The sequence below is a fragment of the Nuphar pumila genome, chromosome 1, assembly GCF_984573655.1.
Source record: "Nuphar pumila chromosome 1, dmNupPumi1.hap1.1, whole genome shotgun sequence".
NCBI lineage: Eukaryota > Viridiplantae > Streptophyta > Magnoliopsida > Nymphaeales > Nymphaeaceae > Nuphar > Nuphar pumila.
In genome coordinates, this window is record NC_143249.1 from 168,202,287 (window position 1) to 168,274,375 (window position 72,089).

Consider the following 72,089-nt stretch of genomic DNA (forward strand, 5'->3'; position numbering starts at 1 on the left):
CTTAGGAAAATCTAAGAAAATACTGAAAAACAATAGGTTCTAAAAATCATCCACTGTATTTTTTAGAGGAGGATTCAGATCATCCATCTGGGAGATCTCAAACCGACAAGTCTGCTAAAAGAAAGTCTAGAATTTCCAGAGGGTTCAAAACCCGGTTTGGAATCCAATTTATTTAATGGGCTTTCAAAATCCAAATTGATCCAGTTTTTTGATATGAGATCATGGACAAATAGACCTAACTACCATGATTTTTTTGGGGGTTTATTGAAACGAAAATCTATATAAAATAATGGTTGTAACTTATGCTAAAATTAACACCTACAAGCCTTAATACGAATCTTAATGACATTAAATAAACTACTAATAAAACAATAAAACTAAACTAATGAGATGCCTAAAATGCATATCTAACATGAATATAATGTTTAAAACAAAGAAAAATAGGGATACACGAAGTTGACTTGATATTGGCTATTGGTGAGAGATCTGGTCCATTGAAGGGATGGATCTTCTCACCCATATAGTCTTATTAGAGAAAATAGGAATCTTCAACCATTAAACCCAGTCCTAAACTCTTTTTTTTATATAGATATATTGGGTTCAAAACGAGCATCACCATGGCTTGATTGACATTAAACTATGGTCATCTCTTTCATAAAAAAAAAAAAAGAATGACTTTTATATCAAGTTTGCAACAAAAGATAAAACAGAAAATAAACTTTTGATGAGATCAAATAAAATAGTCAAAGAGGTCCTACCTTGGATCGGTTGATATGGAATGCTTGCTGATGGGCTGCAATGATTGGTTGCCTTGGAGGAGAAGGAGCTGCAGTTGGGGCTTTTGTTGAACTGACTGGAGCAGGTGGTAGCGGTGGAGGAAGTGGTTGTAGCTGTGTGGTGGTACTACTCCAAGTTTGGATCCCTCTCTTCCTTCTTCTTTCCTTTTCTTTCTTTCTTCTTTCTTTCCTTCTTCTTTTCCCTCCTTTCTTTCTTTCCCCTTTCCTTGGTCCAGCCTCCTTATTACTCCAGCTCCTTTCTAAATCTCTCAAGCATCACACGCCCAACCTCCCTTAGCCTTCTTTTCCCTCTCTCTCTCTTTCTCTCTCTCTCTCTCTCTCTCTCTCTCTCTCTATATATATATATATATATATATATATATATATATATATCCTGGTCACGATTCCAGCCACCGCCACCTTCAAGCACAAGACTCTAGCCATCCTTAGAAGAAAGAAAGAAGAAGAAAAAGGAAACGGAAGAAAGAAAGAAAAGAAGAAAGAAGAAGAAGAAGAAGAAAGGAAAGAAGAGAAAGAAGGAGAAGGAAAGAAAAGGAAGAAAGAAAAGGAAATAAGGAGAAAGGGGCTGGTTGACCACCTTGATGGGTCCCACCTCCTCTCACAATATATATATATATATATATATAAGAAAAAAAATAAAGAAAAGAAAAAGATATATATATTTTTTTTCTTTTAAAATGAAAATGTAGATGTAAATGAAGGAGTCATCTCAGAGTGAGCTCACTTTCCAAATTTGCAATTCATTTTGAAGATCATAGGGGTTGAATAGTCTTTTTAGAAAGTTTCTGAACAAAATGAGATATTTTTGGCAGTTTCTGAAACGAGCTTCGAATTTGAAATTTCATACCCCATTGTGAAGCAAATCCAATTTAGAATTCGAAATTTTTGAGTTTGAAAGGAATCCAGATTGTTTTTCTCTAGAAAATATTTCCAAATTTAGAATCCTGGGGGTAAAAATATCAAGTTTGGAAACCCAGGGTTTGAAATTGATTTTTGAAAACTTTTAAAACTCAATCTGGATTAGAATTTATAAAACAAGAGTTTTGGATCTTGAAAATGAAATGAAATGTTATAAATGATGGAAAATGACGAGAAATGATATAAAATGCTATGCGAAATGCTAACCTTGAATAAAGAAATTTGGATATTAAACCCTGATTGATACTTGTACCAGTTCAAAAAGTGATAATTTTGACAGAAATGGGCAAAATGGTTCAAAAAATGATTTTTGTCTCTGTCGGGCCAGAGTGACACTGAAAATTAAGGTTTGAGCTGGTTTGAACTAAAATGAACTAGATTGAGTTGGGTTTTAGAGTTTCAAAACTCAAAGGGACTGCCAAGACACTAACTCAACTTAACCCCTCGACCGAATTATCAAGAAAAGCTGTCATTTTTAGAAAAATGGTGCGAAATGGTCACTGGAGTGAAGTGAATTACAAACCAGAGTTGGGTTTGAGCTGAAACAAAGATCAGTAATACTGAGATGAACTAAAATTGAAGCTCGAACACTAGCTCAATTGATTAGACTCAGCTCAATTTCAGCTAAAAGAGCTGAAATGGGCTAAAATGAGCTCTTAGACACTTGAAAGTGATTTTGAACTGAAATTAGAGCACTTGAACTCCTGGTGAGCTCAAGCTAGACTCAGGGGAATAGGATTGACTAGAAATGACTAAATCGGAGACAATTGGCTTGGATTTGAGTGAGAAATGAGCTCATTTCTGAAGAAATGATCCCATTTTGGCAGGAATTGTCAAAAATGAAAAGTGGCTTGTTCACTGTGACCTCAGGTGAGCTTGAAATGACTGATATTCTAACTATTTTGAGCTTATAGATGAGCTTTATTTACTCTGACTGACCAGGGGTCTGGGATGACCTAGGGGTAAAATAGTAATTTTTCTAATGAAAATAGGTAAAATGGTAGTTTTCTAAGACAAACACGGGGTTGAACTCCTATACTGACCTACCAGGGTTGGCACCTACACGAGGGGGTGTATTTGAGAATGGATGAGGAAAATTTGGGGTTTTTACAACCTCCTAAATGATTATGTTTACATATCAAAGTATGTGAACATCAGGACATTGGTGCAGTAACTTAACCTCTCAAATGATGATGTTTTCATATCAAAGTGTGTAAATTTTAGGGCATTTATAAAGTAACTTAACCTCTCAATTGATAATATTCACATATCAGTGCGTGTGAACATCAGACCATTACTATAGCAACTTAACCTCCAAAATGACAATGTTCACAAATCAGATTGTGCAGATATCAAGACATTCACGTAGTTACTTAATCTCTCAAATAATAATGTTCACATATTAAAGTGTGTAAACATCAAAACATTCACAGAGTTAACATCTCAATTCAATGATGTTTATATATCAGTGTGTGCGAACATCTGGGCATTCACGCAGTAACTTGACCTCTCAAATAATGATGTTCATATATGAGAGTGTGCGAACATTAGGATATTCATGCATTTTTAAAATTTTTAAATGATGATGTTTATATATTAGAGTATGCAAACATTAGAATATTTACATAGTTACTTAACCTTCCAAATAATAATATTCACATATCATAGTGTGCAAACATTAAGACATTCAAGTAGTAATTTAACCTCCTTATTCAATGATATTTACATATTAGAGTTTGTGGACACTAAGACATTTACGTAGTAACTTAACCTCCCAACTGATGATGCTCACACATGACTTGACATTTACATACTATAATGTGCAAACATCATCATTTGGTGGTTAAGTGATTACACAAATGTTCTAATATTCACACACTTTAATATGTAAAAAATATCATTTGGGATGTTGAATGTATTGATGTTTGCACATTAGTATGTAAACATCATTTGGGATGTTAAGTTATTGCGTGAATATCCTGATGCTCACATACTCTAATATGTGAACATCATCAAATTGGGAGGTTAAGAAACTGCACGAATGTCTTAATGTTCACACATACTCTAATATGTGAATATCATCATTTGTAAGGTTAAGTAACTATGTGAATGTCCAGATGTTTGCACACTCTGATATGCAAACATCATCAACATGCACCCACTCCTCCATCAATTGATCATCCCCCTCCCCTTTCTCCACCCTCTTATCACTATTATCCTTCACCTCAATTAGGTTATCCTTCCTCTCCACCCTCTCCACTACAAACTCCTCCAATTGAAGAGGATCTTCCTTTACCCTCTCACCACCCACACTCTATTTCTCTACCTCAGCATTGACCTCATTTCTTTGTTGAGGTTTCTCCTCTACCCTTTTACCACACTCACACTCGAACTCTTCACATTAGCATTAACCTCTTTATTTGCATGAGGCAAATCTTCTCCCTTCTCTACTCTCTCTTCCACCTCAGCTTAGCCTCTTCCCTTTATTGATGTTCCTCCTTCGCCCTCACGGTGTCCACCTCCCCCCTCTTCATCTCATAATTGCCACTGCAAGTGGCTATGTATCTTACTTCCTCTAGTCAGGTTTGTAGGATAGCAATGATTAGAGAATTAAAAGTCATGGGTGCCTTACACTTCTTATCCATTGACTGCTCACTAATATTTTTCTTTTTATATGCTTCTTGTATGGGAGACATAATACTATACATAAACTCAACAAACTTATTTTGTAATATTTTTCCTTACATAAGCATTAAGTTTCAATGCTTTTCGAGACTTCTTATTTGATCACAGCAATCTCGACCTCATCTTACTAATGTTAATTTTTTTTATAAATTACATAAAAAAATCCATGTTCCTGGCCATGAAGCATGTTTTCTGTCTATCCACATATCAATCTTCATATATATAACAATATATAGATCATCAACCAGTGAATAATTTTTTTGAAAAAAAATCCATATTTAAGAGAACAACATCAGTATATTACATAAGGTTTATGGTAGAGAGCAAATTCAATAAGCCTATTTGTAGCATATGCATATTCTACCTGTTTCTCTGATCAACCAGTAGGTGTTGGTGCCTTCATTATAATTTTGTATACAACCAAATTCAAAGATAGAAGTAAACACACAGACAAAGGAGACTCACATAAAATTGAATTACAATAAAAAATAGAATAGGTTATTGAAAATACAAAAATAACTTGAGAATCATGTCATTGTTTCGTTATCATGTTTATAATACAAGATAAAAGAAAGATACACAACAAATTTGAGGATAAAGGCCTATCAAATTAAGCAAAAAAAAAAGGCAAATGAGTTGCACATGAAATTGAGTTTAATAAAAAAGTATAATAGACTATAGAATATGCAAAATTAACTTGATAATGAAGTCATTGTTTCACAAAATATCTGATTCAACTGTTATAAAAAGAAAACCTTGTGCTTACCAAAAAAACTCATTATTAATAATGTGCCAGATGTTAAAAAAGACATTGATGATATGCCATTATGCGACAGTAATCAAACAAGAATAATGACACCTCACCCAAAAAAAACTTATAAAAAAGCTTGCCAAGGGAAACAAGTTGAGGGCCACACATGTTGGAAATAATACAACCCTTGCAAAGAAACCTTGATGTTATAAAAAAGGGTCCTCAAATATGGAACAAAGCTTTTATACATATGGAAAGTCACATTTAGTGTGCGTACGGAGGTTCATAAATGTTATGTTTGAGGGTAAGGAGACTTATAGAAAGGTCATAAGAATATTTGCAAACCTCAATTCACATGTTGAATATGTGAATGTTCAGTAGGTCTGCAACTCAGGTCAGAAGTTTCACATATGCGAAAGGGGGTTCACAAGTCATCTGCGTAAACACTAGGAGGACGATCACAAATGTATGGTGCAAACATGCCAAACTATAACTAGAAAATATGCAAAGGTAAAGACATTCACAAAATAACTTTAAGACATTTGCATGTTAAATAATTTCTCTTTACATTAACATGAGTTTTGTATATAATGCTTGCGAATGCGAGACTTTTGAGAATGTCAAACTTTTGCATATAATATTAACAATAGGTTCACTTCATACATTTGCGGATGTACATTCAAAGTTTATGTGAGTTTTTAGTTAAAGAGGTTTGCATGGTATATGCACGAAGGTTGTGACATCCATAAATGTGTGACACGAACATGTCGAGCACGAATTAGAAAACATGTGAAGGTAAGTATATTTAAAACATATATTTGTGAATGTCAAACATATATTTGCAAACCTACGTCTAGACTTTAAGTTTTTAGTTAAAGGAGGTTCACATGGTATCTAAATGAAGGTTGCGACGTCTGTGAATTTGCGACATGAACCTGCTATGCTCGAATAAGAAATAAGGACGTTCACAATAGGCATTTATAAAAGTTGGAATCATATGATGTCCGCTCGAATGTCAGGACTATTGCAAATGTATGAAACAAACTTGTTGTTCTTGAATAAGAAAACATGCGAGATATACATCCTGACTTTAAGTGAGTTTTTAATTAAAGGAGGCTCAAATGATGTCAACGATAATGTCAGGATTGCTGCAAATGTATGGAGAGAACTTGTCGTGCTCGAATAAAAAAACATGCATAGGTAAAGATGTTCACAACAAAATTTGCGGAGGTCAGACATATATTTGCAAATGTACGCCATGACTTTAAGTGATTTTTTAGTTAAAAAAGGTTCACATGACGTCTACACTGATGTATGAACAACTGCAAATGTACGAAGCAAACCTTTCGAGCTTAAACTTTTAAATTCAAGAAGGTTAACATTGAGCTTGCGAATATCAAAAGATCTACACATTTCAAATGTGAATCTCTTGTGTTGAGATTCAAGTTAGCCATGCTTGCAAATACTTTATGCAAATTTTATAAGGTTCGCAAAATGTTTATGCAAATCACTTTTTATTAAGATGTTGTGACCTTCAGACTATGTACTTATCTATTGCGCAGAAATTAGCAGATTTGCTTGTGTGAAAAAAATGTCTTCAAAAAGTCAGGAATTGAAAATTTTGAACATGGCATTTCTTTTTTATATATCTAATGTTTTCCTGTATTTTTATACATGATCTTATATATTTTAAAAATTTAAGTATAATGATATTTTCCAAGATTTTTTTCTGAGATTTTTTTTTCTTAATTTATCTCGACATTTTCCTTTTGCTCCCGATAACGAGATATGTGACAATTGATTTTTTGTTTATCCATCACGGGGCCACATGACCAACTGGAGGAGGAAGAGTGGAGAGCTGTCGTCAAAGCGACAACCCGGTGGATTCGGCTTCACGCCGAAGGTAAAATTTTAATCGAACCATTTCCTCGCTGCTCGCTGACCCATTCCGCGGCCTCCCCTCTTTTCCTTTGACTTCTTCGTGGTCGGAATGATGTAAAAAAAAAAAAAAACGTTAAGGCCGGTATAGAGAAGAGAGGGTGGGAGGAGGAGGAGGAGGGATTCGATTTCGAAGGAATCGTTCTCCTCCGTTTTTGTTTTCCTAAGAATCTGACGGAACAAGGGAAAAATGGCTCGCACTAGATCGTCGTCGTCTTCATCGAGTCGGTGGCGGTATTTGCTGCCATCGTACTACCTCAAGAGGCCGAAGCGACTGGCCGCCCTGTTCATCGGCTTCGTCTGCTTGACGTTCCTCTTTTGGGATCGCCAGACGCTGGTCCGAGAGCACGAGGTTCTCTCTCTCTCTCACATGTCTACAATTTCAGCTTTCCTTTTGATCTTGGAACGGTATTTGGTTAGTATGTATAGGTTCAGATTTTGTGTTTTTTCCTCCCAAATGATAGTGAATGTACAGTTTTTTTGTATTTTTTTCTTATTTTTTGGGTTTTTATGGTTGCATAGCACGTGATTAACAAGTTTTATGTGTTATGCGGTGTGTTATACGGGTAGGTTAATTAGGTTTTGATGATTTTGATCTATAGAATACGGGGTTTGTTCAAGCGGAATGACGACGGAAGTGATTTTTTTTTAGTTTAGAGTTTTGGTGATTGTTACAGTGATCGAGTGAATTGAACTGGTTTGATTCGAATGTTTTCGATAGTTTACTGATCTTTTAGGTGATTTGGTGAGCTTGATAATCAAGCTAAAACCAGCCTTCTGAACGCCGGATCTAGCGCGATAGGCTAGAACTTTCGCTTCGTAGAAGCTTACATATGGTGTTGGACTTATTGGATTGGCGCTTGTAAGAAATGGAGTTTCTCTTGCTAGGAGAACGTGCTGCAGTTATTAGAATTGGCAGATAGCGAGCTGGCCGTCTGCATCTCCTGCGGAATTTGCAGCTCCAGAAGCCTTGGTTTCCAGTGACATGATTTTTTTTTCGTTTCTATGTTGAGTGATGATAGTGTTTTTTAGTTAGCAGGAATCGTGTTTGTCAATTTTTTATTAAATGACTCCATCTTTTCTTAATTGCCATAGTTCCGACCTAACATAGGGTTGCCACTTATGGACCTCGTCGGGCGACCTTTCAACTTTCATTTAGTTGGAAAGCAATGGCTTGATCAAGTAATTTTGTTTTGCGATCCATTGATTTAGTATCAATTTCATATAGCAACAGTAAAGGTGCTGGCAAGTCATGACTGAGCTCGGTGGTCTGCATATTTTTTCTTGTTCATCATAGGTGAGCATTTTGCTGTATCAGATATGCATGTCTTAATTCTCCGTTAATTGGTCATCTGGATGGCTTTAACTACTGAAAAAGTGGAATCACTGCCTTTGAACTTATTATTAAGGGACGTGGTCATCTAGCTGGAGAAAACACACATGCCGTTGGTAGCCTCATAAGAAACATATGATGAGCGTAGACTCTTATTGACATTTCCATTTACTATTCCTTGAGAATGCTTGAAATATCCAGTATCACTTCACTATGAATCATGTATGTCTACTGATTTTCTTATGGCTGCAGGGGCTTGTTTCTGCATTAAAGCTCTTCTCATAGTCACCAGTATTGTTAGACACTGTTCTCTAATCCATTTGGAGGGGACATACTTAATGGAAATTCATTAGACATATTAAATATGTTTCTTATCTTGCATTCTTTATGGTCTAGTTTTATGCATAATTTGACTTTTAAAATCTGAACGTTATCTCCTATTTTCACTTTTGGTGGAACTTATTTGGTGCTGATACCTGACGTACTTGGTGGTTCATCTCTGTCTGTGTTTCTTGTAACATTGACTGATGTTGCGTCTTTTTTTTAGGTTGAGGTATCAAAATTAAAGGAAGAATTGGGCCAACTGCATAATCAGGTATAGTGATCATCATTTCCTTCAGCCGAAACTGAATGTTGATGTACATATCAAGTCACATTCATTTAGATGGATTAGATCATATGGATGCAATTGAAATTCTTCCAACAGTGGATCATAAAAATGTAACTGAAATTTTTTCAAACTCTTGTAGCTAAGTGAATTAAAGGTTCACCTTGGGGAATCGAGTGAGGAGATTCCATTTGAAACTTCAAGGGATAAAACCAAGGAGAACCATATTCAAGAAGATGATCCCCTTGATGTTCAACGCAGGGAGAAGGTTAAAGAAGCCATGCTTCATGCATGGACCAGCTATGAGAAATATGCTTGGGGCCAAGATGAACTTCAGGTATGCCTAACTCTATACAAGGAAATCCTTTTAGATTAATTAAGAAGCTATTGGATTGCAAATATATAAAATTCTTGTTGTTTGATCTCTGTTGCTTATTCAAAGAATCTGTTGACCATGTTATCCAAGTGTTCAGTAATTTTGGCCTACTTGTATTTGTGCTTTTCATGTTCTGACCTTGATAGCTTGGTCCTTCAATTGATGTAAAGATACTTCAACTCCTTGCAGGATTTTTAAATTCCCTCTTTCTATTTGCCAGATTAGATGGTGACCACTCATATGTCATCCTAGCTGCCATATTGGGCTTTTGTATTTTCTCTTTTGCAAGGGGTTGTGTATTATACAGGTTGATTACTTGTATTTAATCATCATTTGGTTTTGTAAATATTTGGTTAGAGCTAAACTTGAGGTGTCGGAAGAGGTCTTTGCTTAAATGATGATTTCTAGGACAATAGGGTTGTAGATTGAGGATTAGCAGTTAAAACTTCCTTCTTTTCTCTTAGTTGAATGAATAATTGGAAGTTAAAAGCATGAACAAACAAAAAAAGATTTATGGTAGAAGTTGGTAGAATCTGTAACTCAGTTACATTTTCATTGTTTTGATTTAATTGTATCTTAGCTCTATAAGGTGGCTGGATTTAGTTTCAATTTTGTCGATGAACTATATTACAATATTTGCTTAAATACCTTTTTAAATAGTTTCAAACTTCCAATTCCACTTTTTTTTTTCTAACAATATTTTCCCCTTCCATTAATATTGAGCTTAGGGTTCAAAACCAAGAAGATGTGGTAAGAATACAACTCATTTTTATAATATTAAAAAGATAATACAAGCCTATATATATGTCAAATGTGGAGTAGGTGCCTACCACGAGCGAATGAGGGTGTTTGAGGTATTTTTTTTTCAAATCCGACCTTGCAATGCATTCAGCTTGATTGATTTACTGCAAAATGACACTTGGATCATGTTTTTCCGATAAAAAATGTGATTTTTAAGCTTTAAATATTTATAGAAATTTTAGACCATTGATTTTTAAACATTATAAAAACCTACCTGTGTGTCGGAATCAGACGATCAAAGAGTTGATTCCTATAAAATCAAGTATGCAGAACACATTTGTATAGTCAGATTTGAGAAAAACATAACAAAACCTTTTAAAAGCCCTGTATGATGGCGGTAGGCACATTTCAAAGCAGGATTGTGAAGAACATGTTGCAACCCGTATCAACCGGGCCCAAAATAAGATACGAATCATATCGTAAAAAATCATACTTTTAATAACCCCCCCTCCCCCGCCAAAAAAAAAAAAATCTAAAAAAATTCGTATCCAAGAAACAATCATAAATAAAACCATAATATTACATATCAAACAATTATGAGTTGCATAAGACATCAAACGTTCAGTAGTCAAGATAATATGCTATGAATGACATGCATATCATAAGAAAAATGCAAACTATGAAATAATATGCATATTAAACAACAAAACTAGCTAACACATGAACTCCCCCTAAGGGGCCTTATATGTTTCAAATAGTGTTATCAATATCATATTGTATCGTACTGTATGATACAGAGTATCAGTATATCGGTACATAAACTGATACAATATAGCATATATATCATAATGGATACATGGATGTAACGTAATGCATCATACGATATACCTCGTATCGTTCGAGTCAGCTTCACTTTTTTTTTAAAAGTTTTTCGGAACTGGAAAAGTGATGAACGACTACTCATGGGACCATTTTTAAGCCCACAGGGGTCATTTTGACCTCTTTTATTTTGTATTTTCCCTCCCCAAACTTAGAAGGGTGATTCACCTCAAATCTCACCTATTTTCGTCCTACCAAACCTTTTTTTGGCCTCTAACCTTCAAAATTGAACTCTAGAAGGATGATTTACCCTAAAGCCCCTGATTTCTATCCCACACTCTTGTTTTTTGGCTTCTAACCCTTAAAACTCAGTCATAATGGTGTCATTTACCCTAAATCTACCCATTTCCATCCTATTCAAATATTTTTTGCCCTCTAATGCTCAAATCTGGACCCTAGAGTGTTTGATTCAAGGTGTTTGGAGCATGGCAACATCAATAGACCTGACATGGGATCATCCTACACTGGTTTATGAAGAAAATAGGTTGCTCAACTGGTGCAACTATTGTAAAAGGGAGATTCATGGAGGTATTTTGAGGATGCATAAAGCAAAATGTGGCCATATGCACTTCTGGACAACTACCAGATGCTGTGAAATGGCAGATGAATGAGCTATTGAAGAAGAGAATGAGAAAGCAGAACTCAATAGAAATTGAAGGTCACGATATGTCCCAGCCTTGGGAAGACCGAGAAGTGCCACATGAGGAGCATGGGGAAATAACTGACAACGTGAGTGGCCCCACTAAAGAGTTGGAGATGATACAACAACAAAATGGTAAAAAAGTAGTGGTTGGGACAGGCAACATTGGGATTGGACATACACCACCCCGTGGCGGTAGTGGTAGAGGAAGGAGGGGACCAAAGAGGGGATTTGTGAGTCTAGGTTGTGGGATTGGTACCTATTTCCTGTGTAGGATGACCCCTAGAGCCCAACTAGATATACATTTTGCCGTGGCCTCCAAGCAAATGATTGAGTAGGTAGATCTAACAATTCAACATTTTTTCTTATGAGACTTGCACACCCTTTAACTATTCAATGTTGCAAACTCATCATTTTCAGGCTATGGTTGATGCAATAGCCAATATATGAGTTGGTTACAAGCAAGGTTGCCAAACTAGGAAGCGGGAAACGATACGGGAAACAAAAGCGAGAAGCGAGGCATTTTAAAATTTATAGGATGTGAGAAGTGAAGTATTAATTTTAAAGCGAAATATGAATAAAAAATGAAGCAATATGGTAACTGAATAGAAATCGAACAAGAAAAAAATAAAAACTAAAATAAAATTGATCATTCTTATAATTCATGATTTTTTAGTAACAATTAATTTTTTGTTAAAATCTAGCAATGATGGTTACCGATTCTATAAAGTACATGGGAAGTGAGTGGAAGCGTGAGAGAAAATACATGAAAAACTTGAAAAGAAATGTGAAAAAAGCATATACCATGCATGTGGGAAGCATAGACCATGCGTGTGGGAATCGAGATTTCCATGAAGTTTCAAAAGTGAGGAGTATCGCGCTTCCGAAGTCAGTTTTCGGGAAGCGCGCTTCCCATCCAGCTAAGAAGCTTTCGGTAACTCTGGTTGAAACAATAGCCAGTATAGGAGCTGGTTACAAGATGTCTTATCATGTATCGAGGAACATGATTCTGAAGCAAGTTGTTGCAGAAGTAAAGTAGTGGTGTGGTGAGTTTAGTGAGTCTTGGACATGCTTGCCAGTCGAGGAAGCGGGAGGGGGAAGCAATACGGGAAGCGGGAGCGGGAAGCGAGGCACTTTAAAAACTTTAGGAAGCGGGAAGCGTTGGACTACTTAGAAGCGAGTCACGAACTGTCTCGGAAGCGACCTAGGAAGCGAACCGGAAGTGACCTAGGAAGCGAGGGGGAAGTGAAAAAAGAAGAAAAAAAAAAAATAAAAAATAAAAAATAAAAAATAGAAAATAAAAAATAAAAAATAAAAAGTGAGGGGGAAGCGTGGGGGAAGCACGCTTCCCATAAATGGAAAGTGCACTTCCCAAAAATGGGGACACTTTCCCATGCATTTCGGAAGTGCGATGTTTCGTGCTTCCGAAGCGCGTATCGAGGAAGCGCGCTTCCCCTACTATAGGGGCGCTTTCGGTAACTCTGGTTACAAGATGCCCGTCTATCATGAATTGGTGTGGTGAGTTCAGATAGTCTTGAAAGACTACATGTTGCACCATCATGGTAGATGGATGGATGGATAGGAGACAACGAAATGTGATTTTTTTTTGTTTCTCATCTTAAGGGTGTCATGTTGCACCATCATGGTAGCAACACATGCTCCTGACCCACATGGCCTACATTGGTTCACATCTGATCACCAATGCATCTTATGTAAAACCTTCACTGAACATGCAAGCACACAATTTTTTAATCATGTCCACAATGCACATTCATTCACACACATAAAGATTGTACATATAAAACAAATTGCATATGCATATGAACATTTGCCTGCAACATGCATTTTTTTTTCTTTCATGATTCATCTCACGCATAACATCCAAACATGCACATGATGATGTTAATACAACATCAAAATAACCTTATAAATTACTTGTTCATGATATGCACATCTATTCTAACATGATATTCAATTGCATGAGCATACATTACCAATAAACACTTTTGCCATTCATGTAACAAATTTGGGCATGCTCAGGATACAGAACATAACCACTGAGTCATGCTTATTCTGGCACGATACACAGGACAACATTAGCATGCTGTTGGCAGCATGTTGCTCATGCATAAACATGCAGCCAATGGCAGTGGACAACGGACAATGCTGCACCTAAATGCGCAACATTGGTTTGCCCTATAACAGCCCAACAAAAATTGGATAAATCACATGTTTAATGCATATATATGTAGAAGAATAACATGCTGGAAATATACTCTACTGATGCATTATTACGCAAGGAAATAACATGTTAAAAAATTACATGGTTGTTGCATGTTTATGCCATCACTCAAAAGGGAAACAATATGCTGAGAAAAGAAACATAAGGTTCGTGCACAACCGTACCAATAGTAAAAAAGAGAAATTAGCATGTTGGACAGTCGGCCAATTACACATCGATTCAAGTCTGTCCACCTAGTGTGAACAACAAATTTGAACCAAAATTGCGTATGTATCATAGCTGCAGATCTCTCCAAAGAAAAAAATAAAGTGACAACTTGTAAGCCTGTCCAGATCTACATGTGTAAATACTATAGATCTGGGCCAGATTTGTCTATATGCATGGGCAAAACCAATATGACCCATACCAAACTTCCAGAAAGCATACTAAACAACAAATATTCATTAATTAAGGGCTGACTGCACATATACAGCCGCAAACCTATGAATCATAACATGCATATATATATATATATATATATATATATATATATATATATATATATATATATATATATTGGTCTTTTAGAGAGAGGGTAACGTCCCTTATGGAGTCCCTCTATATCTCTCTCTAACTACTATTTATTTTCTTATTTTATTTCTTTTACTATTTTATTTTAACCACATTTGGGCTCTTCTTGTAACGCCCCAAATTCCAAACTTGCGAACCTTTTCAGAAAAACAGGCAAGAGATTAGAAATATCTCTTTTCTTCAGAGTTTGTTTATGAAATCAGCGGAAGATTTTTCTTTGATAAATCATAAGGCAAGCTGACAACTTTGGGCACGTTAGCTAAAAGAACCAAAACTCACAAGATTCGGATATCCAAGGAAAATCCGATACAAACCCAAGCGTCTAGGATGCGAGCTAAGAGCAGGAAGAAGAAATCTTGAAACCATCTTGCAATCGCGTCATCGCCCGTAGTGTACCTAAACATCACCTTTACCCATAGAATGAGTTAGTTTCGCGAAAAACTAGTAGGTGCACAAGAGAGACTACAAGAAACTGAATTAAGTACATTTAATTCAGTAGGTTACGCATTTTAAAGCAGATATGCAATTAAACAGGTAAGCAATGCAAGCAGGTGAATGATGCCTTAAAGATATTCTTCTCCTACATAATGGCAATTCATCTTGCCTTGTCGACAGGGGGCTCCGCTCCACCTGTCCCTCTTGTTTTGCCGACAGGGGACTCCGCTCTCCCTGCCGTTTGCCTTGTCGATAGGGGGCTCTGCTCCCCCTGTCCCTCTTGTTTTGCCGGCAGGGGGCTCCGCTCCCCCTGCCGTTTGTCTTGTCGATAGGGGGCTCTGCTCCCCCTATCCCTCTTGTTTTGCCGGTAGGGGGCTCTGCTCCCCTTGTTCCTCTTGTTTTGCCGGCAGGAGGCTCCACCTCCCCTGCCTTCTTTGTCCTGGCAGGCAGGGAGCACCTGCTTCCTGCCTCTGCTGCTTTTTGCCAAGCAGGGGTGAGGCCCTTACCTCTGGCACCCTTGTCGGCAGGATGCATAGTTCTTGCCTCTGCAGCTTGCAGGCAGGAGGCCTTGCTGCCTCTGTTGACTTTCTGCAAGGAGCTGTGCTCCCTGCCTACCCATTTGTGGCCCGGTACTACTGCAGGTGTTACCGGACCCGCTTTTGGCTTTCGGTTTGCATACTAACGCCTCAACATCACAAGTTGAACGGTAGATCCTGCTCGCCCTCCGTGGCTTGAGCTCGTGCTTACCTACACCGCTGGCATATGCTGGACCCACAACCCCTCAAGGTAGGGGATTCTTTCGTAAAAGGACAATGAACGGATAAATGCTAAAATAAGGAAAGATAACTAAAAATGCAAGAGGACGCTGATATATGTATAGGTATGTCTTTTAATTCAAGGATGCGGTTTCACGATCCTTGTCCTCTTTACTTTCTTTGCACTTTCCTTTTCTGTTGCCGCCGCGCTATATGTGCCCAGGGTTTTAATTCATGTCTTTACATTTTATGTCTTAATTCAAGGACACGGTTTTGCGATCCTTGTCCTTTTTATCTTTCCGTACTTTACTTTTCTGTTGCCTCGCGCTTTATGCGCCTTGGCCTTTACTTTTTGTTTTGTCTTTTCTGTTGCCCCGCGCTTTATGCGCCATGACTTTTTACCTGTCTTTACTTTGCCGTCGCACTTTATGTGCCCAGGCTTTTGTTTCGCATTTCCTTATATGCACTTTCTTTTCTGTTGCCCCGTGCTTTATGCGCCATGGCTTTACTTCTTGCTTTTGCTCTTTGTACCTTACTTTCCTGTTGTCGTCGTGCTTGCTTTTGCACTTTTTGTATGTGTTGTTCGTCCTTACTTTGCTGTCGCACTTTGCACATATGCTTTACTCTTGCTTGCGATCTTATCTCTGTCGTATGCTTCTTTACTTGCTTACGCTTATAGTTTAAGCGAGGTATGACTTCGTGTCTCGCGAGCCACTTTTTGTACTTGCTTAGTTAGGGTATGATTTTGTACCTCATGGGTTGCTTACCTATTTGTTTGCCTATGGATTCAGGTGGTCGAGGTATGAGTTCACCTCGTGTGTGGCTTGCGCGTCTTACGCTCGATGTGCAGCTTCGCACATCGAGTCTTGCTCCTCGTTTTGCCATTACACTATAATGTGCACGGGTTTACCCCTTGTCAGCTTGCACTCCCTGAGTGTAGCTTCGAGTGTATAGTGTATACCGTTTCACTTATTTGTTTTAAAGGTCACAATGCTCACATCGCACTTCGATTTTTCAAACGATGGTTTAGGTGCAAACCTATTTTCAAAATGTATAGCTTGTAAAATAGATTTCGAAAGCCTTTTGCGAGATAGCAGCTGGATCTCCCAAATCGATGTATTTGGGAGAAGTGTGTTACAACTTCAGTTCGCGTATCCGATACGATTCGGATAACCCTGTCTAGGAGCATGTGCATGAGTTGGGCAAGAGTTCTATTGAGGAACTGGCACCATCGCCTGATCGGCGCTACATCACCTCTGATGTGAGACATAGTTTCTAGGCTTTTTGGTCAAACTAAGATAGTTGACGCACTTCCTTCGCGAGATTATTGTTGATGAATTTCTTTCGAGAAATCCATGCTCCTCCCCTTGTAGTCGTACTCTTAGTCATGTACGATATGTTTGGACTACGAAGAGCAGGATGAAAGGTGTGTGGTTGCCTCGAACGTCCAATGGTGCGTGTAATTTACATAATGATAATTATGCGTCTTTACAAACAAGATGCTCGAGTGGGTCGAAAGACCAGAGCATGTAGAATGAGACGACGGTTAAGAAACCTCCGTCGTGCCCGTTCGACATGGTTCATCAAGAGAGAGGATGGATGGTACAAAACTCCGATGGACATGCCATTAATGACAGTCATGGGCAAAAGACCCGACTTCTCTAGTCATCGGAGGTTAGGGGAAATGCTATAAAGATAGCCACTTTTGCAGAAGTTCGGATGCATCCATAAGCCTTTGTATGCCTTTGGGGACTTACTCTATTGGTCACTGGCCGTCCCCTTAAGAGCGGACTCAGTCAGTCATTCGGGGTAGCATAAAATACATAGCATAATGGACCCCCGAATTGATATCGATTGTTTCTATGTTTTGTGCCTTGTGCGTACCCACAATGGCTAGTTAATAATGAGAGCAAAGTATAACCTACGCATATGATTATGAGATATGTGTGCTGTGGTAGGAATTGCTTGCTTGCTTGCTCGGTAGTTCAGTATGCTACTCGTTGAGCTATGCACGCCTGTCGAGGCGTTACTCTAGTTGGTTAATCTCCTTACGCAGTTCTTTGCTAAGTAATAACTAGCTTCTCATACTAGTCAATTGCTTATAATACTAACATTATGCTAGTTGCTACATATTAACATGTGACTTGTTTTACTCCTTGGTCGAACTGCTTAGTGCTTATTGTAATGTAGCACTTTGGCTTGCATCTCTTATGATTGATGTGATTGCATATAGCTCGTAATCTACGAACTGGTGGCAACTAGGACTGATGTAGCCACTTGTCTTATAAGTTGCTTACATATTGTGATATAACTGCTACCGTATGATTGCTTATCATGTGTAGCTTATGAATTGCTTGTGATGCAATAGTTTGTGCTTTACGATTAATGTAGTTACTTGTCGATGGACTGAACCATTTAATGATAATTGTATGTATTGCGAGAATTGTTATGAATGCTTGTCTTATTCAGTTGCTTTGTTTGGTTGTTCGATAGAGTTAGTTACTCTTCGCTCATAGAATCAGTTGGATTGCTATAGTTGCTTGTTTAGCACTATGGTCCTTACTGCTCTTGTATTTAACTGTTTGCTTTATTAGAGTTTGCTTACTCTGCAACACGTTTGGTTAGTTCTGCTAGTCTTGTTTTTTCCTGCTTGATCTAGTGCTTATCTTGCTTATTGCAGTCTTTGTTCCTCCTTGTCTTTTGCAACTCTACTGGTTTCTTGCGAAACTGACCCAAGTCATGGGCAGGTGGTGGACAGGTTGAGACAGCTTGCGATGGCACGATGACGTGATGAGTTCAAGGCGAGACCCTTTCCTTAACGTTACGCTCCTGAGGATATTTTGGTAAATATGATATAGAGTTTCTTTGAAAGCATCTCTTTTGATTAAAACTCTGAATTATTAAAACTGTGTTACCAAAACTTCGTTCTTCTTTTTATTTCAATAAAATATATATTTGAGTTGCAAATCAGTTTGTAAAAGGGAAGTTTGTGCTGTAATGCGCCCAAGGTTCAGGGACTTGCTATTTCAAACATGATTTTCCGCTGAACTTTTGTTTCAAACTCTGATAAATAATTAATTTCAAAGCTTTCAACATTTTTCATAAAAGGTTTCAAGTCCACGATGTTGGGGCGTTACATTGTCGGCTGGGCCTGACAGCCCATGCACAGGCCCCCAGTTCGGGCTTGTGTGTGTTGTCAGGGCTAAACAGCCACCAAAAAAAAAAAATTTCGTCATTAACTCTTTTTTTTATTGTTAAACAAAACTGCCCAGCCGAGCAGACTCGGCTGGAGCTGAACCTAGTTCAGCCAGGTCTGTCAGGCCGGTCAGCATATGAAGTTGGCCTGGTCGGTTGGCTGGCTGAGCCGAGCTCGACTGGTCAGCCGACCAGACCACTAAAGGAACCCTGCAAAAAAAAAACAGATTTTCTGTTTTATATATATATTTTTTTCAAGCTATAAACTTATACAATTTCAGAAATATCACATGAACAATATGCTTTGTTGAAGATACATATTCACTGATGCACATACCTAATTAATATTTCAACAAGCATGCTATTGTACCACGTTTTATGAAAAATATATGCATACAATCTGATTTCATAGATATATTTTCATGCATCTATCTGATCCGTGTCTTGATTCACCCATAGGAACATCGATTTCCACAAAACTAGGCATTAAACGGATGCACTCGCATTACTTAAAAATTCTGTTTTTAACACAAAAAATAAATAGGTACAGAATTTTTTGTTTTTGTTTTTGAAAGATGAAAAGAGTAAGAAACACATGCATGGGAGGGGATCCATAGATCCTCTTTCGTATATCTTAGAGTGATCACATAGATCTACTCTTTTTACCATGGTTTTAGATCATGGTAAAACATGAGAATCGAATCGGTATTCAATTTCTCACTTATGTCAAAAGAAGAGACCCGTACCTTTTGATAAAAATCGAAAAATAGAGAAAACAATGGTGAAAAAAGGTGGCTGGACCGTTGGAGAAGAAATCACTTCTTCTTCTTCTTCCTTTTTCCTCTCCTTCCCTTTCTCTCTCTCTCTCTCCTCTTTCCCTTTTCCCTGTCTTCTCTCTCTCTTTTTTTTTCTCTAACTAAAGTGTAACGCCCCAAAAATCCAGGACTTGTAACTTTTAGAATAGTTTAGAAAGCTTTGAAATCATATGATTATCAGAGTTTAAATAGTACTTCAGCGGAAAATGATATTTTTAAAACAAGTCAATGGACCTTGAGCGCATTACAGCGTAAACTTTCCTTTGTCGAATTCCGCACAACTATTGAAATCAAATGGTTTTAAAATGCAATTTCAATGATTGAGAATTTGTTCATGAGATTTTTACAACTCATTATGTTTGTTGAAACAAAAAAGAAGTTTACTAAAACAGTTTTAGTAACTCAAGGTTTAATTAAAAGAGAATTTTTGAAATACACTTTATACCAAATTTACCAACATGTCGTCAGGAGCGAAACGTCAGGGAAAGAGCTTCATCTTGGTTTTATCATGCCATCGTGCCATCGCAGGTTGTATCATCCAAGGTTTTAAAACCCGTGACTCGGAACTCGACTCGTTCTTTATTGACTCGTGACTCGGTGGGTCAACTCGGTGACTCGGACCGGGTTTTGTTAACTTTTGATTTTGAAAGAAAAACAATATATAATTTGTCTAAAACCATGTTTTTGAGTAAACAGTCTCCAAATGTCTATAAGAATATAAAAACAACTGCAAATAGCTATAGAGGTTTGCTTGAATAATTGAATTTGATATCTATACAAGCACTTTGACTAATTCATGACTTGAATTAGAGGATTTGGTCACCATGAGTTCAGTCTGCTACTACCTAAGGTTCCTAAAATGGCCAATCATATATGCTAGCTTGTTTTAAAAGTTTTAATTCCCTCTCTAACAAATCCATAAATGTAAAACAGGGATATATGTGCATATTGAAAGTTTACAAAATGCCCAATATCAACATAAATAAGCAATTTTCTCATGTATAAAACTATGCAGGAAATATATTAATGGCACAACTATAACAATGCTTGTTCACATAACAAATGGATGATGAAACCTAAATGTGACTTCCCATAGGCATCCAGAACTCAAAAAACTATAATTTGGAACTCAAAAAACAAATTTCAAACATCACAAAACTCGCCCGAGTCAGACTGAGTCAAGCTGAGTCAGGCCGAGTCAAGCCGAGTCAGCCCGAGTCAAGCCCGAGTTTTGGCAAACCGAGTTTGCCTTGCTGGGTTGACTCGCTGGAGGGGCGAGCCGAGTCAGCCGAGTCAACGAGTTGACTCGGCGAGTTTTAAAACACTGGTATCATCTATACATCACCTACCCATAAAATGGGTCAGTTTCACGAAAAACTGGTAGGTACACATATATGACGATATAGAATATAATTAAGCAAAATAATTTAATATGTCCAGTAGACAGACAATTAAATAACACTTTAATTTCAACAGAGTCATGGAGCAAACTATCATGAGCACAATGCTAAAATTATTACAAGCATTTCACCGGCACAAGTAGGCTAACTATTACAAACGAAGAACTGCATAAGCAATTTAACTAACAAAATACCGTGCTACATCAACCACACTCACAATTCCATAAGTATTGAAACCAGTTGCATGCTATAACCTTCATACGTGCATAACTCAACAAATTGTGTGATTAGATTTAAATTATATTTCGATATTAACTGGCCAAGTGGGTACGCACAAGACACGACTCTAGAAACAACCTAGACTGATCCGGGGGTTTATTATGCTATGTATTTTATGATAACCCGGATAGCTGACTGAGTCCGCACCTAAGGGGACTGTCGGTGACCAAGAGAGAAATCCCCAAAGCAGCATAAACAATGGATGCATCCTGAACATGAAGAGCTACCACCTAGGATAATTATGGTAGTCCTCTTCCCCTAACTCCGATGACTAGGGAAGCTGAGTCTTTTGCTCGTAACTGCCATTAATGGCTTGTCTATCGAAGTTTTTGTACCTTCCCGTCCTCTCTTCTGACAGGAGTCAGCGGTTCGAATGAGTACATCAGGGTTAGTTAACTGAAGACCCATTCTACATACTCTGGTCTTTCGACCCAACTCGAGCATCTTGCCGATGAAGGCGGAATCATCACCTATTTAGGTGATTACTGTATTTTGTTATTTGCACTCATCGAGGTTGCCACAACCTACTCATCCAATCATCGCAACGTAAGAAGACATACTTGTCAAAAAGTACGGTCATACTTGTCAAAAGTACGACTACGATGAAAGGAAAATGGTTTCACAAAAGAAGCCCCAACAAATATTATCTGCAAAAGAAGTAATATAATAAAGTTTGACAAGATAAGTCTTGAATTCATTTCAAGAATAATTTACATATTTCATGATACAAGGTCGTCTCAGATCTCTCGTCCGATCAACAAAGTACTTAACATATTGTGCATGTCTAAAAGTACGCTATACTGAAAAAGGGAGGTGCGTAGGCTTCTCAAAAGGAACCCCCAACACACAACTTCATAACGATCCAAAGAATTAGGAGTGCTTATTTGACACAATTCATCCTTAAAAGCCACAATGCCACATCGAGTCATTCACATAAGGCACATCACTATCAATCTTGCATCCAAAAATTTATCTTAGTATCGACATGATTCGCACGCCACGCGACACTAGGTTTGATAAATGAAAAATGGGTCCTTCAACAGAGCCCCACTCACTCGTAGGCTCATGCCCCTGATCGGGGTTATTCGAATTGGGTCGCAACTCGAATCGGGGTTATAAAACATTTCTCCCAAGTGTGTGGACTTGGGAGGGCCCAAACGTGACTTCGCAATCTTGCGAGACTTAAAACTTAACTTTGCAAAAGCTGTGCAATTTGAAGCGCATTGGGTTCGCAGAAGGAAACCCTCTTTAAAAGAACTATAGCGCACAAACACAACTTCCATTATTTTGAAAACAAGCAAAACAAGATATGCACGAGAATGTATTTAGGTAGGTACATACTTACAATGAATAGGAGCCTACGCACATTATACCATAATGGCAAAGCACAAAGCAACTCTTGATTTGCGAAGCCGCACATCGAAAAGCACATAAATAATGCACAAAGTAGTAAACCGTACCTCGAAAAACTAAAAACTATAGGCAATACACAAAGTACGAGATTGTACCATAGCCAAATATACAGGCCAGCAAATAAGGTCATAGGTAATACACGAGGTACAAAATCGTACATCGCCCAAAGGAACATACAAGCAAGTATATATGCAAGCAATTAAGGGCATAAATATTGCAAAAAGTATGAAACCACACCTCAACCACATAAACAAATACGCAAATTAATACTCGAAGAGTCAAACCGTACCTCGACTCATAAATATGCAGACAAGAAAATACGCAACGCAGAAGCAATATAAATCTAAGTACATCTAGCATGGACATCTTAATTATTTCAACTTAATTAGGTTCATCTATTGCCCCTTGTGCGACTTTATCCTACTTCGGATAGTTGTGAGGTTGCGATAGTCTCTGAGCATAGGTAAGCACAAGCTCGAGCCACAGAGGGCAAGCAGGATCCACAGTTCAACCTGCGATGCTTAGAACGTTAGTAATATGCCATAATACAAATGAGAAGCGGGTCCGGTAAGACCTGCAATAATACTGAACCCCAAATATGAGCTCCCTGCAGAAGAGGGACAGAGGCAACAAGGCAAGGAAGGGAGCAGAGATTGTTAGAAAGTGAGTTGGAATACATTGGGTTCAATAATGAACCCATACTTATGCACGTGAAGTGCAAATATACCCATTAAAGGGAAACAACACAAGCACATAATGTGCTAACTCATAAAACCCATAAAAAGGGAAAAATATGACATAAAGTCATAAGTTGCATATCATTGAAGAAACAATGGACAAGGGGTAAAAACCCCATTACAATGGAGCATAAGCTCCCTCAAGAATACAAAATACAAAAGGGAAATCCCCTATTTATAAGCATGAAAAGGGACCACCTTGGGGGCTCCCAAAGGGGACGTTGGAGAGCCCCCAACGGTCACATTTGTGACCGTTGGGGGCTCCCAACGTCACTTTTGGGAGGCCCTCAATGTGGTACGAAATCCAAAAATATAAAAACAAAAAATAAAAATAAAACAAAAAGTACAATGCATATTCCAATAGGAATATGCGTAAAATGCTAATTTACAAGAATACCCTTGAGGGTATTTTAGGAAGATAAAATATATATATTTATATATATATATATAAATAGAGATATGTATACATATATATATATATATATAAATATATATATGTACATTTAAGGATCAATATATTTTAACACCCCCCCTCAATCTTTGCGGGGAAACGAAAAGATTGAACAAAGGGCAAGACTCCAAGAGGCTCCGGCAAGGATGCAATGGAACTTGAAAAAGGCCTTCCTCCTATTGTCTTCAAATTTCCCGAACTATCCAGGGTACTTCTCTTTGTCCTATCTCCAAGATCCTGTGAAATAACAACAAAAAAACAAGTAAAACAAATCTTTGTACTTTTATTCAAATGGAACATTTCTAACTAGCACAGGTTAGAAGAGATGCAAATTATGCAAAAATGACACCAAAGTTTCAAAATCATATATCATGTTTAAAACAAAATGAGCGGAAGCAAATTATGCAGAAATAAATTGCAAGAATGCATAATGCATTCATAAGGTCCAACGTTGGACAAATATAACCCCATAATGGGGAATAACAAAATGGTCCACTAAGGGACACCACAATAAGCCTACGAAGAGGCATGATATACATAAACATTATTGAATGAGGGCCCAAAAAGGCCATAAAGAGCATATGCATATACTTATCATGAAATGAATTAATACTCAAAGAACTCATTAATGAACATGCTTCAAACATGTAATGAAGTGCCAAACAAGAGAAACAAAGTCTCCAAGCATACTTTAGGCAAAATAAACCTAAGAGTTCACAAGGTTTTAAAATCATTTATGAAAGACATACTTAATACACATTTTGCATATAAGGGTGGCACAAACCATAAGCACTTAATATATAGATTAAATGCTAAGAAATCAACTTGATATGCATATCAAAAATATGATTTGCTTAAAAAACACAAGTCATGAATGAAATTTTGCAAATTTCAACAATAGTTTATCCATTACAAATATCTTCCTCATTAGTCCTCCAAAACCCATAAATCAAGTGTATAAGCTACTAGATCAAGAATATAAAGCCATTAAAGGCCAAAGACACACACAAAGGTGTGTAAAAGAACCTCTTGTCTACATATAATAATACTTGAAATAAGTGCATCTACGACAAGAACAAAAGAATACATGCCAACATGGACTAAAAAGTATCTCTTGTCTACGTAAAAAATACACTTAAAACCAAGTATGTTCAGCTACTAGAATAAGAGTAATAAGCCAACCATGGGCTAAAACATAATACATCTCTTGTCTATATAAGATGACACTTGAAATGAGTGAAATAAGCCAACCATGGGCATACATCTAAGCGACTAGAACAAGAACACAAACGCCAACATGGACTAAGATCACACACGATGGTGTGAATCAACGTGTCTTGTCTACATATAAGATCACTCAAGACAAGTGTGTTCAGCTACTAGACCAAGAGAGCAAAAGCCAACAAAGGGCTAAAAACACACGAAGGTGTAATAAAATTTTTGTCTACATATGATGACACTTAGATAATGGGCATAAAAGGAAAAGACTTTTGAGGCAATAAACTTGTAATGAAAATAAATCTCGAATGAAACAATATTTCTTTTTTAAAAAAAAGAATACTCATAATAACATTTTGGAATAAATGCAAGTAAAACATATCTTCAACAAGATACTACAACCGATAAAATAATATTCTTTAGAACAAATGTGTGAACATACACACCAAGAACACATGTACACAACGAGCACAACATACGGAATCACAAATGTGCAAATGCACTCATAAGATTCATAAACAAATAAAAGGTTGGGCTATAATCCCAAAACATCTTGATTTTAAATGTACCTTAAAACATTTAAGGTTTCAAATACCATATGTCCATCACATTTACATAGAAGCATCCATAATATCAATGGCACAAGAGAAAAAATGAGTGACACACTCATAATTAGAGATCAAATAACAAATCATTTTAGAGTCCCAAGGTGCCCATAACTCACCTCAACAACCATCTATAATATGGAAGGTGGACAATCTAAAAATGATACAACACGAGGTGCCCATAACTCACCTCGACAAACATCTCTAATATAACAATACTAAGGCCAAATAAATGATGCATTAAATAACATGTGATGGACAAACATAAATGCCACAAAAGGGCAATAAACACATAAGGAATCATTTTCCAAATAAAAGTTTTTACAAAGAGGACCAATTAACAAATTGAATCAAAGGTCTAATATAATCCATCAAAACAATTTTGCATAAACACGAATTATGCTTAATCTTCAAAAGAAGTCTTGTACACCAAAAAAACTTACTATGCAACATAACATGAAATATTAAGCAACATCATGTGTATGAACCGATTTGGAACAAACAAGCCTTAACTATGAAAGACATAAGGTGCAATTAAACGGTGAAGTTGGTGAAGTTCAAAAATAACAAACTTAGGCCAATATAGGCATTCTAAAAGATGGTGAAGTTCGAAAAACTTATGAAATCTACTATTGCAACTTAAAAATGATAAACAATCATGAAATCTTCATAAAAGAGTATATACTCACAAGAAGATTATAAGGACCGAAAGGCTCCTTAAGGAGAGTTTGAACAAAAAAAAAACATATACAACTCCCAAAGAAGGAGAAAACTCCATTAAAGTGGAAGAAATCCCAACAAAATAGATTCATTAACAAAACCTTATGATAAATAAGATTGTACTATGGCTTAAATAAAAAGTAAACATTTATTGAGGAAAAATTTAACACTCTTAAGTTTTATCAAAAAACATGACTTAATAGATTATTACCTACTCCTAATGAAATAAGTACACAATAAACATTAGTGAAGACCATAACTTTTGTAATGAAATATGCGGAAAAGCAAAAGAGTGCATTAAGCACTTACAATATTCACTAATGAACAAACAAAAGGGCAAACACCAAAACCCACAAGAGACAATCACAACATAAGAATATAAATGTCTCTTATTGAAAAGAGAGAGAACTCTCTAAATGTTGAAAACATCCTTAAGAGAGTAAAGATGGAAAGAAAATCACCATATTCCATAAGACCATTTTAAAACTTAATTCAACCGGTATTATAAAAAAAAACTTTCTTAATTAAATGTTGCTCATATAAAACGGACACATAATATGGAATTTTTCATATATGCCAAACATTTTTCAAAAAACTACATTTCACAAGCATTTTAATCTTAACATACCTTTCTTTAAAGACTAAACATTCATATAAAGGTATTTTCATAAACAAGCTTAGGTTTAAAATGTAAATTCAAAGTTCCAACGGTCATAAATTTTTACCGACCCATTAAAGCAAGTTTTAAGCAATCATATATCTAATTTTTCGCCAAACAAGTTATCATTTAAAGTTTTTCAAAGAAAAACATACGAAAACGATTCAATGGAGTAGCAAGTAACTCAAAAAAGAAATAATGACAAAAAGCACACATAAAGAAAAGAACATATTACATTCTTCATACAATACTCAAAGAAATAGAATGCATACCGAATAACTATAAGAAAGACAATAGAGAGAAACGAATACTTCACCATTTTTCTTTAACAAATTCTTGAATACCACGCTTCCCGATGCACCAAAGAGCAACTCGATCTCAACCTTGCTCTGATACCATGTTAGAAAGTGAGTTGGAATACATTGGGTTCAATAATGAACCCATACTTATGCACGTGAAATGCAAATATACCCATTAAAGGGAAACAACACAAGCACATAATGTGCTAACTCATAAAACCCATAAAAAGGGAAAAATATGACATAAAGTCATAAGTTGCATATCATTGAAGAAACAATGGACAAGGGGTAAAAACCCCATTACAATGGAGCATAAGCTCCCTCAAGAATACAAAATACAAAGGGGAAATCCCCTATTTATAAGCATGAAAAGGGACCACCTTGGGGGCTCCCAAAGGGGACGTTGGAGAGCCCCCAACGGTCACATTTGTGACCGTTGGGGGCTCCCAACGTCACTTTTGGGAGGCCCCCAATGTGGTACGAAATCCAAAAATATAAAAACAAAAAATAAAAATAAAACAAAAAGTACAATGCATATTCCAATAGGAATATGCGTAAAATGCTAATTTACAAGAATACCCTTGAGGGTATTTTAGGAAGATAAAATATATATATTTATATATATATATATAAATAGAGATATGTATACATATATATATATATGTATACGTATCTTTATATATATATAAATATATATATGTACATTTAAGGATCAACATATTTTAACAGAGACCCCCTGCCGAACCTGCCACACTCCCTGTCAAAACATAAATCAGGACAGGGGGCGCAACCCCCTGATGGAAACAAGATAGACAGGGGCTCTGCCCTTGTCGGCAGCAAGGACAAAGTGGGGGCGAAGCCCCTTGTCGGAAAACAAACGAGATGCAGGGGGCTTCGCTCCCTGCTAAAAAACAGGAAGAAGGCAGTTGCCCCCCCTCGAAACCAAAGGAGGCAGGGGCTTTGCCCTCTGCCGGGAAAAACAAAAGAAGCAAGGGGGGAGCACTCCCCCTGCCAGCAAAACACAAGAGGCAGGGGAGGTGCGACCCCTTGTCGGGAAGCAACAAGAGGCAGGGGGCTTTGGCCACCTGCCGAGGAGCAACAGAGGGCAGGGGGAGCTTCTCCCCCCGTCAGGAAACAACAAGAAAGCAGGGGGGCCTTGCCCCTTGCCGGAAACCGGATGGGGGCAGGGGGTAGATCCGCCTGCTGAAGGACCATAGGAGGCAGAACCCCCTGTTGAAAAACAACAAAAGGCAGGGGCTTTGTCCCCTGCCGAAAAATCTACTAGAGGAAAGGGTGAAGAAGAGGAAGACAACAAGGAGGAGAGGTGATCAACACCTCCCTCTTAGCAAACCCAGAGCCACCCACGATGGTGGCTCCGGTCCACTGTCATCAAACGGAAGAAGGGGGGAAAAAGGAGGCAGGAGATCACCGACCTCCTGTCGACGTCTCCTGCGAGAAAAAAAAAGAGGGGAGAGAGAGTTACCTGAGGGGAGTTGCCAGCGTCGGGGTTCTGACAAGGCGTAGCCGGCGTCGAGGCTGCTTCGATGTTGGGTGGTGTCGGCCCAACATGAGAGAAAAGGGGGAATACTGACGAGGCTGTCGCCGGCGGCAGTCGTCGATGGTCGAGAAGGGAAGAAGGGGGAAACGAGGGATCACAGATCGAAAGGTCGGGGGGGGGGGGGGGGTAGCAGGGGGAGAGGCAGAGAGGTACAGGGGAAGCCACCGACGTCGAGCTTCGGCAGACAGACGAGGGAAGAGGGAGCGAGGGGGAGGAGGAGGAGAGAAGGGAGGTGCTCCCCCCTCCCCTCCTGCCATGCTCTTAAAGAGCTCGGGGGGGGGGGGAGCGATCTTCGAGGAAACCCTCAAGGGGTTTCCCTTATCCTGCCAAGGGGGTGGAGCGGCACGGGCGAGATGCGGCACACAGGGGAGAGGGTTTTCTCAAAACCCTTTCTTCTGCGTCGTTTTTTTTAAAACCCTAACAAGAATCGACCCGGGTCGGGTTTGGACCCGATCCGGGTCCGATATGTATATATATAACATTGGTTTTACATAAAGAGTGGGAGAGGAGGTGCCCCCCCCCCCCCCATTTTTCTCCAGCTCTCTCTCTAAGAGAGAGTTTCCAAGAGGTGGAACTCTCCTACCAAATGTTGACTTTTCCACATTTGGTAGTTTTTCAACTTTTTAAAGCTTTAAAAACTCTATTTAAGTAAGTATGAGGGCTCTCTTAAGGAGTCCAACTCAGCCCTAATCCAAAATTCAGAATTAATATTATTTAATTAATTATTAAATATTAATTAATTAAAATTATCTGAAAATTTCCAAAAATTACCAAATTAATCCAAGAGGCTCCCTAACTTTATTTAACCCCAAAATAAAGCTTGATATTCAATTTAAAGATAGAAAAACATTAGGCTTAGATTTGGATCCAAATCCAAACCCATACCCAAAACAAAATTGAAGTCAGACCTGAATCAAATCCAGATTGACGTAGGACCCAAATAGAACCCAAATCCATAAAAATTCGGATCATAGGCCTAAGATCCAATCCGATCCAACTCCGGACCCAAATTGACAAACTGCTCAATTTTTAGAAAAACGCGATTTTCAGGCCCACCGGAACTCGAATATAGAGAAGTAAAATATCATTGTGCTCAGAATTTCGAGACGCATTCAACGATATATTACACGAGTACCAAATTTCGAAATTTGCCCCAAAATAACCTGATTTTTGCTTGAATTTAAAGGTTGAAATTAAAACTCTTTCTCACGCTTCGTTTGACTCACCTTGACCTTGTAGATGAGACCTAGGTCAAGCCCAAACTCAAAGACTTTAGTCTAAAAATCGAGCCTCAAACAATTTTTCTCCCAGACTTGGCCAAATTTCATAAAAAAAAAATCAAATTTAACTAAGTATGAAAATACGAGATGTTACAATTAAACAAGGAGCAACACATGCTCAAGTCTCCCACGACCTGCGAAGATCCACTTTTGATCATTAATGCATCCATATGCAAAAATTATAAATAACATGCAACTTATGCATTCATTTCACATGCTTTTTCAATGCACATTCATACATGTCAATTAAAGATGTGCATGAACAACAATATTCATATGCATGTGTTCACACAATCATGTCAAATACATGCTTTCATTCGTGAATCATCTCAATTAAAACATGTGAATACTCATGCAATTATGTATATGTAAAACATATCAATTTCATGTATGCACATGCACATGAAAGCAACCATGCGTCAATACTTTGATTCAACATAGTATATCAAGTTTAAGCATGTGAATATTTCATTCATTTGCATACAAATAGCACATTCTGGAAATTTATATGCATAACTGAATTCAAATCATGCTTCACGATATCCCAATAAACATGAACTAACAAATATGATTATGTAGTAAATCTGCATTTTACTTAGTAAAAAATCTGGACATGCTATGACAATTAAGAATAGCATTCACTTTTTAAAATTTTTAACAAAATTTTTCTTGTAGACAAATGACTCAGCCGACTGCTGGGTCTGGTATGCTGTCAAACTCACCCAGCCGACTCAGTTAGCTGGGTCAAGTCCTCTGCCCAGCCGGCTGGGGTTGACCAGGCCAACACAGCTCAGCCGACAGCTGGGGCCTCAATTGCTGAACAAAAAAAAGAAATTTCTATTTAAACAGATATTTTTCCTATTTTTTTTTAAGACCATGCCCAACCGACAAATGGCTGGGCCTATATAGGATGGCCACAGCCTGGCAGGCCAGCCAAACTTGATTCGGCTGGGCTGCCAGATGGCCCAAAACCATAAATGTATATACCTAGTTGACTGGCAGTCGGCTGGGGTTTTGAAATCCCTGCCAACACCCTACACAGGGCGGACCTGTGCAGGTGTACCCGGGCCTGACTCGGCTGGTCTGCCAGTCAGCCCGGCAAAGGCATAATTTTTTGTTTGTTGAAACAACACCTGTCCACCAGAGCAGGATTCGGCTGGGCCTGGTAAGGTAATACACAATGCATTCATATACAATTTTATGATCAGATATGCATGGATAGGCAGATTCAAACTCAAGTAAGCATGTATATATGCATATTTACGTTCAAGAATATATGCATGTTCAGATTTGCAATTAACATGCTTATGCAAATTTTCAGTTAGGTATGTATGTACAAACAAATTCAGTTACAGGAAATACATGCATATGCTTGTCTCTTTTTTTTTTTTCGAAATCATGTAGACTGGTCTGCACCAATCCAGCCGAGTGGCTCGACTGGGCCTGGCAAAGCCAAGCCTGCCCAGCCAAGTCACTCGGTTGGGCTGCCCAGCTGCAGCACGCCCTGATACAAAACATATATATATATATATATATTTTAAATCTTTGTCAAATGTACATGAACATATTAAAAATAAAATTCAGGTACTCATATGCCTACACAGTCAAACTCAATCATGCATGTACTAAACAGATTTATCATCAAGAAACATCTGCTTTTTACATTCAAGAATTCACATAGATGGAAAAGAGCAAACTTTACATGGAACATGCATTAATATATGTTGTTCAAACATGAGCATTAATCAAGAACAAAATTTCTGTTTTATCAAACAATAAGCATGCAAAATTTTTTTTTATTGCATGTAGATCGCATCATGTTTATTTTCTTTTTCAAACCTTAGAACACTAGATCTGGACCAGATCTGCGCATGTTAAATACATGGCAAATCGGTTCAGCTCCATAGATTTACAACACAGTAAAAATATATATATACATATATAAAAATACACACACACACACACACATATATATATATGTATAGATTTCGAAAAAGGTGAACATCAATCTCAACTATAAATCTAGAGTAAATATTCAGATTCTCTTTTCTCATGTTTTTTTTTTTGCTAAAATCTTGCATGGAATACAAATCAATGCTCTTTTTCTCATTCGATTCAAGAAAAAGACCCGTACCTTATACATAGATCAACAAGAAGCTAAGGATGGATGGGTAGAAAACACCGAATGGCTGGAGATGAATGGATCTCCAAGCTTGTTCTTCTACTTCTTCCTGCTTCCTCTTTCCCTCTCTTTCTTTCTCTTTCCTTCTACTTTTTTTTTTTGACTTTTTTATAGAGGAATAGGCCCTTATCCTTCCAGCCCCTTCTAATGTGGACCGGAGAGAGGACTTCCCCTTTTGGGACTCTGACTCTAACCTTCTTAAAATTTTAAAACTCCTTTTTTTGTTGACTTTTCAAAGTTTCTATTTTTTTAAAAGTCTTTCTCAAACCTTCTTAAGCTTTCTAAAGACCATTAAGGATTCTACTAAAGAGTCCTAATTAGTTTCTAAAAATAAAAATTCAGAATTAATTAAAATTAATTAATTAATTATTAGTAATTAAATATCTGGAAACTTTCAGAGGGTACCTTGTCCCTCTGGGAGTCTTTTTAACTCTAAATTAACTTCAATTTAAATATAAAAAGTGAATTTAAAGCTAGATTTTCGTTCGGCATGTGTTTTTGATTTTTTTTCGGATCCAAGATCCAAATCCATATCCAAACACTAAATGGGTCCTGGGCTGGATCAATTCCATATTAATATGGGTCTTGGATAGAGTCCAGATCCATATTAATTCAGATCAAATACATTGGATCCAATCCGATCCAAATCTGGACTCAGCCCGTCGAGGCGATCCTTTTTTGAAAAAATGCGATTTTCGGGCCAACCGTAGCTTGAATTCAGAAAAGTAAAATATTTTTATGCTCAGAATTTCGAGACGCATCCAACGATATATAACTCAAATTTCGCTTCTAAATTTCGCTCGAAAATAACCTGAATTTTGCTTGAATTTAAGGGTTGAAAATAAAACTTTTTATCACGTTTCGAGTAGCTCATCTCGACCTTGTCGATGAGACCTGGGCCAAGCCCAGACTCAATTATCACATCCTAATATCGAGGGTTTTATCGATTTTTCTTCTATACTTAGCCAAATTTTCGAAAAATTTCAAAATGACTAAGTGTGAAAATACATGATATTACAACAAAAATCGCTGGCCTTAGGTGACATCAATCTATTTTTCAGATTTGATATATTTTTCAGATCTAATAAATCTGGTTCGGCCAGAAAGATGCGACCCAAAATACAATCGAGCTAAAATTTGTAAAAGAGATTTCAAATCCAAGATCTTAAAGAGAAAAGAAAAAGTCAAGAAATACGCAGATTTGATTTGAAGGGGAAGAAATAACTAGAAAATGAACATAAAGAGGGATTAGGGAATCAAGAAATATGCAGATATGATTTGAGAATCATGAACCAAGAGAAGAGATGCAGATTTGATAGAATAGGAAAGAAAAGAGAGGAAGGGAAAAGAATAGAAGACTCAATTGTTACATGGAGAAAGAAAGATCGAATCTTGGAGGTCACCAAGATTTTCTAGCACCACTCCGGATCATGGCTCTGATATTAGGTTATATTTAGGTTTTCTGAGGTTCCCGCAGAGAGAAAGAAGACAAGAGAAAGGTTTGGGCTAAACTCTCACGATTCCCAATATGGGAAAATTGTGCCTAATTGTGACTATTTATATTCACTTTACACTAAAATACCCTTATTAACACAAAATACAAGAAGGCTAATAAAGGGTATTTTAGGAACACAATATATAATGAAATACAATAGGGAACTAGGAGACGTGAACAATGATGTCGTGAATAGTGACGTGAGTGATATGGATTTGGATCTGACCACCTCAATCCTCATGCTCTAATACACAAAAGGTATGAGCACCACTTTCACGAACTTTGAGAAGATCAACGAGCATAACAAACAAGTTAGCCTTCAAGAGAGCACAACTTGATCACACGTACACTTGAGATGATTCACGAAGAAGAAAGCAAGCTTGTGTTGCAACCACCAACACGAGCATGAGAGAGACACGATTTCACGAGCCGGCGAACTTTCTTCAATCTCAAAGAGCACCTTGCTTTGATACCATGTAAGGAAGTATGATCCTCCAGTTACAAACCAAAATGTCTACCAATAAATCAAATAGACAAGCACAAAAGTGTCACCAAGGACACACTCACAAACACCCACATAGGGGTTCTCCACAACAAAGAATATATAAAATATATTTTATTAATCACAAAAATGTAAAGAAATGCATTACAAATAATGAGGGGGTTTACCCCTACATATACACAAGAGGTAATCTCAATAAAGCTATTGGAAACAGTCCAACAACTACAAATAGAGCTGTTGGAACAGTCCAACAGATCTATTCACTAGTCAACTCTATGTTGACTAGTCGAAAAGGAACCTAACTAAAAGAAAAAAGAAGAAAGAAGAAAGAAAAAGGGGGAAAATAGTTATAAATAGTTACAACATATTTGCATATATAATATATTATGTACACACATGCATATATAGTATATACGTATACGAATATGTATGCATACTCAAGTATGTATACATATATATATACATGTATATGTATATTGTATATATACATTTTAACAATATTCTCGCCATTCTTGTGACTCATATTGCTAATCTTTTTTAAAAGATTTATGTTTCAGCCTGGTTGATATGTAAAGCATTACATTGTAAATTGGGTCAGCTAACCTGGGTTTCTGGGTTGAACTGATAAAAAAAAGGTTGATCCAATTTTAATAACATAAATTTTATCTGTTATGATATGCTTCCATTACAAATTATATATATTTCTATGGTGCATTTTGTTTTAAAATATCTCTAGAGCATATATGAAACATTTCATATCTCACTTCACGTTATATCCTGTCTGTCTACTTCTTTGTGTAATCACTAGTCCAATCCTTGTTTAAAATGCTGTGTTTCTGAGAGTGTTTTGACTTGGAATATCACCAATAAGTTGCTAGCGATTTCTTTCTATTTTGTAATAATGATGAAAAGGTAGTTTTTTGGAAAAAGATCCCTTAACATCCGAAGATAATAAAGGTATGTTTCAACATTGGATTCTATAGTTGGGTACGTTCTATAAATTCAAAAATAGAGAACAAAGTTAAATATATTGCAAAAACTAGCTACCTATGTGACATGCACAGAGATGCAGCCACAGCCATGATATGGACAGACATGCAAATATGTGAGTTTTTGAAAATTGTGACATAAGGATATGTAGTTTTAAGTGTTTGATTTATTAATATTTATATGAATTGTTATTTAATAAATTTATACATAAAATATATTTACTATATATAAGCTTTAAATTTCTGAAGTATAAGTTGCAAGCTAACATCTAAAATAAAAAACTATTACAAGAATAATCATGAAAAATTAAAAATGTAAAAGAAATCCAGTGTTTGGCACATGTCAGTTATGTGTATGTGTTTTGTTTTTGTTTTTGTTTTCAAAAGTCAATATGAGTGCTTGTCAGGGAGATCAGGAATAGAGATTGTTTTCTTGTTAACATAACCTATAAAAGACCAGTTTGAAGACAATGATTTGCTTATGATCTTCATTGATTTAAATAAAAGCTTACGATAGAGTGCCAAACAACTAATTTAGTCAGTGAAGAAGAAAATCATCTCATATAAAAATATTAAATTCAAATGAAAATTTGTTTGCTACAGTATAACAAGTAACAACTATAAAGGCTATATGTAAAGAGTTAAATATGTTTCTAATTAAGTTAAGGTTGGGTTACACCAAGGATCCACTTTAAGCCGATGTTTATTGCTTGTAGAGATAGATAAAGTAACATTTGCTATCTTAATGAGGTCCCTTGGTGTATGTTGTTTACAAATAATATATTATTTGTTATTTAAGAACTTAAGATAGGGAAGGCACAAAAAAGAACTCTAGAGTGCTTTAAAGAAAAATAACGTGTTATTAGAATAAAAATAGAACATATGTAGTGCAAGTCTAGCGAGAAAAATATCATAACCAATATATAATACCTTCCAATACTACAAAGTTTCAATACTTATGCTCTATTATGCAAGATTATGGGATTTTCTCTCTCTCTCAAAAAAAACAAGATTGTGGGTTTGAGCAAGATGTCGATAGTATGAATTTTCCTTGCTAGATGAAGTGATGACAGGCAGTTGAGTGCTTTATGATATACGCTACATCGTAGTGACACGTGAAAATGAGATGACATGACACATGTGGACATGAAATCTGACACATGTTTTTTGCAGGAAATGCTTGCAACACGGTCCAAAATGTGTTGGACTTGGTCAACTTGTTTTTAATGAGTCTGGCCCATTTTTATCCAAGGAATGACCTTAAAAAAAAAGAAATCAGTTGTTGTTTTGAGGGGCTTTCTCAACTTTGAGTCTCTGATCCCCATTTCATCTTCAGCCTCAACCCTGCCTTCCCCATTCTTCGTCTCCTCTCCTTCCACCGTTGCACCAGCGACAACGAGGCTTCTTTGACCGGCGGAGACAGTCAGGGCGAGGGTCTCTCTCTTTCTGTGTGTGTGTAAACTGTTGGTTGTAAGGGGAGAAGAGTGATTGTTCATTGTCAGGTCATTAGCATCTAGGGTTTAATGGGTTTTGGGCAATTCAAAATTCTTTTTTAATGATGTGGATGGGAGGTTTTGGGCATTCCGAGATTTACCTGTTAAAGATGCTCTAGAGATATAGTTAATGAAACTTTGTATCTGATTATTAGGGTTTTTTACTATTTGATTTTGGGTCTTTTGATTCTATGCTAAAATGGGTTTTGTGGGGCTTGTTGATTTTTTTTATTTTATTTCACATTTTGTTAGTTGCTTATGCTTAATGAGTTTATGGTTATGCTTTTGATTTTATTTAACAATGTTATTTGACAATGATGATGGTAGAAACAAAGAAATTGAAGATTGGCGACACAAACTTCTTAGATTTTGAGTATTTAATAATTGACATGACCTATTGTGAACTATGTTCATGCAATAACCAATGGCTATTGACTAGTTAGTCCAAGTTGGTTCATGAATTATGAGAGGGTAACTTAGAAATTTTCAAGTATGTTAAATATATATACATGTGCCGCAGTTCTTTTGAATTTTTTTCAATTCTGTGTCGTGCACGTGAATCACGCATGCTTATGTACCCGTTATCTTTGTAACATAGGATCTGAACTCCTTTATGATTCAAAGGATGTTTCTATGAGATTGGTATGAGACTAACACTCCTATATGGTGCGAGTGTTGGACAACTAAGAAGTGGCATGAAAAGAAAGTGTATATGGTGCAAACGAATGCATAAATAACATAGAATAATCAAACTAGAATTCATATTGGTTTATCCTTTTGATGCTTTTATGGGGACTTATTTATTTGATATTCATAAATTAGAATATCTCTACGTCAGCAGTTCAGAGAATGTATTGTGTAGGGGATGACATTGGACTGGATCATGATTAACTTTCTGGTACTTATGTAACTTCAGGATACATTTGTCTAGCTCTTTGTTTTGGAAAGGGAAAATATCGGAGTTCCGACAATATGGAGAAACTATGAATTCTTCTTTCTTTGGTTTGTTTTGTTTTTTAAATGTGGAGAATTGCATTATATTCTTCTAGAATTCAGCTGGTTCTTGACACTTTGCTGGTATGTTACAGTTTCTATGAGTACCTGCTTAAAGTCTGGATACAGGGAAACAAAACTGAATCTGTAAAACATTATAGGTAAATGTATGTTCTTGTTGAATGTTTTCTATTTTGTCAAGTTGAAAGTTTAACATAAGCACAATATGTAACTCGGTAATGTTTGATGAAGACTTCCATTTTCTGGTAATGCCTCTCGCAAATCATGATCTATTGACCATGATCGTCTTGTTAACTAACTTATGCCTTTGACTATAGGCAGATGTGGGAGACTTCAATGAAAGGATTGCTGAGCTTGGTCAGGAAAACTACACCTTCAAATTTCTCATACATCTGTGAGAAAAATGGTGATTCACTATCAGATAAGGTAAGTGTATCGCTTGATATCCTTACGTTTAAGTAATTTTTACTTCCAGTTCTCTATATATTGTTAAAATAGGTTGTTACATACATACATACATACATACATACATACATACATACATACATACATACATACATACATACATACATACATACATACATACATACATACATACATACATACATACATACATACATACATACATACATACATACATGTGTGTGTGTGTGTGTGTGTGTGTGTGTGTGTGTGTGTGTGTGTGTGTTTCCATTATTGTAATAGGTAATGCCCATCAGGGGCATCTTTTGTCTTTTACCTATGTAATTAGGACTGTCCATTAGGGACAGTTTTGTCATTTTTCTGTTTTTTATATTTTTGATCTTTGTGTAGATCATTAGAGGCTCTATGGTCATTGGACCATAGAGCCATTGGGAGCAATCCAAACTGCTATATTTATAGAAGTTGGGAGAGCTCCCAACGACTCTATGGGAGCTCCCAATGGCCTTTGATGCTTGTATATAAAGGGACTCTTGTCCCCATTCTTTGTATTGCTTGTCTCAAGCAAGTTCAACTTAATGAGATTTATATTTTTTTACTTTTTGTGCTCTCTTATAGCTTGTTGAAGTTCTTGTTTGCACTTTGTTCTTGTGTAGTGCCTTAGTGTCTTTGTATTTTCCATTAAGTGGACTTGTATTTGTGCATGTGCACATTGGATCTTTGCTTTCCACTTGTTTTATTACATGATATCAGAGCGAAGGAACCTTGAAACGTGTTGCCCATGATTGATCAAGGGACCAAAAGCTCATGGTGGTTGTGAAGGACGTGTTCATGTTCAAGTGATCTTTCATCTCTCTCTCTCTCTCTCTCTCTCTCTCTCTCTCTCTCTCTCTCTTCTCCAACTAAAATTAAGCTCTCATTCAAGCTCAATGAGAGCAATTACATGATGTGGTCCTCCGCGATGGAGAACCATCTCAAAGGCAAAAAGCTATAGGAATAGTAATGGGCACCACTCTTGAATCTCAACTTATGCTAACCAAGGTTGAAAAGGAGGTGTTCAAAAGTCAATTGAAAGAGAAGAAAGAACCAAAGCCATTTATGACTACCAAATGAAAGTAGAAGATTGAGAGATCAATCATGCTAAGATCCTTGCTTGGTTAATGAATAGTGCTGGTCTTAAGATTTGTGCCAATATTGCCAAATTTAGAAAGACAAATAAAACATGGTAATTCATGAAAGGCATGTACACCCAAAGGGATCTTGCAAGACAATATTACTTGCAAGGCAAAATAAGAACTACAAAACAAGAAGATATGAGCATAATGGATTTTTTTAGTGTCTTATCCCTGCTATGGGATGAGTTAGCACTCTTGAAGCCAAAGTGGGTGGCTCCCGAAGATGTTGAACCAAGGCGTGAGCAATTGGAAAAAGAACATTGTTTCTAATTTTTGCATGGCCTTCATTTTGAGTATGAGCAAGTTAGGTCCTCTCTTCTCCATAGAATCACTCCTTTGCCTATAGAAAAGGTACTTGCTCAAATATGCCAAGAAGAAACTCGACTTAATGATAAGAGTGAGAGATGATGTTTTGGTCATGTCTCCACCCGACAACTATGTTAAGACTTATAAACTTCCCTACTTTGAAAAACAATACAACAATGGAGGCTCAAGAAGAGTTATTTGTCATTATTGTAATGAGTTGGGTCACATCAAACCAGTATGCCCCAAACTTAAAGGCAAGGTGGCTTCCGTAGAAGAATCCACATCCAAGAAGGGAGAAGAAGCAAGCAAAGATGGAGGAAATCTCGAGGACTCCATTAGTCAACTTACTATGCACTTCAACAAATCTTAAAGACTTCATCAACTTCGGGTGCTGCTATAACTCCGTCCTCTCCCCTAAGTATGTGTTCTTGATTCAGGTGCCTCTTTTTTTATGACACCTCATGAGAATGCCTTATCTTATATATGCACCAACTCAAAATTGTCTTATGTTCCTACCGTGGATGGATCCCCTTTGAAAAAATAAAATAACATTGAGACTTTAAAAAATTGTCAAATTTGTTGTGTTCCAAAAGTAAGGGCTGTTCCTAAATTAAATTTAAATATGTTTTCCGTTTTTCAATTTTTGGGCCATGGATGTGAAATCTCTTTCTCATCAAAGGGTTGCTCGGTGCATGATACCTGGTCCGAAAAGCAGATTGGGTAAGGCCATAGGAAGGGAGATCTCTACTTCATAGATTCCTTAATTCTTTCTTTAAAATCTTTTTGTAATTATTTCCAAGATAAAGATATTGAAACTTGGCATAAGAGACTTAGACATCCAAACTACTCTAAGATGTGCCTTTTATACTTAGGGGATTTTTTTTTAATGAAAAAGATATTATTTGTAAAGAATGTGTTTGGCAAAGTAAAATCCATTTCATTTCCTACTCTAAAAGATCTTTTGAATTAGTGTGTTTGGATGTTTGGGGGCCTCTCCGGTCATATCAAAAGGAGATACTCATATTATTTTACCTTTATTGATGATTTAACTAGATATGTATCGATCTACTTCCTAAATTTTAAATTGGATGTCTTTTCCTTCTTTAAGGAATTTCATATGGTAGTTAAAAATCAAATTCAAAGTGATATTTCCACACTTAGGTCTGGTTTTTAAAATTATTTGAAGCAAAATGACATTTGTCATAAAAAATCTTGTCCTAGATCACCTCAACAAAAATGGGTTAGCCGAGCGTAAATATAGACATTATGGAAATGGCTAGAACCCTTATCTCTAAAAATATTCCAAAATGTCTTTGGGCCGAGGCTGTTTTAACATCAACTTATTTAATAAATAGAATGCCATTTTCTTCTTTAAAAAATGTCTCCATACAAAAAATTATTCCAAATGACACCCCGATTTTAAAAGATTACATGTTTTTTAATGTAAATGCTTTGTTCTTTTATATAAAAGAGATAAATTATCCTCAAAAGCCATTGAATGTGTTTTCATTCTTTATGGAGAAAATAAAAAAAGGATATAGATGTTTTGATTACAAAAATAACAAACTTTATGTATCCAAAGATGTGACTTTTTTGGAAAATGAAAATGAATTTAATGAAGATAATAAAAAAGAGGAAGCAAACTATACTTTTATGTTTGATCTTCTACTTAGAGAAGATAATGCTATTTGTAATGATTCTTTGAATGATATGAGTGATGAACTAAGCAATTGTGAAGAATAAAGTAATATTTGTGATGATGAAAGATCACCTTTAAAAAATGATAATGTTAGTGAAGAACCCTCTAACGATATTCAAGTTTATACCCGGCGTGTTCAAAAGAATCCAAGTGCATTAGAAAAATATTCTTCCATAAAAGAAAACACCATTAGAAGATACACCCGTGTCTCTATCCCACCTAACAGATTTGTTTTTTATGATTCTTTATCGCCAAATTATAAAACATGTCTTATAGCATTACATTCCTATCATAAACCATCACATTATAATGAAGCTAAAAACTTGTCTCATTGGGTTGAAGTTATGAATGTTGAACTGAATGCCCTTAGGAAAGCCAAAACATGAGTAGTTACCTTATCCTTAGGAAAAAACTATAGGATGTAGATGTAGATGGGTTTTTAAGGTCAAAATCAAGAGCGATCGAACCTTATAAAGATATAAAGCTAGGTTAGTGGACAATGGATATTCCTAGGAATACAGGATTTACTATGAAGAAACTTTTGTGCCCATAGATAGGATGACTAGTGTTAAGGACACTCATAGTTGTAACCTCTATCCAAAAATGACCTATTTTTCAACTATATATATATATATATATATATATATATATATATATATATATATATATATATATATATATATATATATATATATATATATATATATATATATCTGTGTGTGTGTGTGTTTTCATTGTTACAATAGGTAATGCCTATCAAGGGCATTTTTATCTTTTTAGCTATGTAATTAGGACTGTCCATTAAGGACAGTTTTGCCTTTTTTCTGTTTTTTATATTTTTTGGTCTTTGTGTAGATCGTTAGGGGCTCTATGGTCATTGGACCATAGAGTCGTTGGGAGCAGTCCTAATGGCTATATTTATAGCTGTTGGGAGAGCTCCCAATGGCCCTTGATGCTTGTATATAAAGGGACTCTTGTCCCCATTCTTGTATTGCTTGTCTCAAGCAAGTTCAACTTAATGAGATTTATATTTTTTAACTTTTTGTGCTCTCTTACAGCTTGTTGAAGCTCTTGTTTGCACTTTGTGCTTGTGTAGTGCCTTGGTGCCTTTGTATTGTTCATTAAGTGGACTTGTATTTGTGCATGTGCACATTGGATCTTTGCTTTCCACATAGATATCCACGTCATCTGTTCTGATATTTTTCTTTTCTTCTAGATGGATGAATTAGCATGCTTTGCTCCAGGGATGCTGGCCTCAGGATCATTTGGTTATGATCCTGAAAATGCTGAGAAATTTATGTCACTCGCAAAAGAGGTATATTTTCCCCATTAATATTTTATTTTATTTTGGCAGCCAACATTTTCATTCCAGTGGTTAGATTAATTATCAGTTTCTTATTAAACTACATGTATCCACTTCCCTTGCTATTCTTTTAAGAATTTTAATTAATTTAACTAGCAATTCGCTGTTTTGCCTCCGTGATCTATTTGCATAAATGTTATTTCTCGTCTATGTATTCTGGCCACATATTTGCGTGCAGCTTGCTTGGACTTGTTACAACTTTTATCAGTCCACTCCCACAAAATTGGCTGGGGAAAATTACCACTTTTATGCAGGACAGGTTTGTTATTTCATTTCTTCGACTTTGGCAATTATTTTATGTGGTCATGTTCACATTGTTCCAAATCTCAAATTGCAGGACATGAGTGTTGGTACATCATGGAACATATTGCTGCCTGAGACTATTGAATCACTCATGTACCTCTGGCGTTTTACTGGAAACAAGACATATCAAGAATGGGGTTGGAATATTTTTCAAGCATTTGAAAAGAATTCCAGAGTCGACTCAGGCTATGTTGGACTTAGGGATGTAAGTGATCTCACCTGTCTGATTTTCATTCTAATCTGCATCAAATTTTTTTCCCCTTGTTGCGACATGCTTTGGCATACTTGAAGATGATCAGATTCATCAGAAACACCTTTCTTTAATTAAGATGAGCAAATAGTTTGCATTTTTCAAAACGTATGCTTAAGCACCCTATTATTGTGCCCCAACCATGGTATCTGGAAAATTGCACCTCTGCAAATTGTTTGAGGGTGACTTTTTCCTTTCTGAAAATTTGTATTAATGCTGCAAAAATCAATTAAATTTTGATCAGATCTCTTTCTTTGTGCTTTCGGTTGAACAGGTGAATACAGGAGTGAAGGACAATATGATGCAAAGCTTTTTCCTCGCGGAGACCCTTAAGTATCTTTATCTTCTCTTCTCACCACCCTCTGTTGTCTCCTTCGATGAGTGGGTATTCAACACGGAGGCCCACCCATTGAGAATTATGCCTCGCCTTAAACAGGAAGACTTGACCAGTGAAAAGGATGTAGGTTCGGATACAAAACCAAAATCTCCTTTGCAGTATTTGGGCAGGAAGGAGGGTCGATCAATAACCCACTAGGTGTTGCCTCCATCTAATTTCGTACTGTCTATTTTTCTCCTCCATTCTGTTGTAATGGCTAAGCCAGATTCTTCTTTAACAGCTTTGGGTCCTTAAACTGAAGGCTTTGGGCTATGATTCATGAATCCTCCATGGTGTGCATGCATGAAGGATTCAAGGGAGGGGAGGAAAGCCATGATATTTATTTGTACTAGAAATTGTAAAGGAAATTATTCTTAGTGGCAGGTTCAGTTTTGATATTTGCTCATCTGACTTTGCTAATAGAAATTTTCAGCCAATTTATCACCTGTATGTTTGATAGAGTAATATTCAGACAGTCTGCACGCTTCCAAGTTCTTTCTAGATTGAAGCGTAGCTAGCCTATTTTTTTACGGATCTCTCTCTCTCTCTCAATTCTGTGTTGGAACGTAAAGCCACGTCAAGATATTTTGAAGCTAATATCCAATCTCTTTTCTTTTCCGATACCAACCTAGAGGAATTCAGACTATCAAAGTGATCATCCTGTTTCACTGCATGAACAACAAAGCATTTTTTTATGCAGATTTATAATGGTTTCAATCAATGCTATTTGGAATCGAATTGAATTGGCCAATTCGAATTGATAGGCCCCAAATCTATGCTTCAGGCCGATCTGGGCCGTACTAAAAAGAATAAAAAAAAATCAACCTTTTTTTATAAAAGGCAAGCTGGGGTTAGGCAGACTTTTATCAGTTATACAACTATACCATTGGGTTTTGAACCTGCAACGTCCCAACACAAGGTGACGTGCACTAGCTGCTCCTACCAGACAAGCCAAGTCCCCGTTGGTTAAAAAATTCAACCTTGAATCAGCATTGTCGGGCTGAATCGACCTTTTTTTTATATTTTTTTTGATGTTTTAATATACAAAATATGGTTTTTACCTAAAAGGTGAAGGTGTCTTGGGAGAGGACTTCTATTAGGCCGCTGTTAAGACTTCCTCCCCACTTCTCAACCAACAGTTGGGTCAAAGAGACGTTATTCTTTCATTAAACAATCAACCACGGTTCGGTCAGGGAGTCGTTGCTCTTGATTAAATAATTAAGGTGTTCTTGGGAAGGGGATGGTTACATTCCTATTAAGGATAGGGTGCTGTCCTCGTCTACCGAAGAGAGAGATTCTTAATCATAATCAAGGATAATGTATAATATTGCTGGCAACCGATAGCAAGTTGCGGCTGCACTTTTACGAAGTGACAAAAATGTTGTGTTTCTTGAAAAACCTTATAATTTTAAAAAATCTGCTTGATGTTCAAAATCGCAAATGTTTGGCTTTAAAAAGACTTTTACCCTTCGCACAATGGACCTCTTGAAATTTGGGCGATATATCTGTTCATTCATTAGCCATCACACTCACTTAAACATAGATTCACACGATTTTTTTTTGGATATCATGAAGTTTGCATAAACAAATTTGCAAACTTTTTGTTAAACTAAAACCTACAAACTTCATAAATATTGTACTAAATTCACATATATAATATGAAATTCATGAGATATAGTGCGAACTTCATATTAATATATTGTATCGTAAATATTGTATTAAATTCATGGGATATAGTGCGAACTTCCTATGATCCTCAAGAAGTCTGCAAATTAAGTACTAACGTTGCAAATCATGTCACTGCAAATATGTTTGTTTGCAGATTTTTGTATGAGCATTTAATGTGGATTTTTTATTGTATAAAAATTGATTGGTGCACCCAGGGCCATTTTTGCATAAATTAGGGTATTTTGTGATCCTCAACCAGTGGTCTCTAACGTGCTCACCCCCCCCCCCCCCAACAAATTTTGGCGACTGTTTTTTTATGACTATTTTCAAATAATTACCAGTGGCACTTCATCAGTGAAAAATAAAAAACTGGGGCATTTTTTCGATAAGCACATCTTTAGTGATTGAATATGTTATTTTTTTAAAACAAAGACTTTAATCAATTATTTTTTTTGAAACATTAGCATGAGTTATCATTGCATATTCAATTGCCTATTTTATTTTTTTCTTTAACTAAATCATTTGTGTGTGAGTGTCCATGTGAGGAACACAACAGAAAAGTCCAAGGAAGAAAAAATATGTATTGGGCAATAGTTTATATTATAAAGTATAGAGTAGGCTTGACACATGGCTAGAAAGGGAATTTTCTCTATTGCCAAAAGTTCGGTCTGATATTTTCATAGAAAAAACATTATCGATAAATTGAGACCCAGACTTCTATGCGTAAACTCGCAACAACTAACACCTTTAATACATGTCGAACAAAAACAAACATTTCAAGTGTGGCCCATATCTAAGGATGAATATAAAAAAATTATTGATGAGTATGTGGCTATATTGTTGCCTCCGATCTCGAAAGCATTTAAAGAGAGGAAGGGGGACTTAGTGGTGAAAAAGTTTCACCCATTAGTTCACTTTGAGGTTGTTGCTAACCTCAATCTCCAGATAAAAAAAGTTGGAGACACGGTCACTTGCAGTGACAGTGGTGAGATGAAGACAATACCTCAATAAAGGGAATTGAATATGCAATGATAACTCCTAAGGTTGAAGTTAATATGGGGGGTCATCAGGAAGTAAATGTGCATATGGGTCCTTAATAAGTGAAAGTGGGTTGATCGGATGCTCAATCAGAGGTTGAAGTTATAGTGGATAGTGCACATGATCTGATGTACCAAGGATCAAGGTTCGGTGCTCAGAAAAGAGGGTCGCAACAAAGAACAAGTTCCAGTACTCATGGACATGTATTTTGTTGCAATATCCCATATTTTTACACTTAGTTAAATTTTGAGATTTTTGAAATTTGGCTGTGTTGTAGAAACATAGAAAAACCCTCGATATTAGGAATATGATATTTGAGTTCGGGCCTGGCTCAAGTCTCATCAACAAGACCTAAATGAGCCAACTGAAATGATAAAAAGTTTTATTTTTAACCTTTAAAATCAAGAAAAATTCAAGCAAAATTTGGATTAATTTGGGCAAATTTTGAAGGCAAAATTCAACTTATATATTATTGGATGCGCCTCAGAATTCTAAGCTCAACAGTATATTACTTTTCTAAATTCGGGCTATGGTTGGCCCAAAAATCATAATTTTTTAAAAAAGGTCCATCTCGATGGGACTAGGTCCAGATTGGATCGGACCGGATATGATCCATATGATCTAAGTTAATATGAATCTGAAATCAGTCCAAGACCCATATTAATTAAAATCTAATCCATCTCAAGATCCATATGAATTTTGATCTTAGATCCAGATACAAAATCCAAAATTCAAATCCAAAAAAAATATAATTTTAAATTCAATATATAGGTTTAAATTTATGGGTTTTAAAGTTAAAAAGGCTCTCAGAGGGATAAGGCACCCTATGGAAGTTTTTGGATATTTAATTATTAATAACTAAATAATTAATATTTAATTTCAAATTTCAGAAGTTGTTAAATGGTAGGGACTTTAGAAGAGTCTATAATAGTCATGAGAAAGGCATAAGAATAATAAAACTCTAATAGAGTTGAAAAAGTCAAACGAAGGAGTTTTAGAAAATTTGAAAAGAAGAGTTGGAGATGGACTCCCATATGGGAAGTCCAATCTCCAGACCTCTTTAGAAAGTGCTAGAAAAGGGGGGGGGGGTTGCAACATCACCCCTAGATGCATCTATATTAACAAAAAAAAAAGGAAAGAAAGAAATGAAGAAAGAGAAGGAGGAAATGAGAGAGAAAGGAAGAAGGAGAAGAAGAAAAAGAGAAGAAGAAGAAGGATCTACCTTCTTCTTCGGGCATCCGATGACTTTTTTGGTCTTCTTCGAACTCCAAACAAGGTACGAGTTTGTTCTTTTGATTCGAATAGAAAAAAAAGTGCTTAGATCTGGTTTGGGCGATATTTTTTAGTGGAACCATGAATCTGGTTCGATTTCCCATCTTCAAATTAAGGAAAATCGATATATTCATGATGGGTTATTATATTTCAGATTTAGGATCTGATTTTGTAATGAAAGCATATTTTAGTTCAAATTTATGCATAACTGCATGCATATATATATATATATATATATATATATATATATATATATATATGCACAACAATCTAGATAGATCTATCTCATAAGACATGCAGCCAGATCTGGACAAATCTGTTCCATAAGACGTGCGGTCATCTGACCAGTGCAATGAGAGACATATCTGGATATATTTGTGCCATCATATATGTTATCCAATCTGGATAGATCTGTCCACTGCAATGGTGGACAGATCAAAAGAGGTAGTTTAATACTTGAAAATGAATGGATGTAAATCAATAAAATGTATAAAAAAATAAAAAAAAGATGGAAAATGCTTTTACTTTTATGATACAAATAGGGAATCTTTTGAAAATATCATGAATCACAGAGTCGTGTCTTTTTAAGTATACCTCTTAATAGAATTATAATATTTCAAAAAGATGACTGGTATTTCTTTGTTGAAATGTGCTTACACCAGATTTTGAACCGACACAGAATAGGTTTGCATGCAAGTAATCATGATATGCATGAGCTGACCCAGGTGACTGAACTAAGTTAAATGAAATTAAAGCCAAATTGTAATTTGTAAACAATCTTGGATCCTATAAAGACCTTGCTTTTGAATGCAAATAGAGACCATGTTAACTAGGTTCACATGAAAAGATCTTTGGCTGAGAACCTATACTGTAACGACCCCAACTCGTACCCGTGAAAAAGTGGCAATATTTTTTTTTAAACAAGTGCAGAAACATTCCTAGAGACCCCGAGCCTTTACAGTTACAACACATCCACAACCACAAGGGATCTTATACTCATCTTTCACACCAAACCAAACTTTATTTATTAAAGTGCATATAGTCTGAGATATAAGCAAATAAAATATAAATAAGGCAAAAAGAAAAGTCACACTAGCCAAAGGAATCTGCCAAGCAATCGTGTAGTCGCCTCGTAGCTCTCTCGAAAGCAAACCGCTTCACTGGGCCTCTGAGGCTGCGAAAAATATAAAAGTAAAGGTGTCAGAATCCAAAGAAGTTTATGTATGAATTTCTCTAATGAAACAAATAAGTAAAAAAAACACAAATAAGATTCATACAATATTTTAGAAGGAAGCAATTATGACAAATTCATAATTCAAGTAATCATTTAAGCAACAAAGAACAAGCGCTAAACAGGGGGGAACATTAATTATGCAATAAAAATATTTAAATGCATTAGGAAACAAACATCATTCATTCACCAATATATAACAATTTAGAGAATAAGTAAATATGCATGATTTAATGCATAGCAGGAATATGCATGATTTTTATGCACATACATGAATAAATTATTATCTTTTATTAGGGTTTTCTTTTCATATGCATATCTCTATTAAATGCACACAATTTAAGTTTTGCTTTTTAATACTGTTGCCCGCGGATACTCCAAACAGGTAAAATTTCTCAAGGTCAAGTAGGGTTCTCAGGGTAACTTAGCACACAAGTTGTATTTTATTACTGGGTTTCAAACTTAGCCCTCGACTGAAACAACTTTTAGAATATTAGACCTCCACATCCACAAGTGTCATTTTCTTGGTATACCAAAACAACAGTTGTGTTTACATACCACCCTTAGGTAAAGTGGTGGTTTCTCCCTAAAATCGTGACTAGGAGAAAAACCTTAATATCGGATTAAGGGGTAACATCAATGCACACCGAGTTTTAGTATCCTCACGGTTCCCCAAAACCGCAACTCTAAGAGTCTCATTCTAAAGACGAGATATCTCAGAACACATATTACACTATTCTCTTACTTTATCTTGTTATTAATACCTATTCATTAATTTACAATTCAGTATGCAAAATTAGTAACACAAGTTTGCATATCCAAATGCAAGGCTCATCATGGGACCACAACCCATAAAAAATATAGAACAATGTAATATAGTGAAACAATATTAATATGACTTTTGTGATGCATTAAAACAAATAAAGAAGAAGCAATTCAAGCTCAAGACTTACACAACCCACAATGATCTATTATTTGATCATCGATGCAACATATGAAAAAATCATTAGAAATATGCCATTATACATTTATTCCACATGCCTTTAAATGCACAATCATGTATGCCAATATAGATATGTGCATGAAACAACAATATTCATATGCATGTATTCTCATAATCATGCCCATTTACATGCTTCCATTCATAAACTTTCTTAAAGTAAACAAGTGAACAATCATGAAATGATGCACGTGCCAAAACACATCAATTTAATGTATGCACATGCATAAGAAGCAACCTTGCAATATTACTTTGATTCAACATAATATATCAAGTATAGGCATGGGAAAATGTTTCACTCTTCAGCATGTATAAGGTTAGTCTAATACAAGAAAAAAAAATCTGAAAAACTAACATGCATAACTGAATTTTTCATCCAGATTCACATAAGCACATAGAATGGGCATAAACTGGAATTTACATATTCTAAGTTGACCCTCACTTATGCATAAACTGAGCAGTCACATATGCAAATCTGAATATTTTCCCCACAAGTAGCTCAACATTTTGTTAAAAAAAACACATGACAGTGCATAATATATATATATATATATATATATATATATATATATATATATATATATATATATATATATATATATATATATATATATATATATATATATTGTTTAGCCTACCGAACCCAGCCCTAACAAGCCCAACACCTGCCCAGTTTATTATGTTAAATTCATGGTTAACAATGGTTCAACTTTAACTATATTTTCTGAATCACTATGTAGCTGAGTCGATATACCAGAGCAAGGTGTTTCACCACTGTCATCAATTTGGCTGGTGCACATTCTGACATCATTAATATTTGTACTTTCTGCCTGATGGATACTTGATCTATCAATAGTATCACAATAAAAAGAACTAATAAAATCATTCTCATTAATAGCCTTTGAAAATAAAGTTGCATGCTTGTAGACACTTTCATTAAACACTATGCCTTGAGAAGAACACCCATCCTATCAGTGGATACAAGCATCAGTATCCTTTGTGTTGCTCATTGTAACACATAAAGACACAAGGTAGTGACTTGGCCACAAATCTATTGTTATTGTAATTCTTAATATATGGTAAACACCAGTACCCAAAGGCACAAAGACATGAATAATATGGCCTCTTTTTGAAAAGTTTCTAAAGAAATCATATTCAATGTAGGTGTGAGAACCCTGTTTTAGCAACCACTTGGTGTGCAGAGACTCTTCTACACACAACTCTCTCGTTTAACTATATGTACATATCTCTTCTCTGCACATGAAACTTACAATATTCAATATATAGTGACTAGTGTGCAGATGCGGAACTGCATCTGCCACTTGTTCCATAGGATGTTAAAACTGTGAATATTATCATGCTAAAATAAGTGAAAGCATGTTATGTATGTATGTTGCATATATGTGCGCCATATAGAATTTATGCAATCATGTTGTTCCAGCATGTGCATATATATATATATATATATATATATATATATATATATATATATATATATATATATATATATATATATATATATATATATATATATATATATATATATATATATATGCTTCATACAAGAATGTCAAACTTGAATTCATTTTTCTTTCTGTTTAATGCTGCCCAGTTTCTTTTAAAATAGTCATAAATCTGCTCAACTGACACAGTCAGCTGGGGTTTAACACATTACAAATCTGCTCAGCCGATTTGCAGTCGACTTGACCCATAACACCCCCACTTTGATGTATATATATATATATATATATAAACACATTTTTTTTATAGATGTGATCCATCATCAAGAACATGCTTATTTTAATTTTGCATTCAAGATTTCACATGATTCCAAGAAGTAACCTAAACATATAACTTAATACACTACTTTTATTATAAATCCAAAAACATGATTTTTATTTTAACATGGAATTAGACTTGCTGAGAAATTATTTTAAAGCACTAACACACTAGATCGGCGGCTCATCACACACACACACACACACACACACACACACATGTATCTCAAAATAAATTTTGAAATAGATGAAAATACATTAATTTCAACCATGGATCTTAGAGTAAATATTCAGATTTATTCTTTCTTATGGATTTCTACAAAAATATTGCATGGAAGTTGAATCCATGCTCTTTTTCTCATTTGGAACAAGAGAAAGACCCGTACCTCTCATGAATTGAAAAGAGAACTAGAACAATGATAGAAAAACACCGAACATCGAAGAAGAAGACTCATTCTTCTTCCTCTTTTTCTTTCTCTCTTTTTCCCTTTTTTCCTTCTCTTTCTCTTTTTTTTTTTTTTTTGGACTATAAATAGAAGAAGAGTGTGATGCCCCCCCTCTCTTCAACCCCTTCTAGATGGGTTGGAGAGAGAGAGAGAGTGTGCTCTCCCTAATGGACTCTCTTCTCTCTTGAGAGTTTCAAAATTTTTGACATTCTAAAGTTGACTTTTCAAAGTTTTATTTTAATAGACTTTCTAAAACCTTCTTAGATTCTTCTAGGTGTGTTTACAAACTCTTTTAAGAGTCCTAAACCAAAGCCAACTTAAAATTTTGGAATTAAATACAATTAATTAATACTTAGAAGCTTCCAAAAGTTATTTTATTGAACTAGGATACTTATTAAGTGATTCTATATGGGTTTAAGGTCTCTACTTAGAGTCCTAAACCAAGACTTAAATCAAATTTCAAAATTAAAATTAATTAATTAATTAATAAGTATCTAAAAATTTCCAAAGGTTATTTTAATAACACAAAAGACTTCTTAATACTAAATAACTCCAATTTGAAGCTATCTAATGAATTTAAAGTTGAAAAATCGTTGGGCATGGATTTGGATCTGGATTAAGATCCAAGATCCAAATCCATATCTAAAAATCCAAATAAGTTTTGGGCTGTACCAAATCTAGATTAATATAGGTCTTGGATAGAGTACAAATCCATATTAATTTGGATCAATTCCACCAGATTTGGTCCGATCCAAATTCGGATCCGAATCGACAAACTGCTCTTTTTTTGAAAAATGCAATTTTTAGGTCAACCGTAGCTCAAATTCAAAAAAGTAAAATATTGTGTTATCATTGCAAAATTTTACTTTTGCAAGTCAAACTGACCTTTGAATTTTTTTTTGAAAATAACTCATCTTCGTTTTAAAATGCGGGAAAATTCCGAGGAATGGGACTCGCCTGTCGATACGAGGTTCAACCGTTCCTGGTGCCATAACCAGAGGTAATCAAACCAAGGATAAATCTAACGCTTTGTCTTGCTCAACTGGTCTAAATCGATGTTCTATTCTTAAATGCACAAAGAATCAGGCATGTGCTATGAACTTTGGAAAATGCAGATTGAAAACATGATGTATGATTGGATTATTTGAAAATACTTGGAAAAGGGAGACACTTTAAAAATCATGAATCACATTTTGTAAAGTATTTTAAAGAAAAGGAGAATCGATTTCTGAAGAAATCCTAAGGTTTTAAGAAAATTGATTTCTGAAGGAAATTCAAATAACTCTAAGAAAGTTGATTTCTTTGTATTTGAACTCTGAATTTGGAAAGTATTGAAGCTTAGAAAAAATTTTTGGAGAAAAGAAAACTTGGAAAATCATAAACTGAACTTAGAACAACTTTGGAAAATTTCTTGAAAAAACCAAGGTTTTGAGAAAATCGATTTTGAAGAAAATTCAAGTGATTTTAAGAAAATCGATTTTTCTGAGTTTTAAACTCTTGGATTAATCAAAAGAATGGGTGTGTGGCCCTCTGAAATCTTTTTATGATGCAATCTAAACCTAGATGAATGAATAAATGTACTGTGGAGAAAATATTTTTTGAAGAATTTATGGAAAACCATTGATAAAAGAATTTTTGTGCCTTATAGAATTTAGATGAAATATATTTGCCACATATCCCTGACTAAGGCCATGAATATGTTTTGAATATAGTTAATTTGATTCTAAAAAGGGAAATACTTAGAAAAACTTTGAGAATATGCAATGATTTCTGAAGATAGCCTAAGAGTATAGGTTGTTTGTGGCTTAAAAGAAGATGATAAATTTGGATATTATTCGTATTCTGACTATGACCATAAATATGAACTCAATCGAGTTTATTAACTCCTTAGAAGTGAATGCACGTGCCATTTGTGTTGACCATTGTGAATTTCAATATGCATGAATCATCATCCATCACACCGATAATATCATTAAAAATAAACTATATGCAGTGCAACCTTAATCTAAGCAGAAAATTAAATTCTTATTCCAATATTTATAATTTACATCAATAATAAATTGAAGAAAAGAAAAGAGAACTAAAGGAAAATACAATCTTGAATGTTTCTGCAAAATTAACAAACTTATTAGTAGACAAATGTCGGCTTTACGAGATTTATCCAATAATATCTGAAATTGAGAGATTTATCCAGATATAAGCCTTTTTCTATGCTTTCCTAAAATAAACATAATAAAAGTTGATGCAAAATTGAATAAATAATAAAAATAAACAACTTTAAATTTTAGAATTTGGAGAAAATTAGCCAAAATACACTTAAAAATTAGCTTTTATTGCAAAATAGGGTTTAAAATAAGGTTTCTCAGAAAATATTTTTGTAAAACTCTTAATCCGGGGATCAAACGAATTCAAAGCAATGCCAAGTCGGGTGGAGGGCACCATGATATGATTATAAACATGATCAAACTCTAAAAATATAAAACTTTTCATGAAAAATTTGAAATATTGGAAAAAAAGCAATTTTTGCTTATGTTTCAGTTGAATCAGGGCTCCGCGGGCATCCTGTTTTTATGAACTAACTAAATAATGCATCAAATGAATTTTAAAATTCATAAAAAGTGACATGGGAACTTCTAATAACTCTAAAATTAAAATGCAATTGAAAAATGTAAGTTTTGGAATTATTTTGATATGAAAATTAAATAAAAACATAAAAATATATGATTTTGTCCACGGTCACGTACCTGTCGCAGCGTCAGACCCGAATCAGATATCAAACAACAATAAAAGTTTATGATTTTTTATAGTGAGAAACTACATAGATGAACAAAAATAACCCTTTTTACAGATCGAAAAAAACATCTTTGGTTATGGAGATATGATTCCGACAATACATACATGATTCTGGCCTATACGTAACGATGTGAAATAGACAGATCCAGTTTCGGGTTCAAAGAAAGGTAGCAAAACAGAATAAAACATTATAAAAATTTTACAGAAAATAGTGTACATTTATGTGAAGACACTCTTTTATACGGATCGTCAATACGATCTCTGGTTAGGGAGAAATTGTTCTGGCAAGTTGACTTTGATTCTAAATAACGATTGACAGTTGTAGAAATACAGATCCGATTCTTAACTAAAATAAAATAGCAATTCACCATAAAAATTTATAAAAATTTCATAAAATAGACTAGAGTTTCAGGAAAAAACAATCCTTTTTACGGATTAGAGAGATCATCTCCAGTTAGGGAGATATCGCTCCAGAAATATGGCCTAGGGTTTAAGCAAACTTATCGGTTCCTGCAAAACAGATTCTGATTTTGGTTTAAAGAAAAATAGAAATCAACTGTGAAAATTTATGAAATTTTTACAGGATAAACTAGACATACTGACAAGCACACTTCTTTTTACGGATTGGAAAAGTGATCTCTGATGAGGGAGATATGTCTCCGACAAGATGACTTTAGATTTCCATAGCGTTTTCCCGACTCAGAAAATAGATTACGACTTTGATTTTTGAACACAGGCTTACATACCTCTAAAAATTCTGATTTTTTTATTAAAAACCATAGGAATATGCATGATTTCACCATAAAAAAACATATTTTATTAACTTATATTATTTGGCAAAATAATTATATTAACAGACAGCCATAATTGTTAATAATGAATCTAAAACCCTATAATGAAATAAAAGTAATTATTCATGCTAAAAACATAAAAAAATGTGTAAATAATGCAATGAATCATGATTTCATGCTTGAGAAACTAGAATAAATATAAATATAATTAAATAAACAAAAAAAATCAGGGAAGCACAGTTAGAATTTTGATTTAGTCATTAAAAGAGGGATTCAACCTATAAAAAGGTTGAATCTCGATCTTTTTCGGGCATTTAGCCTAATAATCAAACTTTCAACAATTTTAACAGATCAAAAATGTGAAAATAACCATGAATTCTCGGTAGATCATATTCTTGAATCGTTCTTAGGGTCCCTTGAACGAAAAAAATGAAAAGAGCTCACACATAGGGGAAAACAATGGTGAAAGCGCATAAAAAAATGAAATAAAACACAAAAAGAAGAAGAAGAGAGTCTTACCTTGGCTGCTACAATGGAGGAAGGAAGAACCTTTGAGGGAGAGAGAGCATGCTGGTCAACCCCCCTATGGCCTCTTTTATAAAAAAATTTTGAACTCTTAATTAAAGAGTTTTGTTTTTTTGAAACTCCTCTTAATTAATTAGGATAAATCAAATGGGAGGAGATTTTGCTTGGGAGTTCTAACCTAACTAAAATGCTAATTAACTAACCTAATTGAATCCTAATTAACCTAAAACAATCTCAAATGTGGTGCCACCCACTGTGGGCCCACATTTGGTTTTTAAAAGCCCTAATTACAAGATTTAAAAACAAAGTTTTAAAATATTAAAATAAAGGTTGAGTTTTAAAATCACTTTTGACTTTTTCAAAACTTCTAATCTAACTTGAACACTAACTAAACCATTAAACTAACCTAAATATTCTCAGATGTGACACCACCTACTGTGGGCCCCATTTAATTTTTTAGAAAATAATTTTAAAAATTTAAAAATAAAGGTTTTGAAAGAAGTTAAAATAAAAGCTAGATTTTGAAAATAAAAGTTTTTAAATCAACTAGAGTCTTAAATGAGTTGAAAATCTCTCAAATGTGGCGCCAGTTGTGTGGGCCCCATATTTGGGTTTTGAAAAGGTTAAAATAAAGATTAAAAAGTATTCTTAAAACAAGGTTAAAATCACCAGATAAAAAGCAAAAGTTTAAACACATCCCTAAACTAACTAAAACTCCAGACTAGAGTCCTAAATTGACTAAAACTCTGGGATAAAGTCATAAACTGACTAAAACTTTGAAATTTGGCTTTTTAAAAGACAAATGAAGAGGTTTTTAAAAGATGTTTTCAAAAATTTTAAAAAATAAAGTCAGAGTTAGAGTCTTAAACCAACTGAAACTCTCGAACAGAGTCCTAATTTGACACAAACTCTAAAATTTTGGTTTCTTTTGAAAGATTTTAGTCCTAAACCGATTGAAACTCTAAAAAAAGGCCAAATGAAAGAAATGGGCGAGGGGTAAGGCTACCTCTGATTTAAAACCAATAAAATAAAAGATTAAAAGGTTTAAAAGGTAGAAAAACAGAGTCCTAAATCAACTAAAACTCTGAAATAATTAAAATTTTGAGAAATCTAAATGAAAGAAGTGATCCAAAAGTGATGCCACCTAGATGGGTCACATCTGAGAATTGAGATTAGTTAAAAATTGAGTTTAAAACAAATCAAGATCGCTTTCCAAGATAAACATTTTGAAATATAATATCCTAGGGTTTCACAAATGGCAAATGTCGATTAAAAACCCAGGTATTTAACTTCAAAATAAAGGTTTTAAAATCAAATCTGGATTTGAGATTTTGAAAAACAAGAGTGTTGGATCTCGAGAATGACATGCAATGTGATGCGATGAAATGATATAAAATGATACAAAATGACAGGAAATGATATGAACTGATACAAAATGATGTAAAATGATACAAAATGATTACAAAATGTAAACCTTGGATGGAGGATTTGAAGTCCCGAACCCCTGGTAGAGACAAAGACTTAAAAATTCTTGTTTGCAGATGAGAATTGAGGATTGAACCTCAAACCCGACATTGGATCCGATCCAAATACGAATTTGAGTCTCGAATATAACTAAAACTTCCAGGAAGGGAACTGATCTGAGCTCCAATTAGTGGTTGCATCAGCTGGGGGAATGATAAAATGAAGTTTGGGACAAGAATGCTCCGAGAAATGATTTTTCCCTTGCAGAGCATGAAGTGACACTGGAGAATAAGATTTGAACTAGTTTTGACTGAAATCCTAAGGTTTCTAAACTCAGAGGAACTAAAATAACACTGACTCAAACAAACTCCCCGACCAAATGATTGAAAAATGGTACAATTCTTGGAGAAATGACAAGAAATGATCACTGGAGTGAAGTGGATAATGATACTGTACTATGTTTGAGCTGGCATAAAGATCAGTAATACTGAGATGAACTAAATCTAGAGCTTAAACACTAGCTCAATTGACTGAATTTAGCTCAATTTTTGCTGAAAGGGGTTGAAATGGGCTAAAATGGACTCTGACACTATGAGAAATGGAATTGAACTGAAATTGGAGCACTTGAACTCTCAGTGAGTTCAAGTTAAACTCAAGGGAACAGAATTGACTGAGAATAACTAACTCAAAGACTATTGGCTACAATTCGAGCAAGAAATGAGCTCATTTCTCAAGAAATGAACTGATTTTAGCCGAAATGGTAAGAAATGAACAATGTTTGCTCATCATGAGCTTCGAAAAGCTAGAAATGACTGACATTTTAACTGTTCTGAACTCAAAAATGAGCTTGGTTGGGTCAGACTGATAAGGTGTTTAAGGTGACCTAGGGGTAAAATAGGAATTTTATTGACAAAATGGGGGTGAAATGACACCTAAACTAGGACAAACTTAGGGCTAGACTCCTAAGGGCATTGACATCTGCTAAAGGGAAGTGTCTGGAATGAACGAGAAAAATTTGAGGTGTTTACATACTGTTATGCTCAGAATTTTGAGATGCATTCAATGATATATAACTTGAATTTTGCCTCTGAAATTCATCAAAAAATAACCCAAATTTTGCTTGAATTCAAAGATAAAAAATAAAACTCTTTCTCACATTTTAAGTGGCTTATTTAGGCCTTGACAATGAGACCTAGGCCAAGCCCAGACTCAAAAGCATCAGCCAAAAATCAAGAATCTACCGATTTTTTTCTATACTTGGCCATTTTTTTTAAAATCTCAAATTTAAGTGTGAAAATACGTGATATTACATATACAATCAATCAGAGCCTCATTGCAGGCAATGTACTATATCACATGGATACGACTGCGAATTCAGAGATACAACGATTTGTATAAATTTTTCAATGTGATTAAAATATAAGAAGATATGAAACAAGAAATATACGAATAGACATGGTTTTGTTTTTAGTATGGCTAAGCCCCAGCCGACTCAGTCGGCTGGGCAGAATTGGTGGCAGTTTAGTCCCAACCGTAGGGGTTGGCCAATCCCAGCTTGCTTTAAAAAAAAAATGGGCACTGATTTTTGGGAAAGATAAAAAGAGAAAAATAGTGTAATTAATGTTTTTCCTAGATATTTCATCTTTAGTGTGAGAATCCTGGACTGCAGTTTTGGAAAACCGTGATGATACTAAAACTTCATGAGCATTTGTGCGCCTGAACCCAAATAGGTAGTTCACCTCTCGACCACGGTTTTAGAGAGATTCTGCCACTTTGTCTGAGAGTGACGTGTAGACACAACTGTTGTTATTGGTATACCAAGAAAGTGACATTAGTGGATGCTGATTTTTCTAATGTCCCGACATTAGATATTGATTTCTAATATCCTGATGGATGGTGTTGATTCCTCATATCGATCAAGGGCAAATTGTAGAACCCAGTAATAAAATACAAATTGTGTGTTAAGCTACAATTGGAAACCTAACTTGAACTCAGAAATTTGTTGTGCCCATTTTGAGTATCCACAGGTTTTAATGAAAGTGAAATTAAAAGTGTGTGCATTTAATAGGGACATGCATACAAAAGAAAACTCTGATAATAACTTAATAAGTTATTCATGCATGAACATTGAATCCATGCATCTTACTATTCTGCATTAGATCATACATCTTTACTGCTTTCTTGAAGGTGTTATATCTTGTTGCATGATTCTTATTCTTATAATGCATGAATGATTATAGTTGTTATATTTTCTTTAAAAATATTGCTTGAATTCAATTCATGTTCTTTTTACTTATTTGAATTTTTAGAGAAATTTGTACGCAGGATCTATGCAACATCCTTAAAAAATCCAACCTTTTTAAAACTTTCTCAAACCCCAAATTTTGAGAAAAAATTAAAACTTTTTATTTATAAAAAGAATTCACATGATTTTCAAAAGTAATATACCAACAAGTTCATCTATGGCCACTGTAAACACCCCAAATTTTCAAAATTTCAAAAATTCTCTTTTTGTCCCTGGCCCCAACCTTCTGAACAATTGGGTCAGTTTCTAGTTAAATTCTCGGATTCACTTCCTTGTTGAAGATCCGAAATCCAATTTCATTTTCTATATTTGACCCAATCCCGGATCCAGATTAGATATCCAAATCCAATTCTGGGCCCGGATCTTCTATTTTCAAAAAATCAAAAATCAATTCTTTGTATTGGCTCAGGTATTTTATCTAGATTCAATCTCAATTCGAGATCCAAACTCAATATTTGCTCAAAACCTTGGATCCAGATCCATTTTAAAACTCAATTTTTAAAAAATTAAACTCTGTTATTTCAAAAACTCTCTTTTTGTAAAATCCTCAAAATTTTAAATTTAATATTTTTGCGTAAAGCATTCAAAAACCTCATCTAGATCCCATCTTTTAAATCCCTCCTAAATCCCTCATATTTTTAGTTTTTTTTTTCAAAAACATAAAAGGAAAATTTCAGAAAATAGCTTCACCCTCTTTTTGAGAAATCTTTGTAAATGAAACCACCTTTTTGAAAATTTTCAAAAAAATAAAGGACCACTGTTCAAATTTGTGTAATGGTCTCCCTCGTTATAAACCAACGGAGGGGGAGACCATCTGGATGATCTCACATCTCTCTTCTCTTCCCTTTCCCTCTTCCTCTCTCCCTGTTCTTCTTCTCTTTCTTCCCTTTCTCTTCCTCTTCTCTCTTCCTCTCCTTCTTCGTTTCCCCCCTCTCTCTCTCTCTTTTTCTTCTCTTATTGATCGACTAAAAGAAATCAGCCCTGCAACAATAGCCAAGGTAAGGATCATCCCCTCTTCTTCCTTATTTTCTGTGAATTTATATTCTGAGCATTTCTCCTTCTCATTTTCTTCTGATTTTGCATAAGCATCGAGTGGTATTTTTCCATTATCCATCAGAAGCACTTGATACAACACTGATCTGCCTATAGCAGTATCGGCTTGTATACCGCAACAGAGCATCAATTTCATTCCTGTTATCATCGCAAAATTTTTTCCTTCCTCTGCGAGAGAGAGAAATGATTCTGCGATTCAAACTCGACCAAAGTTTTGAAAATTGTTTTTGAAAATTACTCGCTTCTATTTTTGAAATTTGCTAGAAAATTCTGTAGAATGGGACTCGCCTGTTGGTACGAGGTTCAACCATTCCTGGCATCTTTACCAAGGGTAATTGAACCAAGGATCAAAAGTGTGCTCAACTAGGCTCAAATATTTAAATTATGCTCTACTTCCTAAATGCACAGAGAATCAGGCATGTGCTATGAAGTTTTTGAAGAATGCACGTTTGAAAAGATGATGTTTGCTTCTGATATTTGGAAAATACTTGAAAAAATGATGATTTTGGGAAAATCGTGAATTGCATTGAGAAAACATTTTTGAAGAAAAGAAAGGTCGATTTCTGAAGAAATCATGAGATTTTAAAAAATTGATTTTTGATAAAATTCCAATGACTTTGAGAAAATTGAATTCTTGGAGCTTTGAATCTTGAAATTGAGGATGTTGGAACATTGGAAAATCATGATTTAAACTGGAGAAATATTTGAAACATCATTAAAAACTCAGAGTTTTGAGAAACTCAATTCCTGAGAAAGACTTAGAAAAATTTGAGAAAATTGATTTCTCTGAAAATGGAATTGGAATAAATCAATGAAAGAGGATTTGGCCCTTTGAAATGCTTTCATGATGCGAATTAGCCAATATGAATGAATATAACTTTAAAGAATATTTTCTGAGGAATTTAAGAACATCATTTGAAAAATGCAGTGATTTTGAAGTTAGCCTAAGAGTGAAGTTGAATGTGGCTTATACGAGGATGACAAATCTGGGTCTCATTCGTATTCTAACTATGGCCATAAATACAAATTCCACCAAGTATGTCAACTCCCTAAAATCTTGTGCACGTGCCATTCGTGTCAACCAAAGTGAATTTCAAAAATGCTTGAATCATCATTCAATAAGATGCTAAAATTTACGAAAGCAAACTACATGCAATGCATCCTATTCTATGCAGGAAATGTAAATTCTTATTCCAATATTACATTTGAATAATAAAGATAAAAAAGAATAAATAAACAAAATCTTCCACTTGAGTGTTCCTACAAAACTAGAAAATGAGTTAGCACAAATATGTAGGTTTTTATGGATTTATCCGACAATATCGAAAAATTATTGGATTTTATTCAGATATAAACCCTGATTCATACCTCCCTACTATAAACATGAGAAATAAATCATGCTAAAGTATGAAAATACACAAATAAAGTTTGGAAATTCAAAATTGAGGTAAAAATGACCAAAATGCTCCTCATAACAAGACCATGACCTTAAAATATGGGTTTTCAAAAATAATTTTTGTAAAAATGAGAGTTTTGAAATTCAAATGAATTCAAATGAGATTGAAATCAAATATAATATGATATGATATGATTATATGCATGCTAAAATTCCAAAATTGCAAAAATATCACAAAAACACTGAGTTTCGCCTTTCTTTTGACAGTTTAGTTAACACACATGGAAATTGAACTCAAAATCAAACCAAATTTGGCATGAACACCTATGTTAATCCTAGGAATGGAATGGAATACGAAAATCAAATTTTTTTGGCATTATTTGATATAGAAATTAATAAAAAACCTTAAAAAAACATTATTTTTGCCTTTTAGCCTACACGTATTCTAATGACAAACTGATTTCGGGTACCAACCTACCATTGAAATTCACCAAATTTTACAGGGGGATGGTAGAAAGTTAGGCAATGATTTTTTCCTTTTACATATTTAGGATTTGACCTACGGTCAAAGAATTACAACTCTGGCAATATCGATCGGAATCCAGTGAGTTTAAAATCGAAGGTAAACTGACAGACTTTCATAAAAATTAAGGAAAAAATAGTAAACAACAACCAAAATCTCTGAATTTTTAGGAGGATGTTTTCGACAAACCGAGAATCATATCCTATTTTTACAGATTTGGCATTGAATCTACGGTTACAGAGGAAACATTGGATTAACAGACCCCTAAATCTGGCGAAATTCTAATAATAGGGAATCAACATGCAAACTTTTAAAATCTACAAAAAATAGAAATCTAAATCCTAAAATCCTGAAATTCTGGGAAACGACAAAGGACATTATGAAGAACAATTTCTATTTTGACAGTCAGAACATCCGACTTACAGGTCGGAAAGTCACAGTTGATTAAGTCGATCCAGAACTCCGACAAACCTGTAATAGGTTTTTATAGAATGGTCTATAAAACCCGATTTTTGAAAGACAGAAACCTTTATCAGAAAAATCCCATAAAATCCAGTAAAATACTAGATCTCTCCATAGATCTACTGCATTTTACAGGTTATAAATCGGATCTCCCATGAGAAAGATCTTGGATTAACAACTCTGCTACAAATGGATCAAGCATTTTCTCAGGGTTGAAATCCCGGTTTGGTGTTTGATCTTTAAAATGAGGATCCCAACATCAAAAGAGTCTAGAGTTTTCATGGGAGATCACGACAACTGCAGGTTGTTAATATGAAATTATCAGGATTTTTCAAGGCAAATCAATACATGAAATAATGACTGGACTGTACTCATAAAATCAAAACCTAGAGCAATGAATGAGATTTCAATGGGCTAAACTAAATAAATGAAATAAGTATAAAACGATGGAGTAAAACTAAATGCAATATTCAAAACATGAAATCTACATGAATCTAACGATTCAACTAAAAAAAATGATCAGGGGTACAACTATATTTGATATTGGCTATTGGTAATAGGGGACCCAATCCATCTATCGGATGGATCACCCTACTCGCTTAGCACTAATATGATAGACCTATCAAATAAGAAACTACCACAACATGTGGATTCACGTCAGATCCATGACAACAACACAAGAAAAAGGAAAAGAGCTCTAGAGGGTAAGGGATTTTACCTTGGACTCACACTTGAAGATGGCTGGAACGACTGCAATGGAGGATGGCTATGGTGGCTGCAACAGTTGAAGGTTGAAGGAGCCATGATGGAGGAGGTTGCAGCTGCTGAAGGAGGCTGCCTTAGAGGTCTGATACACCGGCTGAAGGGAAGCTGAAGGTGGAGCTTGCTTTCTTGTGGGAGTTGTGGCTGGAGGAAGCGTGGGCGTCACCAAGGAAGTTGCTGCCTTGGTTGAAGGGGGAGGTAGTAGCCATGGGGTTGCTTGAGCATGAGAGAGAAGGAGAGCTGGAGGAGAGATAGAGAGGGAATAAGAGAGTGGAAGAGAAAGGAGAGGCTTAGGCGTGAATGTGAGGGAGCTCCAATGTCCCAGTCGTGTGATGTGTTGGTTAGGGAAATTAGAAAAGGAAGGGTGATTAATAGTGAAGGGGGAAAGGGAGAAGGAAAGGAGGGAAAGAAAGAAGGAAAGAAAGGGAAGAAAGGAAGAAGGAAAGAAGGAAGAAAGAAGGGCTGGCGGCAAGGGGGGAGCAAGAAAGGAGAAGGAAGAAAGGAAAGAAAAGAAAGAAAGAAAGGGAAAGAAAGAAGGAAGAAAAAAAGAAAGAAAAGGAGAGAGGAAGGAAAGGAAAAAGGGAGGAAAATAAGAAGAAAGGAAAAAAAAGGGGGAGAAAAGGAAAGTGGAGAAGGGAAGAGAGAGACGGGGTCGACCATCTTGGTCGACCCCACTTCTCCTATGCCAAAAATAAAAAAAGAAAGAGTAAATAAAAGATAATTTCTTTTTTTTAAAAAGAGAATTTTTGTTCTTTTTGACAATTTTGAATGAGATGCCACCTGATAAAACATTCAATAAAATTCAAAGAATTGATTTTTTTTATTTTTTGAAACAATAAGAGATCTGGGATCAGAATTGGATCCGAATACTCGTTTTGGATAAAAAATTGGGTCAGAAATAAAAATTGGGTTTGGATTCCACCGAATTCGAGAAAAGAATGGAAATTTCGATTAAAAATTGATCCAATTATTCAGAAGATGGGCTCAGGGGCAAAAAGGGATTTTTTTGAAAAATTTGGGGTGTTCACAGATGCCCCTCTTTGCTGCTAAGCCGATTGTAAGCTGAGCTTAGCGGCAAAGAAGACACACCAAATTTTCTAAAATGCCCCAGTCAGAAGGTCTGAGTTGGGTGTGGAAGAATTTATTTTGCGAAACTTTATTTTCAGGTTTTGTACCTTATTTTGAATGGCTTTGGAAAGAAAACAAAATCCTCGAAAAGAAAATAATTTGGATAGAAGAAAATGAGAAAATCGTGATGGGACTTTGAGATGAATATCCCAAAAATGGTAAAAGGAGAGATTTGAAGAAGTCTCATTGCTGAGACAAAAAAAAAAGATTTTTTTAAAAGACTCAGGTTTAGCCCTTAACCTGGATGGGACATTTTTGGAAGATACCTCGTGAGACGAGGTTCAGGTATAATCCTTATTTGAATGGATATACAAAACATGGATTCCATGATGAGGAAGACCATGATGGGATTGGGAGAAATACCTCATCAGAACTAGGCAACTCTTTTTGAAAAATATAAACAACGCTAGGTCACATCAAAATAGATATTGAGCATTTATTTCATTTTTGGATAACCAAAATTTTTTGCCAATAAGATGAAATTGTAATTGATTCAAATGCTTGAAAGTGTGCACGTATGTGCGAAAGATATTCTCTCTTTTTACCTAGAGTATTTCCTCCAAAATGAGGTTAACTTCCTGGATTCCAGAGTCATATTCAATTTTTTATGCTGTTGAGTTTCTTCAAGGAAGTTATCTATTTCCTTGATATGAACTGAGAAGAAACACTCTTAATTTCATAAAAGCAAGCAATGAAAAGATATTGATGAAAGGATTTTGCATAAGAAAAGATGATTCCTGGCAATTTTGACAGTTTGATATCCTGGGGCTTTTCCCATAATGATCTTTCTGGCACTCTTTTTGAGATATTGAGCTTTCTTGGGTTTTTGACGAGGAGCTTATTACATCATCCTTCATTTTGGAGATGTCCTGACTTTTCTTTTTTTTCTGAGAAGGGTACGTCATAAACTCTTTAATCTTGGAGATGCTCCGATCCTTTTTTTTCTCAGGAATTATACTGATGATATTAGCTCATTGGTCAAAAATCTCTAGACGATAGCAACAATTAAGTAACTTTTAGGGTTTGTCAGGAGGTTCATCGCAGTCGCCTTCATCTTGACGGTGATCTGAACTTTCCCTAGAAGGATCCATCACAAACTTTTTCATCTTGGAGATGATTCAAATCTTCTTTGGCCCCGGGGGTCTAAACTCATCCACCAGCCTTTAACTCGACGATGATTGAGAGATCCCTTCTGAAGATATTTGATTGTAGCTTAAATGAACGAGGAGATCGAGTGAATTCTTTTTATCGCTCAGGATATTTCAACTGCCTGATTGCCATAAGGTCATCTTTAAACATGCGCCATAGCTATGATCAATATCGATTCACTTCTAGCTTTTCAACATCATTTAATATTTCTTTCGCTAATCATACCAAGGATATTTCTTACATCCTCTTGGTTGATCAACAGAGAGAAGACTTGAATTTTACTCTTTTCGCAAAAAGCTTCACCCTTTTGAAAAGAATACTAGAGGTAATCTGAGGTAATTCTTTTATGCTGTAAAATATTGGAATCATCACATTTTTAGCAGATTGGCAAAATTTTTCGAGAATCCTTTTGTGAAATAATAACTTAATATAGATTTTGATAGGACCCTTAGCTGAAATTTGGAAGAAATAACATGAAAACATTGGTTTTATAAAGGACAACATTGTCTCAACAGGGACTCAACCTAAGAGCCACAAAGAATATTTGATCCGTAGGGATTCATCCTACAGATTAAATTTTTAAAAAATGAGGTTGGTTCAATAGGAATTCAACCTAAGAACCGTAAAAGAATATTGATTAGTAGGAATTCAACTTACAGATTGACTTCTTGAAAAATGAATTTGGTTCGATACAAATTCAACCTGAGAACCGCAAAAGAATATGGATCAGTAGGAATTCAACCTACAAACTGGATTTTTTGAAGGATGAAGTTGGTTCAATAGGAATTCAACCTAAGAATCGCAAAAGAATATAGATTAGTAGGAATTCAACCTACAGATTGAATTTTTGAAAATGAATTTGGTTCAATAGGAATTCAACCTAAGAATCTCAAAAGAATATAGATTAGTAGGAATTCAACCTACAGATTGAATTTTTGAAAAATGAAGTTGGTTCAATAGAAATTCAACCTAAGAATCACAAAAGAATATAGATCAATAAGAATTCAACCTACAGATTGATTTTTTGAAAAATGAAGTTGGTTCAATAAGAATTCAACCTAAGGACTGCAAAAGATAGTAGGAATTCAACATACAGATTGAATTTTTGAAGAATGAATTCGGTTCAATAGGAATTCAACCTAAGAACCGCAAAAGAATATAGATCAGTAGGAATTCAACCTACAGATTGAATTTTTGAAAAATGAAGTTGGTTCAATAGAAATTCAACCTAAGGACCGCAAAAGACAGATGGATCAGTAGGAATTCAACCTACAGATTGAAATTTTGAAGAATGAATTTGGTTCAATAGTAATTCAACCTAAAGACTGCAAAAAAATATTTGATCAGTAGGAATTCAACCCACAGATAAAATTTTTGAAAAAGAAGTTGGTTCAATAGGAATTCAACCTAAGAACCGCAAAAGAATATAAATCAGTAGAAATTCAACCTACATACGAAATTTTGAAAAATGAAGTGGGTTCAGAAGGAGTTCAACCTAAAGATCGACTTTTTGACGGAAAATTGGTCCGAAAGGAGTTCAACCTAAGGGCCTTGATAAGTAGGAATTCAACCTAAAGATCGACTTTTTAAAGGAAAATTGGTCCAAAAGGAGTTCAACCTAAGGGCTTTGATAAGTAGGAATTCAACCTAAAGATCGACTTTTTGAAGGAAAATTGGTCCAAAAGGAGTTCAACCTAAGGGCTTTGAACAGTAGGAATTCAACCTAAAGATCAATTTTTTGAAGAAAAATTGGTCCAAAAGGAGTTCAACCTAAGGGCCTTGATCAGTAGAAATTCAACCTAAAGATCAACTTTTTGAAGGAAAATTGGTCTGAAAGGAGTTCAACCTAAGGGCCTTGATCAATAGGAATTCAACCTAAAGATCGACTTTTGAATGGTCCAAAAGGGGATCAACCGAAGGACTGCGGATTCGTAGGAGTTCAACTTAAAGATCGCGGATCAGTAGGAGTTCAACCTAAAGATCGACCTTTTGAATGGTCCGAAAGGGGTTCAACCTAAGGACTACGGATCCATAGGAGTTCAACCTAAAGATCGCGGATCAGTAGGAGTTCAACTTAAAGATTGACTTTTGAATGGTCCGAAAGGGGTTCAACCTAAGGACTGCAGATCCGTAGGAGTTCAACCTAAAGATCGCAGATCAGTAATAGTTTAACCTAAAGATCGACTTTTGAATGGTTCGAAAGGGGTTTAACCTAAGGACTGCGGATCCGTAGGAGTTCAACCTAAAGATCGACTTTTGAATGGTCCGAAAGGGGTTCAACCTAAGGACTGTGGATTCATAGTAGTTTAACCTAAAGATCGTAGATCAGTAGGAGTTCAACCTAAAGATCGACTTTTGAATGGTTCGAAAGGGGTTCAACCTAAGGACTGCGGATCCGTAGGAGTTCAACCTAAAGATTGACCTTTTGAATGATCCGAAAGGGGATCAACCTAAGGACTGCAGATCAGTAGGAGTTCAACCTAAAGATCGCGGATCAGCAGGAGTTCATCCTAAAGATCGACTTGGAATGGTCCTAAAGCGGTTCAACCTAAGGACTGCGGATCAGTAGGAGTTCAACCTAAAGATCGCGGATCAATAGGAGTTCAACCTAAAGATCGACTGAAGGAATGATCCTAAAGGGGTTCAACCTAAGGACTGCGAATCCGTAGCAGTTCAACCTAAAGATCGCGGATCAGTAGGAGTTCAACCTAAAGATCGACTGAACGAATGGTCCTAAAGGGGTTCAACCTAAGGACTGCGGATCAGTAGGAGTTTAATCTAAAGATCACGGATCAGTAGGAGTTCAACCTAAAGATCGATTGGGTTGAGAAGGAATTCTGGTTCACAAAGGGATTCAACCTGTAAGCCATATTGGTTTGACAGAGGTTCAACCTACGAGTTATTGATTCCATAGGGGTTCAACCTAAGGATCATAATTTAAAGGAAGAGTTCAACTTGTGGATTGAAATAGACCATCATAGTTAGCTGTATGTGACCTGAATTTCAGGATTAACCCCTTATCCTGAATGGAGAAAGAATAAAATTTGAGAAGAACTAATGAAAAAAGATACAAATTGATGGAAGATTGATAAAAATGGAGAAAATTGATGAAAATTTGTCTTAAAAAAAAGAATTCTCATAGGTAGCATTATTGCTCCTATGAGGGGTCTCAGAATTATCCCTTATCCTGAATGAAAAAAAAAATAGAATTTGAGAAAATTTTAAAAAGAATAAAAATTGACAGAAATTTATAAAATGAAGGAAAATTGATGAAAAATTGTTTTACAAAATAATTCTCATAGGTAGCATTATTGCTCCTATGAGGGGTCTCAAGGTTATCCCTTATCCTGAATGAGAAAGAATAAAATTTGGCAAAATTGATAAAAGTTGATTAAATAAAGAATCAATAAAAAATGATAAAGAATAAAAATTGATAAAGAATTGACAAAGATTGACAAAGGTCTGATGAAAATTGGTAAAATTGATGAAAAATTGATAATGCTTGAAAGATGATGAAAGACTTCAGGATTATTCCTTATCCTGAAGGAAGAAGGACCTCGTAGGACAAGGTTCAGGTTTATCTCTTAACCTGAGCGGAAAAATTCAGGTTTATCCCTTAACCTGAGTGGGAAAATTCAGGTTTATCCCTTAACCTGAGTGGGAAAAGAAGAAAGGAATACCTCATGGGAAAGAGGCATCGGGTTTATCCCTTAACCTAAAAGGGTAGTTGAATAGAAATTAATTGATGAAAAATAAAAAAAAAATTGATAAAATTGATGAAGATGAATAAAAATTGATAAGAGTGATAAAGATTGACAAATAAAAAAATTTGATAAAAGTTGAGGAAAAAAGTTTGTTTGATCCTGCCTGGATATGGGATCTTTAAAGTGAGATGAGAATGTTTATGAGAAAATCATTTTTGGAAAGCGGATCAACTCCGAGGTTGATCAACACGAGAGCTGATCTTTGAAGAATCAACACGAGGGTTGATTTTGAAGAGAGATCAACATGGTTGATTTTTTGAAAACAATGGTTTGAGACTATTTTTGGAAAAGGAAGATCAATGCGATGGTTGATTTTGAAAAAGATTGGACCAAAATTTTGAACTTTTGATGATCATGACAAAGATTTAGCAAAAAATTTCACGATTTTGAAAAACCCTCATAGGTAATTTCATTTCTCTCATGGATGATGTCAGGATTGTCCCTCATCCTAAAAAGAATAGGATTTGATGGCAAAGAAGATTTTTGAAGTGTAAATATAATTTTAACAATAAAAGATGCCCCAATACAGCGAAAGAAAGAAGAATTGAACACCAAAGATATAAATGAAATTGACATTTCATTGATAAGCAAAATCGATAATAAAGACTGAAATATTTACAAGTACTTTGACAAAAAGGTCACAAAAGACTCGGGCTGACTTGCCCTTACAAGATGGTTTGTAAAAGAAATGGAGGATAGCAGAAAGACTCTAGCATCATCAGTTTTTTGAGCGATCTGGGAAAGGCTTGGTCAGGACAGCGGGTTGTTCTTTGTCTTCGTCCTCTATCAGAAGGTTTTTATCGATGCAGTCCTGGATGATGTTTTTGAGAACGAAGCAATGTGCTATGTCATGCCCCACTGCTCGGTGAAACTTGCAGAACTGTTCTTTGAACTTGCCCAAGATCACTGGCGGATCGACAACTTTTGACAGACGTATCATATTTTTCGTGAGCATATATTCCAGAACCTCCTCGAGTGTCTGTTCCAAATGGGCAAACTCGCAGTTGGGACTCCAGTCCTTGTGCTTTGGTTTTTCCTGATCTTTCTCCCGCTGCTGAGGATTAGATTGGGAATGCTTATTATTGTCGAAAAATTTTCCCTTTTGACATTTGAATCCTTCTGAATTGTTGCCATGATCATTCTTGTTACCCTTGTTGTCGGATAAGGAACTAGCAGAAAGAGTAAAATGAGCTTTCTTTTTTACATCTTGATTGCTCCTTGCCAGGGTGATACCGTCATAGACTCTGTTATCCATTCCCATCTCGAGCCATTCAGCTCGTTCAATAAGTTTGATGAACGACTTTGATGGGTAGGTGAAAATAAGGCTCCTGAGAGGTTGAGAGAAGTTGTTCAGGATAACCTGGAGCGCGTGCTCCTCTGAGATGAGGGTTTTCATTTTGTTGCATGTGTCTCTCCATCTGTGAATGAAATCTATGGACTTTTCTTTGTCATCCTCTTTCAGATTATACAAATGATTGAGGGTGGGCAGTGCCTCATTATTGAACATGAATCGCTCCACAAACAGATTAACAACCTTGTTAAAATCTTGTAGGTCAACAGGGTTGATGTGTTCTGCATACCACTTAGCCGCTATGCCTTCGAGACTGCGTGTGAAGCACAAGAAAAGAGCACAATTGTCTTCACTGAATCTAGCACACTCTTTTAAAAACATTGCAAGA

At 35.5% G+C, this 72,089-nt stretch overlaps 1 protein-coding gene across 1 annotated transcript; it reads left to right on the forward strand.

The window, feature by feature from the left end:
- Positions 1–7,230: 7,230 nt before the first annotated feature.
- On the forward strand, positions 7,231–44,266 carry LOC149851228 (mannosyl-oligosaccharide 1,2-alpha-mannosidase MNS1-like). The gene is made up of 12 exons (XM_090008029.1): positions 7,231–7,441; positions 8,970–9,017; positions 9,172–9,366; positions 11,629–11,920; positions 15,284–15,581; positions 36,800–36,913; positions 38,006–38,110; positions 38,288–38,396; positions 42,787–42,885; positions 43,112–43,192; positions 43,271–43,441; positions 43,761–44,266. The coding sequence occupies exons 1-12, from the start codon at positions 7,280–7,282 to the stop codon at positions 44,019–44,021; spliced, it is 1,935 nt and encodes a 644-aa protein (XP_089864155.1). The 5' UTR covers positions 7,231–7,279; the 3' UTR covers positions 44,022–44,266.
- The last annotated feature ends 27,823 nt before the right edge of the window (positions 44,267–72,089 follow it).

What these genes read in the sequence shown, in the direction of transcription:
- LOC149851228 (XM_090008029.1), top strand. Translation starts at nt 7,280, where the DNA reads ATGGCTCGCACTAGATCGTCGTCGTCTTCATCGAGTCGGTGGCGGTAT. An exon ending in GGACCCGCTTTTGGCTTTCG is followed by an intron (nt 15,582 to 36,799) that starts GTTTGCATACTA and finishes TTTCATCTTCAG; the next exon opens with CCTCAACCCTGCCTTCCCCA. An exon ending in GCTATGTTGGACTTAGGGAT is followed by an intron (nt 43,442 to 43,760) that starts GTAAGTGATCTC and finishes TCGGTTGAACAG; the next exon opens with GTGAATACAGGAGTGAAGGA.